The sequence below is a fragment of the Oncorhynchus masou genome, chromosome 1 (genome assembly GCF_036934945.1).
Source record: "Oncorhynchus masou masou isolate Uvic2021 chromosome 1, UVic_Omas_1.1, whole genome shotgun sequence".
Classification (NCBI taxonomy): domain Eukaryota; kingdom Metazoa; phylum Chordata; class Actinopteri; order Salmoniformes; family Salmonidae; genus Oncorhynchus; species Oncorhynchus masou.
Window position 1 is genome coordinate 60959942 of NC_088212.1, and position 59706 is coordinate 61019647.

General features: G+C 42.1%; 2 protein-coding genes and 2 pseudogenes across 4 annotated transcripts; 2 read left to right on the forward strand and 2 right to left on the reverse strand.

Annotated features, from left to right (window-relative positions):
- Positions 1–12231: 12231 nt before the first annotated feature.
- LOC135540082 (SHC SH2 domain-binding protein 1-like) lies at positions 12232–34293 on the reverse strand (annotated as a pseudogene).
- Positions 34294–36574: 2281 nt separating this feature from the next.
- On the forward strand, positions 36575–38686 carry LOC135557648 (histamine H3 receptor-like). The gene is made up of 3 exons (XM_064991166.1): positions 36575–36979; positions 37181–37347; positions 37540–38686. The coding sequence occupies exons 1-3, from the start codon at positions 36652–36654 to the stop codon at positions 38434–38436; spliced, it is 1392 nt and encodes a 463-aa protein (XP_064847238.1). The 5' UTR covers positions 36575–36651; the 3' UTR covers positions 38437–38686.
- A 522-nt stretch (positions 38687–39208) lies between these two features.
- On the reverse strand, positions 39209–56488 carry LOC135547454 (vacuolar protein sorting-associated protein 35-like). Of its 3 annotated transcripts, none has more exons than XM_064976493.1 (17): positions 56323–56488; positions 55228–55314; positions 54891–54987; positions 54617–54740; positions 54218–54400; positions 53551–53770; positions 51246–51329; positions 50989–51098; positions 50781–50877; positions 50430–50578; positions 46752–46959; positions 43255–43410; positions 43026–43148; positions 41913–42092; positions 41494–41733; positions 40965–41108; positions 39209–40374 (listed from the first exon to the last, which is right to left on the reverse strand). In XM_064976493.1, the coding sequence occupies exons 1-17, from the start codon at positions 56323–56325 to the stop codon at positions 40195–40197; spliced, it is 2385 nt and encodes a 794-aa protein (XP_064832565.1). In that variant the 5' UTR covers positions 56326–56488; the 3' UTR covers positions 39209–40194. The 3 variants fall into 3 exon arrangements, with proteins under 3 accessions (XP_064832565.1, XP_064832557.1, XP_064832574.1); XM_064976485.1 differs by having other exon boundaries at positions 55228–55326; XM_064976502.1 differs by having other exon boundaries at positions 55228–55311; positions 56323–56487.
- Positions 56489–56682: 194 nt separating this feature from the next.
- LOC135547486 (origin recognition complex subunit 6-like) lies at positions 56683–59035 on the forward strand (annotated as a pseudogene).
- The last annotated feature ends 671 nt before the right edge of the window (positions 59036–59706 follow it).

Below are 59706 nucleotides of genomic sequence, written 5' to 3' on the forward strand. Positions count from 1 at the left end.
CCTCGGCCCAGTACCACCAGTGCCAGCACCACGCATCAGGCCTATAGTGCGTCCCGCTGGTCAAGCGCTGCTAGAGCCTTCCTCCTCTCCAGCGCAGCCGGAGTCTCCCGCCTGTTCGGCGCTGCCAGAGCTCCCGACCCTCAGTCCAGAGGCGCCAGAGCCCCTCATTCCAGAGCTCCTCAGTCCAGCGCTGCCAGAGCCTTCCTTTCCAGCGTTGCCGGAGCTTCCCGTCTGCCCAGCTTCATGAGAGTCGCCAGTCTGTCCACCGCCATCTGAGCTACCCGTCTGCCCAGCGCCATCAGAGTTGCCAGTCTGCCCAGCGCCGCCTGAGCCACTCGTCTGCCCAGCGCCGCCAGTCTCCCCAGCGCCGCCAGTCTGCAAGGAGCCGCCAGTGCCGCCAGTCTGCAAGGAGCCGCCAGGGCCGCCAGTCAGCCAGGAGCCGCCAGTGTCGCCAGTCAGCCAGGAGCCGCCAGTCAGCCAGGATCTGCCAGAGCCGCCAGTCAGCCCAGAGGCGCTAGAGCACCTCAGCCCAGAGGCGCCAGAGCTTCCGCCGCTCTGTCCCGAGCTGCCCCTCTGTCCCGAGCTGCCCCTCTGTCCCAAGCTGCCCCTCTGTCCCGAGCGGCCCGTCAGCCCAGAGGCGCCAGAGCCCCTCAGCCCAGAGCTTCCGCCAGAGCCCCTCTGTCCAGAGCTTCCGCCCCTCTGTCCAGAGCTTCCGCCCCTCTGTCCAGAGCTTCCGCCCCTCTGTTCCGAGCTGCCCCTCTGTCCAGTGGGGTCATTTAGAAGGGTCGCCAGGATCTGCCAGAGCCGCCAGTCAGCCCATAGGCGCCAGAGCCCCTCAGCCCAGAGGCGCCAGAGCTTCCGCCCCTCTGTCCCGAGCTGCCCCTCTGTCCCGAGCTGCCCCTCTGTCCCGAGCGGCCCGTCAGCCCAGAGGCGCCAGAGCCCCTCAGCCCAGAGCTTCCGCCAGAGCCCCTCAGCCCAGAGCTTCCGCCAGAGCCCCTCTGTCCAGAGCTTCCGCCCCTCTGTCCAGAGCTTCCGCCCCTCTGTCCAGAGCTTCCGCCCCTCTGTTCCGAGCTGCCCCTCTGTCCAGTGGGGTCATTTAGAAGGGTCGCCGTGGTTAGGAAGCCACGGAGGTGGACAAAGAGGCGGACCAAGATTATGGTGAAGTGGGGTCCACGTCCCGCGCCAGAGCCGCCACCGCGGACAGACACCCACCCAGACCCTCCCCTATAGGTTAAGGTTTTGCGGCCGGAGTCCGCACCTTTGGGGGGGGGGCGTTATTTCCTTTGTTTTGTATTTATTTAGTATGGTCAGGGCGTGAGTTGGGTGGGCAGTCTATGTTTGTTTTTCTATGATTTGGGGATTTGTATGTTTCGGCCTAGTATGGTTCTCAATCAGAGGCAGGTGTCATTAGTTGTCTCTGATTGAGAATCATACTTAGGTAGCCTGGGTTGCACTGTTTGTTTGTGGGTGATTGTCTATGTTGATTGCTTGTGTCATCACAGTTCTCATTTAGCTTCATGGTCGTCATTTGTTTATTGTTTTTGTATTCAGTGTTCAGTACTTTCTGTAATTAAATAACAAGTTGAACACAAACCACGCTGCGTTTTGGTCCGCCTTTCCTTCAACAGAAGAATCCCGTGACAAATTCTCCTGCAACAGGGTGACCAAATTAAGATCCCACTTCTGTAGACCATCAGGAAACAACACACTTTCTTCTCAATCTAGATTTAAACACAACCTGGTGAGTCTCTCTCTCCCCTGTAATTCCCATTAACATCCCAGTGAGTAATGAGTCTTAGCTGATTAAACATCTTTATCCCTCTCACACACTGAGTATCTAAGCCAGAGAGGGATATGCTATCTTCAGGAGGGATGAGAAAACAATCACTACTAACATGCACACACACGGACATGCACATACCCGCACACACACACACACACACACACACCACACAGATGGGATCATTCCCACAAGTCTTCCAAGTCTAAATCCTAAACTAGATGAAGGATGGTGAAGGGGTTCTGGGAGGGGCTGACAGTGAAGTTTCACAAAGTCCTCAGAGGAGTTGTTCAATGCCTGCGGTATTTAATGAATTAATTAACAACATAGTCCTTTGTAAATGAAATACTATGTTCAGTGAGATCTAAAGACTTTAAACTTCGAGGACAGCAAAAACAATTGCTCTATTTTATTACGCATTCATATTTTTTCCCCCTTTCTTCTTTTCCTAAGGGCAAATCTGTTCCAATATTGTTTGTGCCAAGAAAGCCGGCACTGTCAATTTAGATTTGGCTGTGATTAAATAGCCTACCAAGTTAAATTCAATGTGACATTGCCCCTGCTGTTAAGAAGCCTAAAATTATTTTTATTTGATGGAGAAAGGAAGAGAGAGAAGAAGAAGATAAAGTTGGAGAGGGAGAAAATTGCCCTCACAAAAATGTTCCATAAACCAAGGCTCTTGATCATGAAGTCAGCGCTTTGCCCGATTAATAAAACCTCCCTAATAAAAATGAGTTGTTAACTTGACTGGGGTTACCATCTGTATGGACCAGTTAGGACATCTAGATGTCAGCCTTTATAAAATATCCAACCCTCTGCTGTCTTTTTCTTATCCTTACTGGTTTAACCACTACTTCTCATCCTCAGTCTCACACAGTATCCCCCTGTTCTCTTTTTCCCCCCTTCCATTCTAAATTTTCTTGGTCTAATATTCTCGCTGTTTATCTTTCCCCTCCTCTCCTCGCAGTGTTCACGGAGGAAATCTAGCAGCTCTGTTGGGGTTCTCTAAGCTTGCGTAGGGAGCCTGCTGTTCCACCAGCCCCCTGCTTTACACCAGTGGAGGAGATGCACATCAAACAGCAGAAAGACAGAGCCACGGGCTGTGAGAAGATGGAAGGGGACGCGGAGGAACCTCTCCTCACCACCGGCACCAGCCTGTTTCCCAATTATCCCGCCACCTCTGCTTTGCTAAGCCATATTCAGCAGAGGCGGATAGAGACGTATTCAAAGGTAACCCTGTTATTATGACATTTACAGGAGACCATTGCCCTTTGAGAGATCGAGAAGAGAGAGGGAACTTGAGTGGCTGTTACATTTTCCTATAGCTGTTGACATGTTGAGGTTGAGGTCGAGGATGAGGTTGAAACCCAAGTGTTTGATGTCTTAACACGTACTTTGCACAGAGAGAAAGAAGAAAAAAAAGGAAGCCATATATTCGGGATATATTTTTCCTGGAAAGGCCAGATTGTGCAGAGGTCATGATGGGGGCAGTGTTAAGGGGATAGCGTGGTAACCAGCGGCGACAGAGGGTCAGACAATAGTCTGTATCAAGGTGGACATGCATGCTTTGAGGATAATGAATGTAAATGTTCAGAGTCAGACACACACAAACAGTCACACAGGGAGCCGATCATCACTGACCCTATAATAAACTCTGCGGGACAAGAGGCACCACGCACAGCTTAACTGGAGGCCAGGAGAGACAGGTGGAACGGTTAAGTAGGTGTGAGGCATGGGTCCACCTTGTCTTGTTTAGAAAATAGGGGATAAAGGTGATTTTAGTGTGTGTGTGTGCTTGGAGCCCTTAAGATTTCCAGAGCCAGCACTAGGGACAGAAGCAGAAAGAGAGGGGGCCTTTCACACAAGGATGCTTATGAGGGTTATCCTATTTGTTCATTATTTGTTATCCTCGTGGTACATTTGATACACAACCAATATCATAGACTGCATAAGGGAGTGAGGGGGTTGAATGGCAGGTTTTCTGGGTACTCTGACTAGACAGTTTCCCAGCTCGTTTTGTAGTGAGCCTGCTGTATATAAGTCTCCTCCTGCCGTCCACGGGATGCATAAACCCATCCTCCGTCAACAGTAATAAGACTCCGAGGGGAGAACACACACGGAGTCATTCAAATCCCCTCTGCAAGAAAAAGTCAGCACACTCATGCAAGCAATTAGCAAACAAAAAAACCTACGCACTATTTGTCAAATGATCCATCTGAAGCCCGTAATTGCCTCAACCGGATTTACATACTGAAGGATAATAAGTACAAAATGTATTCTAATGTGACAATGAGGGACCTGACATGGGGCTGAATAGGGATGAGTATTAACGTTGTCGGGGAGAGTATTTGCATTCAGCTCAAGGCGCGTTTATAGATGTACAGCAATCAATGCTATGATGGAGACCAGAGTCCTTTTATAGAAAAGCTGCCCTCACGTCCTTACTATTGCAATAATACGGCCAGTTTATCCCTCACTTGTGACGACAATTGGCATTGCTTTTGGCAGTACTGCTGGGCAGTAGAGTTGAACGGAGAGAGCCATGTCAGCTTAAAAGATCGTGGTGGTTTTATGACCCTTAAATAAGGAAGTGGTAGGAGACCTAACCAATATCCACTGTAGAGCTGCCTGACACTTGAAAACAGCAGATTGGCTTGTACTCATCACAGCCTGGGGAGAGAGAAAAAAGGGAGATATAACAGTAGGAAGAGATTTTCATGCAGAGCAACAATCTGTAACAATCAGAGATGGAGAGAAATGCCGTGTTGGAGTACTATCTACAACAGTGTCCATTTTTTTCTGTTGCATATATATCAGTATCTATACATATCTGGTTATTTTTTTGTCCCTGTTATTTTTTGTGGCATATCTGTGTATGTTTTCTTTTTAGATGGACTAACCCATTTCTTTCTTCTACACCGTGGAGCTATGGTGCATCTCTAAGTTGATGTATTGGCCGGTTTTCTGCAGCATTCCTCTCCTGCGTACAGCGTGAGAAACATTCAGTACCACAGGAGCAAGGGAATCATTACTCTTGATATCCACTGATGTGTCTTGACCTGCTTTCCGTAAATGGGTAACACACACGCAGTCTTTGTTTTCTCTTCAATTTGTTCACTGTTACTCTTTTAGACCAAAAAATACAAAAGCCTCTGCTGGAATCTCTTGTATGAGGGATTCCATCTGTGTTTGGGTGTTGCTACGATACCAGGTTTAATTCCTTTTTTCAAACTGTTGCTATCCATAAAGACTAGTAGCATATACACTACTAATGTTTGGGTTGGGGATTATAACTTTGTCCACTATTTTACTCCAGCACTAAATATGAAAAATACAATGTTTACTGTTATTCCATGTACTGTAGGCCCAAGTAAAATTCTCACAATGATAATGAAACTGACAAAGAACCTGAAAGATAAGCCAATAGAGACCATCAACATTTCTTGGTAAAAACAATAGCTGGGGGGGGGGGGAGTATGAGGAAGTTCACTGCTTTAGTGTTGTTAAAGAGAACTTACACTTTCAAACAGTCTCTTGATATTAGCTTTAAGCCATCGGTGCGAGAACAGAGATGATGCCTGCCCTATCAGTGGTATCAGAAATAGCCTGGCAAGGGGCACCGTAGCAAGAGCTGACAATTACCCATCTTTAATCCAGCCCAATTGAGTGGGACCCCCCCCCCCCCCCCCACCTGGGCCTGTTGAGAATGACAGATGGTATGAGATATTGCAGTCATTAAAGCAAGAAAACTGTGGCAGATGACCCACCAAGACTCCATCGATCTGGCTCCGCAGCAGGGTCTGGGTTCGACACACTGATTCTGCCCCCCTGACTCCCAACAAAAGTAGAAAAAGGGGGCAACAAAATGAGATGAAGCAAGTGAACATATATGGATGAAAGCTTTTGGTGTTAGCAGTAATTCTCTGTAGCCTTACGCCTGTCTGAGGTGAGGGACTTTATGGATCACAATTAACTGCTGCATCTAACCAGCTAAATATCTAACTTAGTTACACGGTCATGGATTTTCTGTAAAGATCCTGTCTACTTCACGTTTTAAAAGAATTCATTAGCTCTCTGCGATCGGGAGGTGGTCTATTCTTGAGAGTGACAATAATAGCCTGTTTCCGATAAAGGATTTCAAATAAAGCTTTCTACACAGAACTTTTAAAGGGCTCAATCCATCCATTTTGGCCTACGGATAATTGTCTGCCATCTGTGACAGATCTAACATACTTCTCTCCCTCCTCAAACGGAGCTGTCTCCAAACACATTGGCTCTCCTTTTTTACTGATCAGGTAAAGAAAGGCATGTGTGATGGCAAATGAATAAGCTGACATGAATAGCTTACACACGTTTTCTTTCTCAGTCAAATCTACCTCTCACGTACGTCAAAGCCATTGGCCCCATTTCATGCTAGCTGTTGTGCCATGCCAAATGTGAGGTTTAGCTGAAGCCAATCGCTCCACAGATGGTGGCTGGTAGATCAGTTGAGGACAAACTTTATTCGGTAAAACAAAGCTTTTGGTCCTAGTTTGTCCATTGATTGTGTTCTGAGCACATAGTGGTAATTGTATGCCAAGAGCTTGACTGGCAGAGAACGGAAACACATTTTGAGTCCTTGTCAGTTGTGATTTCGTTTGTAGCTTTAGCTATGGGCGCTAGGCTAGACTTTGTCAGTAAGCAACATGTGAAACATAAGAGATGAAATAGTACTACGGATATCTGTCTGCAGCACAGACATTTACTTTCCATGTTGTAGCTGCCCTGTAGCACAACAACCACATTAGAGCACACTCTCACTCCCAACAGAGTACCTCATGATTATCATTGCCAGGCTGTCAGCATACAGTCACTGATGTATCAATTCCAAAAAATTCAATGTCAGTATGTATTGATCGGAAATAGTCTGGTTATAGTCTGCTGACACTGGAGAAAAATAATGGAAATAGAGGAAAATCAGTCCTCCTACATGCCTCCTCAACTCCCTTTAATTTACTTCACAGGGACCTCAGCTAAAACCCCATATATCCATTGTGCTGATGGCAGGGTATTTTAAACAATCTTCACTCATACAGTTGCAATTAGCAGCTCCAAAGGATGTAATGTTCGACCCACTGGTTGCCCTAAGGAAGCACATTCCCAACTGATCAAAACTGTCTAAAACAGCACTAAAGCTGTTTGGCCAAGATGATTACTAAATTTAACATGCGTGTGAATGTAAACAAGCAATCACATATGCGCGTACACACACAGGGCTTGTTCGACATTGCAGCTGACATTGTAGGCGACTGCGGACTGACTGATCTATCAAACCTTGCATCGTAAATAGCTACTCATTATTATTTGTAAATCAGTCAGTCAGCTACAATTTACCCACAATACATCACATATTTGAGCACACACCCAAGCACAAGAGTGCATTCAGACTCACCACATATGTTTGTCTGCCATCTTCAAGTCATGCAAGGACAAGAGACAAAAACCAAGACAGCAGACACAATTATTTGTTCTACAGTATTTTATATCAGAAGCCAGACTCTCCCCACAGAAATACGTTTTCCCCTTTCTTTTCCCTTTGCTTTATCTGAACAGCCTCGGTTTTTTTAACTGCCTTCCCTCAGATTACTTTCTGTGCCCTTCAATACCCCTGGCCAGCCTCCATGTTCAGAACAGATTTAGGCGCCATGGGTTGTGAGCAAATATTTCCATTTTCTGTCACAAATCCATTTGAGGTCCCGTTTCCTTCTCTCCACACACACACACACACACACACACACACACACACACACACACACACACACACACACACACACACACACACACACACACACACACACACACACACACACACACACACACACACACACACACACACACACACACACACACACACACACACACACACACACACACATAGGGATGTTGAGTTGACCATATTACCACCAGTCATGATCTCAGTAAAATTCCACGTGACCGTTGAGTCACAGTAATCTCCTCTTATGCACTCTGGACATGCGTTGGTAGTACCCGACTCGCTGACAACCATCAGGTGGCTAATGGCCTGGTACTCAGGGCTCTATTGTCCCTCAAACCACTCTGACATCAATGCAAATGAAATCAAGAATCACATCAAACCCTTATCAAAACAGTATGTGCTTTTAAATCTCACCTAAATGTGTTTGATCAATTTGAAAAGAAGTTCAGCAGTTTGCAACTGAGTGGAAAACATGGTAGTTGTGGATGTTGTTTCATAGCCTAACACAACGAAAAGGACAGCGCTTTTTAAGGTGACGATTCGTTCAAAACACCCATAAGCATATTAGAGCTTATACATTTGCATAGGCCTACATTTATGAGCCCAAACACACCATATAGGCCAAGGCTATACTGTTGGTTTATTGATTGTGCAGAGCAGCTTACAGTGTTAGACTACAATTATATTGAATTTGTATTTGATTTTGAATAGTAAATTAGGCTTTTTTTCTCACAATTAATAGGTTGACATTACCTTTAGCTACAGAATATCTCACACATGCACGCACACACAAATCAAATAAAATTTTATTTGTCACATACACCTGGTTAGCAGATGTTAATGCGAGTGTAGCGATATGCTTTTGCTTCTAGTTCCGACAATGCAGTAATAACCAACGAGTGATCTAACCTAACAATCCCACAGCTACTACCTTATACACACAAGTGTAAAGGGGTAAAGAATATGTACATAAAGATATATGAATGAGTGATGGTACAGAACAGCAGAGGCAAGATGCAGTAGATGGGATCGAGTACAGTATATACATATGAGATGAGTAATGTAGGGTATGTAAACATAAAAGTGGCATAATTTAAAGTGACTAGTGATACATGTATTACATAAAAATGGAAAGATGCAGTAGATGATACAGAGTACAGTATTTACATATACACATGAGTTGAGTAATGTAGGGTATGTAAACATGACATTAAGTGGCATTGTTTAAAGTGGCTAGTGATACATTTTTTACATCAATTTCCATTATTAAAGTGGCTGGAGTTGAGTCAGTATGTTGGCAGCAGCCACTCATTGTTAGTGGTGGCTGTTTAACAGTCTGATGGCCTTGAGATAGAAGCTGTTTTCCAGTCTCTCGGTCCCAGCTTTGATGCACCTGTACTGACCTCGCCTTCTGGCTGACAGTGGAGTGAACAGGCAGTGGCTCGGGTGGTTGTTGTCCTTGATGATCTTTATGGCCTTCCTGTGACATCGGGTGGTGTAGGTGTCCTGGAGGGCAGGTAGTTTGCCCCCGGTGATGCATTGTGCAGACCTCACTACCCTCTGGAGAGCCTTACGGTTGTGGGCGGAGCAGTTGCCGTACCAGGCGGTTGATACAGCCCGACAGGATGCTCTCGATTGTGCATCTGTAGAAGTTTGTGAGTGCTTTTGGTGACAAGTCGAATTTCTTCAGCCTCCTGAGGTTGAAGAGGCACTGCTGCGCCTTCTTCACAACGCTGTCCGTGATGTGTACACCGAGGAACTTAAAACTTACTACCCTCTCCACTACTGTCCCGTCGATGTGGATAGGAGGGTGCTCCCTCTGCTGTTTCCTGAAGTCCACAATCATCTCCTTTGTTTTGTTGACGTTGAGTGTGAGGTTCCTGACACCACACTCCGAGGGCCCTCACCTCCTCCCTGTAGGCCGTCTCGTGGTTGTTGGTAATCAAGCCTACCACTGTAGTGTCGTCCGCAAACTTGATGATTGAATTGGAGGCGTGCATGGCCACGCAGTTGTGGGTGAACAGGGAGTACAGGAGAGGGCTCAGAACGCACCCTTGTGGAGCCCCAGTGTTGAGGATCAGCGGGGTGGAGATGGAGATCACCACTTGGGGGCGGCCCTTCAGGAAGTTCAGTACCCAGTTGCACAGGGCGGGGTCGAGACCCAGGGTCTCGAGCTTGATGACGAGTTTGGAGGGTACTATGGTGTTAAATGCTGAGCTGTAGTCGATGAACTGCATTCTCACATAGGTATTCCTCTTGTCCAGATGGGTTAGGGCAGAGTGCAGTGTGGTTGCGAGTGCGTCGTCTGTGGACCTATTGGGGAGGTAAGCAATTTGGAGTGGGTCTAGGGTGTCAGGTAGGGTGGAAGTGATATGGTCCTTGACTAGTCTCTCAAAGCACTTCATGGTGACAGAAGTGAGTGCTACGGGGTGGTAGTCGTTTAGTGTATGATAGTGTATAACAGTGTATGATTAACGTTTCCCTTCCTTACAATATATTCCATAGAAATGGCAATGTGAGGGACACCAGGAGAATTGCAGGCTTGACAAAGTAATGGGGAGAGTTGGAAATTGCCTGACACAGCTAATTAACTGCCAACCTGAAGTAATTCTTATTTTAAAATAATATGAATTCTCATAGCAAATTTAAAAAATTATAATAATAGGAAGACAAAGGAGTCTCAAACTTCTCATATAAAGACTAGAAGAGTATTCATTAACTCAAACAAATTCAGATATTTTCGTCACTAATTGTTTTTTGATCAATCAGATCAGCTATTTTTTCCATTCATTGGGCAAAAGGTCAGAATTGGGCTGCTTATGTGAATGCAGCCATTTAGGCCTTTCAAATAATTCATAATGGTCTGTTGTCAGAAAGTGTCATGGCATAAAATGTCATTTTAACATAAATGCTAAGAGGGAGGGGAGCTACAAAAGTTGAGAGAAATAGTGAGTCTAAAAGCCAGCCTGTCAGCTATCTCCCCTCATATGACAAAGTAGTTAGAGGACAACAAACAGGCCCTTCCCTCTCCCCCAGAACGACGGCCACTGCTCGTTCCTGTAGACACTCACTATTTATAAAAAGGACACCACTTCAAACAGCACTTTCTACTGTCCTCCATCACCCAGAGCTCTTGTTTTTGTCATCCTCAAATTCTTCTATTGAAGATAAAACGTTTGCCAAAAAGCCCTGCAGTTTCTTTCTCCACCCGTTCTATTTGACATCTATGGCACGTCACTGAAACGTTGAGGAAAATCTATAATAATCGCCTGTAGTTTCTCAACACAAAACCACACGTTTCCTGAGCCGTCCTAGCAATAATTGGTTCCTCAGATGACAGAATGAAAACCCACCTCGATCCTGTTCATAGATTCTTTCCAATACCCGGACAGTGTTCAGACCTATAAGTTACATTTATTTGTTATTCCTATAGCTTAATTTTTTTTAAACAAAAAATATCTGTTTTATTGTCACATACACAGGAGCAAATGAGGGTTATGTGCCATGCTCACAGGTAGAGACAGATTGTTCCCCTTGTCGGCTTGGGTATTTGAACCAGGGAACTTTCGCTTAATGCAGAAATTACAAATATGCTATGATAGGGTCAAGTCATTCACGAGTAACAAGTCCTACCGGGAATAAGCAGAGGGGGAGTAACACCTTGACCCCCCCCCCCCCCCCATACACAAAACACTATGAAATGATCGATCCCTAGGTTGTTAGTGGGTCCATTAAATGTGTATGTAAAAACATTCAATTTAACAAAACCATTTCACATCCAATTAGTCTATTCTCCCAGTCAAATGCTGACCTAAATATGCACTTTTGTCAGTCTGTACTCATCACCAGATACATTTTTGTTCTCCATCATTGGACAGATGCTTTCACTGGCATAATGATTACCAGCACCATTTCATTCAGTTTTGAATTTGTGGAATAAATTGGTCTATTGAGGTCAGCCTGGGACACCTCATAAGAGGCAGTACAATGTGTTGTATTTCACAGGGGCATGCTGGATTAGGTAATTAATCAAACTGTCTGTGGTGTAATGAGGTTTTACCAGCCCTTTAATCCCCAGAAAATTAATCAACTGGAATTCAACAATTGTGAGCATCTTATAAAAGGTGAAGCCTTAAGCCCAGAAAACCAATGAGCACACTTCCAGATTTCACCCCTCTCATATGACCTGTATCCAATTGAAAAAAAAAAACAGATCAAAACTTATATAAGTACTCATTTTAATTGGCTCATGATTTAGAATGTTTACAGAGTGTTTTCAGCAACATTTGATAAACAAATGGCCAGAACTACAGGTGAGGGTGAGACACTAACTCAAAATAAGGCAACATGATTTCTCCCAACAACAAAAGCATTTCAAACAGTGTCATCTTAACAATATCCATTACAAGAAATCATACAATATCCACCCCAAAAAAGTGAATAAACATTTGAAGGACATTTGAGTCTCATCATTAGTCATAGTGAAAATAATTGTGTTTATTAGACTCAGGACTACACGATATCAGTATACTAAAATGAGAATTGTATTAAAAAGCCATGATAAAAAGTGTATAAAAGTACACATACCCACTCACTAGTCAGTGCAGCAAAATTTAGCAAAGAGGTTGGAATAAATCAAGTAAAAGTGTGATTGTGCATGTACGGAAAACAGAACAGGAAGAAGGGTCAGTTAGTCTCAGTACAAGGTGCCGAAGCTGCCCATGCAGTTTCTCCTGAACTGGTTGTCCTGTATGGAGACAAACATCTCCTGGGAGAGCAGGTTGTCATCTGCCTGGGTCACTCTCAGCTCCTTCAGCATGCTCTTCTGGCGTCGCTGCTTCTTGGCTGACGTGGCCACCAGCTCCCTCTTGATGGCATCGTTGCCCTCCGTGAACTCCGGAGGAACGGCGTAACAAGACGAATAGGAGACTGGTTCCTTCACAGAGCAGTCGTCCACCACGATGAGCTGCACGTCCACATCCACCCGCATCTTCCCCTCACCCTTCATGTCCTCGTTCCCTTCTTCTATATCCAGTTCCTCATCTGGAAAAGAGCGTGAATCCGTTCATGACAGGCTTGTTAACACCTCGCTGTGACATTCAGACCTAATACCACCACTTCCACTTCCTTCTCCATCATGACATTCGGATGTGTCATGTATGAAAACACCATGTCTTCCTGTGAAATATTACTATATTCTGTTCAAATCGGACTGTCAGTGTGTTCTAACAAAGACTGCCCTTTGGGATCAATGGTAGATAATTGCCTTGCTCTTACCTTTTCAAATCCAAATGCAAGCAGCCTCTTTCGATGTTTAAAGCGGGGAATGGAGTGTTGAGAAATGTTTTATTAGCAGCTTTTTTGCAAATTCCGGATGGGAAATAACAAAGGACCATAATGGACATCATCTTTTCAATAACAACGCAAATGACAATTACTACCCGGTTGTTGGCTTAGTAGTGTCTCCGCAAAAATTCATGAATGTTGTAGATGACATTTTTAAAGGGTAATCTGAAGAGAAGAGAGAGCTTTGTTTATTTCGTTTGTTTACATTTCTGCCACTTTCGCTCATTCTCCTGTCTGGGGTAGAGGTATTTATTCTTGTGTACTGGGGTTAAACAATAAGGGACATTCCATTAGAGGACATCGGAGAGTGAGGGAGATGAAGAGAGCACTCCAGATTTATTTTAAGCCATGCCACCTTCAGCTGCACCTTTTATTCTGTAGCTGCCCTGGACTGAAGGTCAAGCACATTTTCTCACAAACTTCCCAGTGAAACCAACTCAGACTTCCAGAGACAGTAAACCCATTGATGTGGGAAATACTGAGTAAGGCTTGGTTAGTACCTAGTCTCGTGTGACAATCCTGTCTTGTTGATTCTACCTAAGGAAGTCTATTGGAACTTCCATATTGGATTATGTGCTTGAATGGGAGCGCTGGTATTCAATACTCAAACAAAATTCTCTAAGTAGAAATTATATTTCCCCTTAGAGGCATTACAGTTTTTTCCTTGTTTCGTCCATGTCTCTTTTCATACCATGTAAGAAAGTTTGAGTAGCTTGTGCGGTGTTAGTTTTGTATCTTAAGCTTGCTCGCTTGTTGCAGATCTCAATTTTCATGAAGACAAAACTCGATTTGGAATGCACCCGACGCAAAATATGTGAAAGATTTGATAAGTGCCGATGCATCACTAGTTTCCATCGAGACTCTGTTTTACGGCACCCCTTTTTTTATATAATATTCCTTAGGAAAACATCCCCAGGCTTAGGAACTAGTTCAGACCTGTCGGGGTGTCTTCCTGTGCAGCCTCGCCTGGTACAGCATCACTAGGCTTGACCAGGATCTCTCCGTATCCCTCGTTGTTGTGGGTCACATTGTTCACCATGGTGATCTTGGGCATGGTGTCCAGCTCATCCGTAAAGTCCTGGTGGGGTTGAAGGGATGGAGGAGGTTGACAGATGAGCAACAGAGAGAGGGGGGAAAGACAGGCATAAACAGAGTCATCACGTCGCTCTTCCTGCTTAAGTTGTCCTGGCCAAGTCCAACACACCGAGCAGAGAGACAACAGGAAGGAAAGCTCTGTGTGAGGGAGTGATAAAAAACACACTACCATTCTAGCCTCAGGGAATGAGATAAGACCCCAGAACTCGTCTGAAGGTAACAAGGGAAATAAGTCCATATTTGTTTTGGCGGTGTGTGTGTGTGCATTTTAACATCTTTCTCCACTAAATTCAATTTCGGTTGAGGGAAGATAATGCCACAGGCTTAGAATTGAACTGAACCTAGGAAGAGATGGAGGTTGGATGTGCTAGTGCAGGGAACAGTAATATACAGATTGGTAAATGACCAGTAGAACTTCCAAATCTCTCAACTTGATCAGGATCCCTTATTTGCAGTGATGTATGCCATTTCCCACCATACTGCAGACACTGCCAGGATCTCCACACCAGCTCCCTATAGCACAACAGTTATCAGCATGTAGAGACACAGCTAGGCTACTGCACGGCCTCAGACACACACAATGATTAACACGAGAGCTAGATCTGTACTAGAAAAAAAAAAGCTACCATGAAAGAGTGATGAGCGTCAATGACTTCTCACCTTACAGCCGTAGAGGTCACACATGTTCATAGTCAAGTGGGCTGACGTTCGCACAATGACACCTGTCGTCTCGCACTGAAGGACACAGTTCTCCATCTCCAGCTTACCCTGATGTACACCTGGAGACAAGAGGAAAACCCGAGCCCTGAACCCGAACCCGAACCCTGAAAAGAAAGAAGATTTATTAGCCTAAATCAGGGCCTAAAATGTTCTTTTTGGTCCACCAGCCACCAGAACAGGTAGATTTAAAATTCTACCAGCCACTCAGCTCTCCCCCCCACCCACCCCACACAAAAAAACAGAAGAGCATGCTTTGTAGTTTTTCTAAAACAAATTCATTACTAGTAAGAAGTAATATGGTATATTGTATAATTACATTTGTGGCCTGAGTATTTGGTTTGCGCTTAGTGGGACTAACATTTGTTTTCAACAGGAGAACACACCTCCAGGCTGTGTAAGGGCTATTTGGCCAAGGAGAGTGATGGAGTGCTGCATCAGATGACCTGGCCTGCACAATCACCCGACCTCAACCAAATCGAGATGGTTTGGGATGAGTTGGACTGCAGAGTGAAGGAAAAGCAGCAAACAAGTGTTCAATATATATATATATACATATATATATATATATATACATATATATATATATATATACACATATATATATATATACACATATATATATATGGGAACTCCTTCAAGACGGATGGAAAAGCATTCCTTGTGAAGCTGGTTGAGAGTATGCTAAGAGTGTGTAGAGCTGTCATCAAGGTAAAGGGTGGCAATTTGAGGAATCTCAAACATATTTTGATTTGTTGAACACTTTTTTGGTTACTACATTATTCCATATGTATTATTTCATAGGTTTGATGTCTTCATTATTATTCTATAATGTAGAAAATATTTTAAAAATAAAGAAAAACCCTTGAATGAGTAGATGTTCTAAAACTTTTGACCGGTAGTGTATGTCTGCGGCAGAGGGACAAGAGAGCCATGAAAAAGGCATTTTGATCTGTCATGGAGATACGTGCTGAAAACATGTTGGCTCAACATTTAAAAAGATGGCGAACAAGCAATAGAATGATGAGCTATTAGGTTTTGGCGTAGGTTCAGCCGACTAGCGCTAGCTAACATTAACTACCTAGCAATAATCTAAACTTGGAGCCACAGTATCGATAGGAACTCTGTAAAAACAATAGGTCAATACTCTATTACTGTATTGATCCCCCCTCCCCACCACCAACTGTACATAGAAAGAATACATTTAGATTAAATTGCATTTGCTCCATCTTTGCATGCTGACGGCTGGGACAACTGGGTCATGGCTCAATGGCCACAGTGTTGGGTCTGAACTCTCCTTCCAACATCGCAGTGGTGTACATGACAAGTAGCGATTCAGCACAATCCCAGGCAGATCAAATGTGATGGACAGTGTTCTGACGGCTAGGGTTCATTATTCTCTGTTCCTTGACAGATGGCCTGGAGACAGGTGTTCCACAATGTGGCCAACAATTCTACAGCATTGGCTAGGTTCCACACGCTGCCATTGGAAAGGCCAAAGGCTGAATATCGATTGGTAAAGCCCATGCACACATCCAGGAGAGGAAAACCCTATTCCCAGTGGGCTTCATGACTGGCAAAAACGTGCTGCTGCTTAGAGAATTAATTTTAAAAAATGCAAAAACGGTTGCACTGATTGCAGATCAAGAATCCAGTCTGTTCTCAACAAGTGCTGACTGAACCTCCTCACTAATGAATTCTAATGTCTCCTTAGGAACACGCTTTTCGGAAATACTCGCAATACTTATTATGAAGATAGATCATATGCATTTTCACCCCTCCGTCTTTGATACAGCAATATCCAAAAAGCAATAAACGCATGTGTGTGCCCTGCTCCTCTAAATATCAAAGGCTCTTTGGTGGGAGGGAGAATTCTATTATGGTAATCCGCCAGTGGTCTAATTGAGTTGCTCTTTTCCTGTCATGGTGCAGTGCCAGGCGGCGCTGCATCATATTTCCACACCCTCTTTATCTCAGCTTTCAGGGGTTTCCTAGCACCACAGGAGGGCACGCACATAGAAACAAACGCATGTAAACAGCCCCTCCAATCTCCCCTCCCTCTATCCAACTCGGCAGGCCCACCATTTGCATAAAGAGACTGACGCGACGCCTCTGCTCTGACCTCTCCTCGCCCAGGCTAGCCTTCTCTATGCATTAATATCATCCCTGTTCTTATTTTTACTGCGCCAGCAAGCTCTATTTTATTCCCGAGGGCTCCCTCTGTACATCCCACATCCTCTCTGCTATACGTTCATTTCACTCCATGTGCTGTAGATTGAGTGGTTGTGGTTTACCTTCGCCACGCATTAACACACCACATAGTACAACCAGTACCATAACAGTATAATCTGCAGGTGAACACTTGATTTCATCTGAAACACTTACACAAGTGTTCAATATGTTGATGGTGGTGGAATCTCCCATACGTGTTCAATTGGGTTGAGATCTGGTGACAGACGGCCATGGCAAATAGTTTACATCGTTTTAAGTCAGGAACCACGCCTGTGTGGAAGCACCTGCTTTCAGTATCCTCTGTAGCCCTCATTGAGTTGTTTCTCCATTACTCTGGCAGTTACCTGTACATACATACAGCAGTAGTGCATCCTGCCATTATAAAGGCTGCTTGCAGAAATATGAAACATTACCTTCCACTGATATGGAGTCTGGGATACTGATGGAGCTGGTGACAGTGTAGTGTCCTTGAAGGATGATGACCACGTCTCCCTCGTAGCAGGCACTCACAGCCAGCAGGGGCTCACTGTAAAACTAATATTTAAACACAGAGCAGTTCCAGTACACAGTCGGTCTATACAACACAGATCTGCGCTCACGACTAAACAAAGAAAGACACAAAAACACATGTTTTCTGCTTCTAACGTCTCAGTGGAATACAACGATAGAGCCGAGGCATTCAGGCGAACAGACACAGCTTCTACAAATCCTGGTGGAATGCCAGTGTACAGGAACTAGGGAGGTCAAATTTAAAAAAAAGCCCACACACCTTAGCAAATCCCAGCGTATTAGACCAATACACAAGTGTCACATAGTTAGAGAACTTAACCATTTGGTTTCATCTCTGGTCATCTCATTAAACAGGCCATTTGAAATGGAAACCTGGGCAAACTTACATTTGACAAAATACAATATGCCTAAGAATGGATAAATGTCATGGATGTAAATAAAAAAAAATATATATATAAAATGATTTTATTTGTTTGCCATACATGTACTTCAAACTCTTCCCCTGAGAATTTAGGCCCTAGCTGGTCTGCCATCAGGCTGGTCTGCCATGTAGTGGAGACGGACAACAGAGACACGAGGCCCCTTGGCCCTGCAAGCCTGCTGCCCTGAGTTCACCTAGTATCCCAGCACATACCTGCAGTGTCAGGAGAGAATACATTTATGTAGAAGAACACAATGGTACAGCATTGGACAAAGCAGAATGGTTGCATCTCCACTTTCCAATAGCGTCTCAAAGTATAGGTCAGGGGAGGCTGCTGAAGGGAGAATAATTGCCGGAACGGAGCAAATGGAATGGCATCAAACACCTGGAAAACCCATGTGTTTGATACCATTCCACTGATTCCGCTCCAGTCATTACCACAAGCCCGTTCTCCCCAATTAAGGTGGCACCAAGTGTGTGTTAGTAGTAACTATAAATTCAATTGCTGTCCCTCTTTTGTATTCTAACCAGAATATGATGCATTGAACTGGACTGTAGTGTACTGTCATTCTGTGAGATGTTTTGCTCTCAACTGGGGCAGTATAGGTCAAACATGCTAGCTTAGGGACAGAGGTGAATCCAATAGCCTTTACTCAGTCTTCCTATTTTTCCCTCTGTTAGGAGACCAACTTCATCAGTCACACAACTACTCCCTCAACACACTCTGCAGAGGCACTGATAGCTCCTCTCAGTCTTCCCACCCCATGTCCCCTTGGCCAGCTACCTGAGCAGCGGGTTCTCAATGATCCGGAGTTTGCGCTTCAGAGCCTCCATCTGCTCGTGCATCCTTAGGCCCTCCACCATGGACACGTTGTCCAGCTCCGACTCCGAGTCGCTGCTGATGCCATTCCGCAGGCTAGAAAACTCCTGGAACTTCTGAGAGCATCGTGCCAAAAGAGAGTAATACTCTGTCACAAGTCCAGCAGGCACCCGATCCTCTAGAATATCATAAAACCTACAGGGTTGACAGCCACAGAGGAAGAAATACTTATTTTGTTTTCCTTAAAACACAATTGCATTATGAGGACTGCTGGGAACAAATTTTTCAGCAACATTGGAGAGCAACGAGAGGTTAAGGTGGGATAATAATAGAGGAGATGCTCAGAGCACAACATTGTTTGTTTGATGGCCATGTCCGGCACTTGAAAATGTTCTTAACCATTATTTGGAGAATGAATCGAGACCCTCCATTCTTTCTAAGGAGCCGATCGTGAATGGGTTAAAGACATTCTTTGTCTATTAAAAGCAAAATCGGCAAACAGTGTCCTTGGTAAAAAACTAGGAGCTGATTGGTCTAACATTAACAAGCTTGTGGATTTCTGCTGAAGCCAATAAGATATCTTTTAACCCTCTTCTCCACCCATACAAAAATAGGAGACGCCACAGTACACTCACAATGCCCGGGTACATACTGCCATCTAGTGGCCAAGGAATAATCTCCACCCTCTCACAAACAGCATTGAACATATCCAGCAACAACCATTAGACACGAAGCTTGCTCAAGTGTTCCTGAACTGCACTCATTTACAATGCTCTACAGGTTCCTATGCCATATGGCCATTCTGATAGCGGCATTAAAATAATGGGTTCAAGCTAGCCGTGTCATTGGCAGATCTGAACCAATACAGTCTAAATGAGAATGTGCCAATCTAGCCCACACACACTGACTAATCTTCCCACCCTCACCCCCCCACTATCACCCTTCTACACGTACAGCCTGAGGCGAGGCTCCACACATCTGACAAAGTAGTCAAAGTCATCATCCTCGTCGTCCCACTGTCTCCAGAAGACACCACGAAATTTGAACACACCCTTCTGTTATTTAGTATCACATAAGAACTAGTCCATATATTATTTTTTTGCGGCTGTAATGTGACGGGTGATGTCGGTTCTGTCTCGTCTGTCAAATCACACTTTGTCACATGCGCCGAATACAACAAGGGTAGACCTTACCGTGAAATGCTTACTTTACAAGCCCCTAACTCTTCTTGAACTGCACTGTTGGTTAAGAAAATATTTACCAAATAAACTAATGTAAAAAATATATATAAAGTAACACAAATAAACAACAATAACGAGGCTATATAACTTACAGGGTACCGGCCCCGAGTCAATGTGCGGGGGTTAGGGATGAAAGGGTGACCGGTTTCATGATGAACCACGTTAAAATCCCAGACGATAAGTTTCACATTTTTATTATCATTAAAAACTCACGGTAAATACTGCCCAGCGTCAACCACAGTTAGCAACAGTCTGACGAAGGCGCAGCATGCAACGTGGGTTTTGTTGTGTGTGAAAACATGACGGAAGGCAGTGACAGTGCTCGAGAGATTTTTCTAAGAGGACCAAATCTGAAGTGTGGTCTTATTTTGGGTTTGAGGGGAACTTAATCGAAGATTGTCCCCCTGTCTGCAGAACATGCAAATAAAAATTGAAAAATGCCATGGTTTGTCTGTTTAACTTGCTTGTCAATAATGTAATTTGAAGCTTTCGGTGTTGCCTACACTTGTAAAAACACTACACGTTGTTCTGCTGCTGTATACGTCGTATGTCTGCAGACTCTATTCACCCATTGCACACGTTATGTACAGCCAGAAGAGGCCTTCCTAGGTTCTGGCCTTTCTCGGGAATTTTTCCTAGCCACCGTGCTTCTACACCTGCATTGCTTGCTGTTTGGGGTTTTAGGTTGGGTTTCTATATAGCACATTGTGACATTAGCTGATGTAAGAAGGGCTTTAAAAAGACATTTTATTTGATGTAGTTGTCACCCAAACAACATATTTTATTCATTTACAATCCGGCAGACTTCGACTTGGTCGTAAAAGTGTTTAAACAGGAGAAACACTATAGACTCCTATACAACACTCCTGTATTTATGTCAATTGTTGGGCTCATCGCAATTATCACTGTCTTCTTAAGACTAATTTGTATTCATGTAAATTGTGCATGGGGTCATTGCATATTCTAAAATGCAACACAGAAGATAGACTGTGTGTGTGAACAATAGTATTTATAATGTAACACCAATATTAATAATACATTTTCTATTCCCTTGTTTACGGAGTGGTCGAGCAGCAGGCTAACCCAGTGATGCTACTGGTCCCTCCTCATCTACAGTTGTGACACTCGAGCAAGCATTTTTTAAAAGGCAGGCTGCTTATGCACCCACATAAAAAAAAAATCTCAAGACCTCACTGCAGCTGTAACGGTTTTCTTGAGTTGAAGGAGAGGCGGACCAAAACGCAGCGTGGTGATTATTCATGTTTAATTCATAAAGACTCTACACATGAACAACCTAACAAAACAATAAACGTGAGAAAACCTAAACAACCTATCTGGTGAAAACAAACACAGAGACAGGAACAATCACCCACAAACACACAGTGAAACCCAGGCTACCGAAGTATGATTCTCAATCAGAGACAACTAATGACACCTGCCTCTGATTGAGAACCATACTAGGCCGAAACATAGAAATACCCAAATCATAGAAAAACAGACATAGACTGCCCACCCCAACTCACGCCCTGACCATACTAAATAATGACAAAACAAAGGAAATAAAGGTCAGAACGTGACAGCAGCCCTTTCATTAAGTTGAGAGGCCGGGCTTTCTGAGGCTGGTGAAGGTTGCCGTGCCTCACTACAAAGTGAGTGCTGCTAATTATTATTATATTTTTTTTTTGATTGCTTAAGGTTGTGTTCATTTAAACCTGCACTAGGGAAACTTTTACCTCATGGCGCCATCGTTAATGTTATTATTTTAATGTTTATGCACACAAAAAGTGCATAGTGCTGCTAATTCTATTGGTTGGTTTTCAATATAAAATTTGGTGAAATGATTTCAGTGTGCGTGTCAGTACTTTTCCAGCACATTTTAACAATACCGCGATAATACTGATAACCCTGGTCACTATAACCGTGATACAAAATGTTCATACCATTTCATCTCTAGCGGAGGTACAGGTTAGTTTAGGTAATATGTACATTCAGATAGGGTTGAAGTGACATGTCATGTCCATTGACATTATTCTGAGTGCTTTTGTAAAAAAAGTTGTCATATTGCAGCTTTTAACCACTCCAAAAAATATGTTTTTCTAAAGTTCTATCAAGTGGACAAAAAGACAAGAGGGATACATTTTCACACACACAGTAAGTCAGGCACAGCAACATTGAATGGCAGTTTCACCACATGCAAAGTCCTACAACAAGAAGCATGTATCACAGGTGCTTTTTCTTGTGCTTTCTAATCTGACATGGAAAGAATAACTGAGGCTTTAACAGCCCTTTGAAAAATAAAACTCAGCAGTTTTATTAACAATAGGGACTTACCGGAGGTGCTCAAGTGCCAGCGCAGTCTGGTCAAAGTCCCCAGACTCATCAAACAGCACATGGAGCTCCTGCAGAGGCACTTTGTGCAGCGTGGCCTCTAAGAGGGTATTCATGGTCGCCTCTATGAGCTCGCAGCCTCTCGTCTCACACTGCAGGGGCACCACCAGCTTCACCTTGGCTTTCAGCTCCTTATAGTTCACATCCACCACCTGGGGAAAGGGGCATAAGTATGATGTTGTAACCTTCATATGACCATTTTTCAAGGGTAAATTGTTAGGCTACCCTGTTTGACTACTAAAATATAGCTGTTTCACTGTTTAACCAGACCTCTGGATTCAGATTCCCTATAAAACTGCATCCAGAGTGCAAGTGTTCCAATTCATTTCATGCAATGTACAAAGCACAGCTCCATTAGACAAGTCTCTTGCTGGGAAATCTTTCAGGTTGAAGTGACTTACCTCCACTGGCACATCAAACACGTCTGTGCACCACTGTGCCTGCCAGTCACAAGGCTCTAGAACCTTCTCCAGGTAGTCAGCTGTGAAGGCCTTCACCTCTGATGTTTTACAATCACCTGTGCAAATCAGCACAGACAGCATCTGGGACAACACCTCAAGTCAGCTTTGTTTAGATTTTTCACTGGGAGCCTTGAAAGATCGATCAATATGGTTGCAGTAATCATCTTTCATCCTCTTTAGCCAGTAAACCTGACAACTGAATTGATGTAAGACCATGTAAGGTTATCATACCTAGCGTGTAGACTTGATAGGCTCTGAATCTCTCGTAATAAAGCAGTTCATTTGTCTGAAAGGTGTCAGGAAGGGATGCATCTCCTAGGCATTCATCACGTTGCAACTGAGTACCAGCCATATCAGGGTTGAAGTAGTCTGTGCCACTGTCACCATCATGCTCCTCATTCTGAAAAAGTCCTATGATAGAAAATAAAGTATCAGTTAGATTGATATATCATTTACTACTTGGATGCATAGTGCAACGTGGTTTCTTCCCTTTTGCCCTATCCTTCATGATCAATTACTGATCTGGCATGGCCTAGCAGCGATTATTGATCAAGGGGAGACAAAATAATTCCATGGATAGGTACTGATACATTTTCTCTCTCTAACAGTTCTTTGAAATACAGCAACTAGAGATGAAATTAGATATACCCAGCCTTATTTGCTGTTATGAGTCAACAGTTGGTGGCATTGCATGTTTAGCTAGTTACAGTAACATTAGATAACTAGCTAAGTAAATTGACAGGTTAGCTGCACGATTGGGATGTGCAACAATAGTTACTAAACAAAACCATGTCTGACAACATCTTCTTGTCGCAAATTAAAATCTCTGGCGTCCTCTTCTAATTCAACTCCAAATCCACTTTGTCTGTCTTGTTCTGTCCACTTTCACTTGAAGTTATTGAATCTGCTGTCGACATCATTCTATCAGCCGCCGTGTTCTTTTTGTTGTTGTTGTCATATTTCAAAAATCAACTTACATTGCTACATCAAACGTGTTTAGCAAACCAAACGCAGGTATTGACAATAGTCAAACATACAAAAAATGTCAATAAATGAATACAAAATAAACAATTTAAGTGCAATTATGAAACTCTGAAAATATCTTATTATAATGATTCATGAAGATGTTATTTTTGAAGTTATTCACTAGGGTTAATGTTTTAGTAAGATAATTAAATTCAATCAGAAAATTTTGTAATTTTGGTATAGAATTTTGGAATTTTTGAAGAATTAAAAAAATTAACAATCATTTCAGTGGCTTTGTTATCATTGAAATAGTAGCATATTATATATTTCATGTAAAAAAAAATATAGGCAGTGTTCATAATGGTAAATAAGTATTTTGCAAGGTTTTCCCAAAAATCTGACACAAATTTACATTCAAAGAACAAGTGAAACAGATTCTCACATTCTTTTTCACAGAAAACGCAGATATCATCAATAGCCACACATTTGGAAATCATAGAATTACATGGATATATCTTGTGTAAAATTTTGAAGTGCACTTCCTTAATTAACTTTCTTTGGTATACAGTATTTGTAAGGTCTTTAACCATGCATTTTTCCAGACAATGTCAGGAATAAGCATGTTCCAGAAAAGCGTTCCTCTCGGTGTAAGTTGGTTTTGTGAATGAAGAATTTGTCTTATATATATATTACAACAAGATCTCTCAAGTAAGCCCACGCCTTCCAATCCGAGTTCTAGATAAACTTTGTGATCATTCCCAAAATTAAGATGAGTTTTCATAAGTGTAGTTAAACCACTGGGAACGGCTTTGATCACAGAAATAAACTTTCTAAATGGTATTGAAAACTCTTTCAATGTTGTAAATTGTTCATATGTGAGAATATTACCCTTGTTGACGAAAATATCAAGAACAAAGTCAATATTCCTCTCATGCCAGCTGGGGTAGAATACTGACTTATTCCTTACAGTTATGTCTGAATTATTCCACAAAAGAGCTTTATGAGGGGAAAAATTGTGCAGGAAACATATTTTCCAGGCCATTAAAGCTTGTTGGTGAAACCTAGCCAATTTAGCAGGTAATCTTTCAGGAATATAATTACATTTCAGTAAAAATTGAAGACCTCCCAATTTATTAAACACATTATTTGGAATACCATATTGAATCAGTATCGATCAAACATTTTTTCAACTAGTTTATCTTGAAAGTGTTATTTATGTCAGCAAAATCCAACACTTCTAGACCGCCTTCAGCTCTTTTGTTAGAAAGGATAGATTTTTTTTAGTTTGTGAGACTTATTTTTCCAGATGAAGTCAAGAAAGGTCTTATTGATCTCTTTACAAGTAGCTGGATTTACACATAACGATAATGAGGGGTACACAAAACGAGACAGTCCTTATGCCTTGGACAGAAGTACTCTCCCAAGTATAGAAAGATCTCTTTGTAGCCAATTATTAAATATATTTTTAGTTCTCTTAATTTTAGGAGAGAAATTCAAATATTGTCTGACTAAGTGGTTTTTTGACAGATGTATTCCTAAATATTTAACACAGTCCTTTACAGGAATATTTTATATTTCTTTATCATCAGAGTCAAATAAACATAAGATTTCACATTTAGAAACATTCAGCATTAATTCTGATGCAATAGAAAATGCAGTTATAGCATTAAGGGCATGTGCGACCTGGTCTTTGTTTCTTAAGAAAAGAGTAGTATCATCAGCCAGTTGGGAAATTTTGATTTCTTTGTTAAAAATGGTTACGCCATACAAATTTGCATTATTCAGAATATCTAGAGATAAAAGTTCCACAACCAAAATGAATAAAAATGGTGAAATTGGGCATCCCTGTCGTACACTTCTGTTGATATTAAATCTTTTGGAAGTATTAAGGTTTAGTAGCACATAACTATTTATATCTATGTAAAACATGCAAATTACTTTAACAACATTTTCACCAAATCCAAAAAGTTTAAGACCTAAAGAGAAATTCATGTTCAATTGTGTCAAAGGCTTTACAGAAGTCCAGAAATAGGACAACCGCATCTGAGTCAATTGCATCTGAATAATCTATAAGGTCCAAGACTAAACGAATGTTAGAGATTATGTGACGGCCCTTCATAAATCCTGTTTGAACCTCATTTATAATGGTATCTATTCCTTTTTTAAATCTTTCAACCAGAGCAATCAATTGTAATCAACATTTAATAAAGTAATTGGTCTCCAATTGTTAATGAGAGAAGGGTCTTTATCAGGCTTCGGAATCAATGAAATAAGGCCCTGTTTCATAGTGGAGACCATTTTCCCCTTTTTAATGCAATCTTGAAACATATTGAAAATCTGGTCTTCTAGCAATTCCCAAAACTGTCTATAGAATTCAACTGTCAGGCCATCAGGGCCAGGTGATTTCCCCTTTTTCATTGAATTCAGAGCCTCTCTAATTTCTTCAATTGACACAGGTGAATCGCAAACTGAGTGAAAATCATCCTCAATCATCCTCAATCATCCTCAGGGACATAATTCTGAATGTGGCAAATGTAGCTTTCACAACCATATTCCTGAAATTGAGAGCTGTAAAGGTTTTCATAAAAGGAATTGACAAATGATGATATTGTAATGGGATCTTTGCATAAAACATCATTCATTTTGAGTGCAGTTATAGATTTTCGTTTGTAGTTTCTCTTTTCAAGTGCAAAAAAATAACTAGTGTTTCTTTCCCCCTCTTCAATCCATTTTGCTCTTGACCTTACAAAGGCGCCCTTTTCCAAATCCGTGTAAGTCTGTTCTAATTCTAGTTGTAAAGACCTGAACACAGACTCCTCTCCTTCAGATAGATTATCTTTCTTTAGAAAATGGTCAAGCTTGCTCATCATCTACTTTTCTCTAAGGTTCTTTAATTGCATCAGCTCTTTGGCGCGTTTAATGGCTACCACTCTGACTTTAATGGCTACCACTCTGCTACCACTCTGCTACCACTCTGCTACCACTCTGGCCGCCGTGTCTCCTCTTGCTTCAAGCTGAGGCTCCGTCATAGATGAACAACCATCTTCTTCAGCCAATGTACAACTTTCAAACCAGGCACAGCAGGGGTCCGAATGTACAATAAAATCCAGCACTAAAATGACGGGTGAGTTAGCTAACTGACTGTGCCTTTGCTAAGAAATGCACTTTCACATTGCTCATTTCAAAATTTACCCGGTTTACGGAGTCTCGACCGTTGAGCATTGCCGTTGGCTAAAGGTTTGGCGTGGTTCGGTTGATGTGCGTTCCCAATAGTAAACCAGTTATTTTTTTCTTCTTTTTTTTATATATATATATTTTTTTACATATGAGTGGAGATGTATCACAAATTGTAAATCAGAGGCATTTATATACGAAGGAAATGCCTGGTCTTCCCTATACCTTTGAGCTGTTATATTGTTTATTCATATCAGTGCATATGGGAGACTCTGGAGGAAGGGGAGGAACGCACTTTGACTCTTTAGAAACATAGCAAAAATAATAGAGAGAGATTGAGGGAAAAGATAGAGGGGGAGAAAGAGATACAAAGATAGAGATGAAAGAGAGATATCCTTGACTGAGATTAAAGCCTTAAAGGGATACTTTGGGATTTTGGCAATGAGGCCCTTTATCTACTTCCCCAGAGTCAGATGAACTCGTGGATACCATTTTATTGCCTCTGTGTCCAGTACGAAGGAAGTTAGAGGTAGTTTTGTAAGCCAATGCTAACTAGTGTTAGCACAATGACTGGAAGTTTATGGGTATCTACCAGCATGCCAGTTAGCAACTTCCTTCAAAATGCATATAACATAGCAATTGTATCCACAGGTTCATCTGACTCTGGGAAAGTAGATAAAGGGCTTTATTGTCACGCCCTGGTCGAAATATATTATGTTTATTCTTCATTTATTCAGTCAGGCCAGGGTGTGACATGGGTTATTGTGGTGTGTTTTTGTCTTGGGGTTTTGTGGGATGTCTAGCGTTAGTCTATGGCTGCCTGAGGCGGTTCTTAATCAGAGTCAGGTGATTATCGTTGTCTCTGATTGGGAACCATATTTAGGCAGCCATATTCTTTGTGTGTTTCGTGGGTGATTGTCCTTAGTGTCCTTGTTCCTGTCTCTATGTTAGTTTACACTAGTATAGGCTGTTTCAGTTTTCGTTACGTCCTTTTTGTTTTGTAGTATTTGTATTGATTTGTGTTTTACGTTTTTCATTAAACATGGATCGCAATCTACACGCTGCATTTTGGTCCGACTCTCCTTCACCGCATGAAAACCGTCACATTTATTACCAAAATTCCAAAGTATCCCTTTAACATTTTTCACGTTCAAGTGGTAGCCTACTGCTGACAGCATCCTTTTTCAGTGGTAGAGTGGGAATACAGTCATTGTTTCTGGGCAGTGTTTTACACACCAAGCAGTAGTCCTGACTGAGGTAATAGTGAGTCAATGATGTCGTTTCAGAGGGACAGTGCACAGATGGGAAGGAATGAGTAAGAAAGAGCAGAATGAGAAGGGGGAAAGAGTGGGGGATGTCAAGAATAAGTCTTTAAAATGAGATGGACAGTGGTGACTGGTAACGTCCTGACCCTAGTCAGAGCAATCTGGTGTCAACCTCCTGATTCTACCTGTCCATCAGCATCTCCATCTTAATCCATCAACCTAATCAGGTACATCAAACTGGCCAGGTCACTATAAAGAACATTCATTTCAAACTGTGGATTTACATGAATTCACTAATTGGAAAATGTCTGTTTACACTGAGCATTATTAGAGGTGTGTTTTATTGTCAAGCATGTTGCTGACTGTGGTATAAATCAGCATCTACGTGATAAACATGGTGGCTATTCTGACACGCAGCTTGTCACAGGCTATTTCTCATGTTGTCTGAGCACATATAATCTGATGACTGGGTAACAACACACAGAGGACCACAGGATAACAAATGGACAACTCTGTATGACCTTGTGAACTTGTCAAGCCAGCAAGCATTTGCATCAGAAATGAAACAATGATTTCAGTCATAAATGTGTTACGTGTAAGTAGCATGTTGTGTTATTGTATAAGTACCCATCTAAGGAAAATCTGAACTATCAAAATTGCAACATCCTTTGGACCTGATTTATAATGGCTCACAAAAATTAAATATGAAGACCTAACTATTAGTTATAATAAAATAATATTCACATTCACAAATAGCATACTACAACTGTCAGGTTATAAAGTTAAAAAGTTAAAAATAGTTGGTAAAAAAAAAACCTGACATGAATTTTTGAGTGCAGTTTTTTTTTTTTTTTTACCTTTATTTAACCAGGCAAGTCAGTTAAGAACAAATTCTTATTTTCAATGACGGCCTCAGAACAGTGGGTTAACTGCCTGTTCAGGGGCAGAACGACAGATTTGTACCTTGTCAGCTCAGGAGTTTCTGGTTACTAGTCCAACACTCTAACCCCTAGGCTACCCAGTGACTGTGTATGAGCCCCTTTTCACGATCTAGCTAAACTACCACTGTCAGAGCAGGATTGAAAAAGGAAATACTGTCCTCTATTGTCATTATTTGGGATAGAATCTGAGCATGAAGGTAAGCAGCACTGTCGACCTCACGAGCTAGGTTTTTGTTCATTGACAGTATTATAGCCCTCAACCACAGACAGTCATAAATTCTTATTTGAAGTTGACCTATAAACTACACACCTAGCTGTTTACGCCTGTTTATTACGAGTTTGTGGGATATTTTCATGGGTTGTGTTTATATAGTGAAAGGCGTATGTTGCTGTGCTTTAGTGGACCCAGTGCAAAGCCTTGTCAGATGCAGTCCCAGTCCCTGAAGTTCATACTTTATGTCCAGTAGGGGTCAGCAGATACATTTTCAAGAGACAGATTCATTGTTCAATTCATATTTATTATCAAATACATTACAGTATTATTAAAAGATTGATTTTATTTCAAAAGGGGTAAAGTGAACTTGCTGGTGATGCAGAAAATACATCCTCAGCAAGGAGGCAAATAGAGGCCTTTTGAGTTGAGAATTGTAAAACCCTTGTGACAATATTTGAGTATGTTAAGTGTTAATTATTGTTTTTTGAGACCTCAATGTGTAAGGAACACATGGTCTGTGGGCGTTCACAGATGGACTGTCATTTAGGCCGCTTCAGCCTCCTGACAGCATGCCCACGTAGCCAACACTCAAAAAGAATCTGGATTTGAAACAACCTAATTATTTATTCATTTTTGGTAGCCCAGCGCAGGGTAAATACTGGACAGAGCACAAGCTGGGTTATTTTTACCCAGACAGCTGGGTTGTGTGAATAACTAAACTGGCTGGGTTGTTCAGATTACCCAAACATGGGTTCATTTAACCATCAGGTGGGTTATATTCACTTTCATGCTGGGTTGAGTCAGCAGCTGGGTATTTTATAATGTAATCCTTAGGTCATTTTCAGGAGGCATGACTTTCAGGCAGTTATTTTAGGCCACCCATGAGAGTAAATGTAATTCCTGTTCATCTGTTCTGTTGTATTGTATCAGATGTTAAGATAGTACACCGCAATTTTAAATGTTCCTTATATATTTTTGCATGTTACATGTTATAATATAATATTAATAATATGTAGATGATTTATTACATATTGTAATAAAGTGGTAACTATCCCAACATTGGAACATATACACTTCTGTAAGCCTCTTAAAAGCTTCAAAACGGTCTGAAATGTAATTTTCTTTGAAGTTATACAATAGGAAGGGGGGAGGGGGTAGCGAGAGAGAAGTAGAGGGACAGAAGTTAGTGCTAACAATTTTTCATGTGCTTGCAATACAACAGAACTGTCACCACTTCTACCGAAGTCGATGTCTCTCCTTGTCCGGGCGGTGCTCGGCGGTCGACGTCAACGATTTTCCATTTGTCTTTGCTTGTTTTCCCACACACCTGGTTCTCATTTCCCTCATTATGTGCTGTGTATTTAACCCTCTGTTTCCCCCATGTCTTTGTGTGGTATTGTTTATTCTGTTTCATGTTATGCGCACGTTAGCCTGTTGCGCTGGGTTATGTTAACCCAAATTGTTATTTCGTGTTTATTTTGCCGTGTGCTTTTGGTTCGCCTAAATAAAAGGCTCCGTTGGCTACCCAATATCTGCTCTCCTGCACTTGACTCTCTTACAGCCATTTACGCATACCTGACAAGAACAGAGGAACAGGAACGACATTTACTCTCACAGGTAGCCAAAAATAACAATATCTGAAAGCAACGCCCCTACTAAGCTATGCCTACCTTCTGATCTGACCCACTGGATCATATCTCAATAATAACACAGCATCAACAACCCAACTTTGCTATTTTCTCAAGAAAATAACCCCACTAAGTTGCCCAATGCCTGCAACCCAGCAGTTGGGTCATCCAAACACATTTTTTAGAGTGTACTCAGAGTCATCTGTCAAAATTGTACTTTTCATTGCTGCTTGCGTTTCTGTCAACGATATGACCATTTTATATATTTTGCTCTTAAGTTGTTTCATGTCGGTCATCATCAGTGGTGTAGTGCTGTGTAGTGTCATTTCCAAAGTTTTCCCACAAATAACAAAAGAGACCAATGCGATTGTGTCGCAATGTAATCAAGTTATGAAATGATTATTTTCAAATACAATATGCAGTGTACAAGTAATTATCATTCTGTTCTGACCCGACCATCCGTCCCGCAGCTGAATCTAGTTGCCTACCACTGGCTTGATTTATAATAAGATAGGCCTAATTTGGTGTTTTCGAATGTTATAAAAACACCAAATTAGGCCTATATGAGACACTATGTGTAAGCATAAACAATCTGCAATTAGGATGATGCATAGTATGTATATTCTAAAATGAAATTATACAGTAGGCTACATGTCGGTTAATTGAGAAATGATGACATAAAAAAAATACCAGATTCGCTCCGGTACCTAAATAAAATAGCACTAGACCACTGGTTACCATGTCAGGTCAAAGCAGTCCACTAGAGCCCCCTTGTTTATACTCTTTCGGGGAAAAGGTCAACCTCTCTCTGTGCACTCAGTAGTACATAGATGAACGCTGCAATGGTCCTCCTGAGTTCTAGACTGAAGCTGGTCCATAAGCCAAGGTTTCTGTACATCAATGTCTCCAACGTCACTAAGCATATAAAATACTGTCATTTACCAGGCACTTGTGTCACCTTATGTGGAGAACACAAATGAATCTACACTGAACAAAAAGCGTTGGGCCCAAGATTCATGAGCTGAAATACAAGATCCCAGAAATGTCCCATACACACAAAAAGCTTATTTCTCTCAAATGAAGTCCACAAATATGTTTACATCCCTGATAGTGAGCATGTCTCCTTTGCCAAGATAATCTATCCACCTGACAGGTATGGCATATCAAGTAACTGATTAAACAGCATGATCAGTCTATGGCTGCCTGAGGCGGTTCTTAATCAGAGTCAGGTGATTATCGTTGTCTCTGATTGGGAACCATATTTAGGCAGCCATATTCTTTGTGTGTTTCGTGGGTGATTGTCCTTAGTGTCCTTGTTCCTGTCTCTATGTTAGTTTACACTAGTATAGGCTGTTTCGGTTTTCGTTACGTTCTTTTTGTTTTGTAGTATTTGTATTGATTTGTGTTTTACGTTTTTCATTAAACATGGATCGCAATCTACACGCTGCATTTTGGTCCGACTCTCCTTCACCGCATGAAAACCGTCACATTTATTACCAAAATTCCAAAGTATCCCTTTAACATTTTTCACGTTCAAGTGGTAGCCTACTGCTGACAGCATCCTTTTTCAGTGGTAGAGTGGGACTACAGTCATTGTTTCTGGGCAGTGTTTTACACACCAAGCAGTAGTCCCGACTGAGGTAATAGTGAGTCAATGATGTCGTTTCAGAGGGACAGTGCACAGATGGGAAGGAATGAGTAAGAAAGAGTGGGGGATGTCAAGAATAAGTCTTTAAAATGAGATGGACAGTGGTGACTGGTAACGTCCTGACCCTAGTCAGAGCAATCTGGTGTCAACCTCCTGATTCTACCTGTCCATCAGCATCTCCATCTTAATCCATCAACCTAATCAGGTACATCAAACTGGCCAGGTCACTATAAAGAACATTCATTTCAAACTGTGGATTTACATGAATTCACTAATTGGAAAATGTCTGTTTACACTGAGCATTATCAGAGGTTTGTTTTATTGTCAAGTTTATTGTCATGTTGCTGACTGTGGTATAAATCAGCATCTACGTGATAAACATGGTGGCTATTCTGACACGCAGCTTGTCACAGGCTATTTCTCATATTGTCTGAGCACATATAATCTGATGACTGGGTAACAACACACAGAGGACCACAGGATAACAAATGGACAACTCTGTATGACCTTGTGAACTTGTCAAGCCAGCAAGCATTTGCATCAGAAATGAAACAATGATTTCAGTCATAAATGTGTTACGTGTAAGTAGCATGTTGTGTTATTGTATAAGTACCCATCTAAGGAAAATCTGAACTATCAAAATTGCAACATCCTTTGGACCTGATTTATAATGGCTCACAAAAATTAAATATGAAGACCTAACTATTAGTTATAATAAAATAATATTCACATTCACAAATAGCATACTACAACTGTCAGGTTATAAAGTTAAAAAGTTAAAAATAGTTGGTAAAATAAAAACCTGACATGAATTTTTGAGTGCAGTTTTTTTTTATTTGTTACCTTTATTTAACCAGGCAAGTCAGTTAAGAACAAATTCTTATTTTCAATGACGGCCTCAGAACAGTGGGTTAACTGCCTGTTCAGGGGCAGAACGACAGATTTGTACCTTGTCAGCTCAGGGGTTTCTGGTTACTAGTCCAACGCTCTAACCACTAGGCTACCCAGTGACTGTGTATGAGCCCCTTTTCACGATCTAGCTAAACTACCACTGTCAGAGCAGGATTGAAAAAGGAAATACTGTCCTCTATTGTCATTATTTGGGATAGAATCTGAGCATGAAGGTAAGCAGCACTGTCGACCTCACGAGCTAGGTTTTTGTTCATTGACAGTATTATAGCCCTCAACCACAGACAGTCATAAATCCTTATTTGAAGTTTACCTATAAACTACACACCTAGCTGTTTACACAGGTGCACATTGTGCTGGGGACAATAAAAGGCCACCCTAAAATGTGCAGTTTTGTCACACAACACAATGCCATGGATGACTCAAGTTGAAGGAGCATGCTGACTGCAGGAACTTCCACCAGAGCTATTGCCAGGTGATTGAATGTTAATTTATCTACCATAAGCTACCTCCAATGTTGTTTTAGAGAATTTGGTAGATCACGTGTATGGTGTCGAGTGGGCGAGCATTTTGATGATGTTAACGTTGTAAACAGTGTGCCCCATGGTGGCAGTGGGGTTATGGTATGGCCAGGCATAAGCTATGGACAACGAACACGACTGCATTTTATCGATGTCAATTTAAATGCACAGAGATACTGTGACAAGATCCTGAGGCCCATTGTTGTGCCATTCACCCTCCTTCATCAGCTCATATTTCAGCATGATAATGCAGGGTCCCATGTTGTAAGGATCTGTGCACAATTCCTGGATGCTGAAAATGGCCCAGTTCTTCCATGGCCTGCATACTCACCAGGCATGTCACACATTTAGCATGTTTGGGATGCTCTGGATCGACGTGTACCACAGCAAGTTCCAGTTCCTGCCAATATCCAGCAACTTCGCACAGCCATCGAAGAGGATTTGCACAACATTCCACAGGTCACAATCAACAGCCTGATCAACTCTATGCAAAGGAAATGTCATGCTGCAAGAGGCAAATGGTGTTCATGATCCACGCTCCTACCACAGGAAGCACCAGTGACTCTGTCTTTAAAAAAGTGGTCAGATGAAGCAGATGCTAAACTACAGGACTGTTTTGCTAGCAGACTGGAATATGTTCTGGGATTCTTCCGATGGCATTGAGTACACCACATCAGTCACTGGCTTTATCAATAAGTGCATTGAGGAGGTCGTCCCCACAGTGACTGTATGTACATACCCCAACCAGAGGCCATGGATTACAGGCAATATTTGCACTGAGCTAAAGGGTAGAGCTGCCGCTTTCAAGAAATCCCACTATGCCCTCCGACGAACCATCAAACACCAGCGCCGAGAGCTGCCAAATGACATGAGAGCTGCCAAATGACACGAGCCGACCAGACAAGCTAAATAACTTATATGCTCGCTTTAAGGCAAGTAACACTGAAACATGCATGAGAGCATCAGCTGTTCCGGACGACTGTGTGATCACGCTCTCCGCAGCCGATATGAGTAAGACCTTTAAACAGGTCAACATTCACAGGATCAGACAGATTACAAGGACATGTACTCTGAGCTTGCGCTGATTAAGTGGCAAGTGTCTTCACTGACATTTTTAACCTCTCCCTGTCTGAGTCCGTAATACCAACATGTTTCAAGCAGACCACCATAGTCCCTGTCCCAAAGAAAACTAAGGTAATCTGCCTAAATGACTACCGACCCGTAGCACTCACGTCTGTAGCCATGAAATGCTTTGAAAGGCTGGACAAAGGTGAGAATGGACAAAGGTGAGAATGCCAGTCATTGACTACAGCTCAGTGTTCAACACCATAGTTCCCTCAAAGCTCATCACTAAGCTAAGGACCCTGGGACTAAACACCTCCCTCTGGAACTGGATCCTGGACTTCCTGACGGGCCGCACCTAGGTGGTAAGTGTAGGTAACAACACATCTGCCATGCTAATCCTCAACACGGGGGCCCCTCAGGAGTGCGTACTCAGTGCCCTCCTGTACTCCCTGTTCAGTCATGACTGCACGGCCTGGCACGACTCCAACACCATTAAGTTTGCTGATGACATAACAGTGTAAGGCCTGATCACCGACAACGATGAGACAGCCTATAGGGAGAAGGTCAGAGACCTGACCGTGTGGTGCCAGGACATCAACCTCTCCCTCAATGTGATCAAGACAAAGGAGAAGATTGTGCACGACAGGAAAAGTAGGACCGAGCACGCCCCAACTCTACCTACATGTACATAATTACCTCAATTACCTTGACACGGGTGCCTCTCGAACATTGACACTGTACTGGTACCAACTGTATATAGCCCTGCTATTGTTATATACTGCTGCTCTTTAATTATTTGTTATTCTTATCTCTTACTTTTTTAGGGATTTTCTTAAAACTGCATTGTTGGTTCAGGGCTTGTAAGTAAGCATTTCACAGTGCTACACCTGTTGTATTCCGCGCATGTGACAAATAAGATTTGATTTGATTTACCTTTATTAAGGTATCTGTGAGCAACAGATGCGTGTCTCTATTCCCAGTCATGTGAAATCCATAGATGATTTCCTTATGAACTGTAACGGAGTAAAATCTTTAAAATTGTTGAATTTTGCGTTTATATTTTTGTTTAGTTTAGAATTAGTGTTTGACACAACTTTGCAAAGCCAGCCACAATATTAATATTAATATGAAATTAGATGAGAATACCTTCCAGACATTACATTTTCATTTATTTTTGCCTTGGAAATTCATATTTTCTAACAGCAAAAATTATGTTTAGAAAGAAATACAGAAAACCCATATGCCTTCAAATGTTGTGTATTCTAAGGAATTAACTATTCTAATCTTTATTTCACTGTCTTCATATACTATCTGCTCAAACAGACATAAGAGATAGGAATCATATGTCCTGTTTTTTCAGTTCTCACAAGCACTGCAAAACAACCAATAAAAACGCAGCTCACGTTTCATGTAGGCTGCAGCCTATAAAAACGGCATCTTCCTCTTCGTTTTCAGTCTTCACACGAACTCCATGGAATGTCAGCTTTAACAACTTTAACATGCTATTGAAGTTGGCTGGTTAAGCTAATATAAAAATAAATAAAAGTAGGGACAATGCAACCCGAATCTTTATTACTGGGTGCTGGAACTTCCATGGCCGTCACTTCGCATTGGAAATCGAATGAGATGCTCAACTGGTCTGTGGTTACCCAGGGAAACGCCACGGCGCTTGGTGATATGGAGATGCCTGGGAACCCACGTTCGCAATATGGACAATTCTCTCCGTCTACCTCCGTGTTCTTGGCCGTGCTCATGTCGCTTCTTGTCTTCGCCACTGTGCTCGGCAACGCGCTTGTAATATTAGCCTTTGCGGTGGAGAAAAGTTTGCGAACTCAAGGGAACTTTTTCTTTTTGAATTTGGCCATAGCCGATTTACTCGTTGGTGAGTGCGTAAATGTATTGTGTGAGCAAATACATTGTGTGCCATTGTTGTAAAGGTATACATACTGTTTGCAGGATTCATAAGCTACTGCTACCCATACATATTTTATCTCTATTGTTCTATATTGCCAAAATATCTGAACGCGTTTCAAATGCGTGCTTAATAGTCGTGCGTAAAATGTGTGTTCCATCCCACCTGCAGGAGGCTTTTGTATTCCTGCGTATATCCCCTATGTCATTACCGGGGAGTGGAGGCTCGGACGAGGTCTGTGCAAGATATGGCTGGTGGTGGACTATACTTTATGCACTGCATCAGTGTTCAACATCGTCCTGATCAGCTTCGACAGATTTATATCTGTCACACGAGCCGTGAGAAAACATTTACGCATGATTAACCTTTCCTGCAGCAGGTGTCATTTTCAACTGTCTGCGAGTGATATGGAAGTAATGAAATGTAAAGCCATATCAAAATATCATAATTGAAAGGTTTTCTTTAGTGCACCAAGAACCTGTGTACACCCCCATTTCAATAATGCCACCATTCCGTTCTTTCTGTATCAGGTGAGCTACAGGTGTCAGAAAGGTGTCACCCGGGAGGCTGTTCTGAAGATGCTGAGTGTGTGGCTGGCTGCTTTCCTACTCTATGGGCCAGCGATCATTATCTGGGAATACATCGCTGGTAGTAGCGTGGTGCCCGACAAAGAGTGCCACGCAGAGTTTTACTTCAACTGGTATTTCTTGATGACGGCATCCACTGTTGAGTTTTTCACCCCCTTTGTTACTGTCATGTACTTCAACATCAGCATCTACATCAACATCAGGAGGCGGAACCAGGTGAGGGATGAGCAGCCTGTCGAGGGGCCTGGGGACTGTGAGATGGAGGCCCTCAAAGCTGGAGTTCAGCATGTATTCTTCGTCAGACCAGTGGAAGGTGAAGCCCAAAGGATCCCAGACAATGCTGCCAGGTTAGGAGGTATTCTATCTACTGCTAAAGTGTCAGCAGTAACTGGGAACAGCAACCATGAGACAAGTAAGGACAGCACGATTCTGGACCTTCCTCCACTGCAAGTGGGTGATGTGGTCCAGCATTCCAGGAGGACGCGGTTCCAGTCAGCGGAGCCCTCGTTCAGTAAACAGCGCAGCCAATCTGAAGTAGCTGCCAGTCGTTTTCGTCTCTCAAAGGACAAGAAGGTTGCCAAGTCCCTGGCAGTGATTGTGTGTGTGTTTGGCCTGTGCTGGGCTCCCTACACACTGTTAATGATCATTCGTGCAGCATGTCATGCCCAATGTGTCCAGCACTACCTGTATGAAATCTCCTTCTGGTTACTTTGGGTCAACTCCTCCATCAATCCTGTCCTTTACCCGCTGTGTCATACCAGCTTCAGAAAGGCTTTCAGAAAACTGCTTTGTACCACCAAGATTAAAATTCAGCCACAGTATATGGAACAAATGTATTAAGCATGACCAAATTGCACTGACAACTATGGCCTCGTTCTGACAGTTTTACATAATCAGTTGTCTGATGTTAGAGTAGGCGGACAGGTCGTACGAGTGTTGCACAACACTGGGTACAGACAGTCACCATGAATATTGTTTTGTATTTCTGTGTAGCACGTGTTTGTTTGCAGATCTTACAATGTGTATTAGTTACCTTTACAACAAATGTAATGTCTGTTTTATGTTGAACAATAAATACATGCAGCAGCTCCCCTCCAATATGTTTATTACCCTGGCGTCTACCTTAGACTTCAGGCAACAGTGTTCAACACCTTTTTTGCAACATTTTGGTGCCTATATATGTACCATATGTTAGCCTTTATATAGGCACCAAAATGCCGCTAAATGACAAAGAAAAACATGTTTTCAGCTGTGATTGTTATTCCGTGGGCCATCAACGAGACTGTCTCCATTGAACAGTCACCTAGCAACGGATGAAGTAAAACTGAATAACAGCCGTAGTCAGGAGATAGCTAATTGGTCCTCATTTGTTAAGCATGAGTCACAACACAACCTTGACCATCCAAACTCAATAGTAGAAAACACCGAAAGTGTTTCTAAAAATATAACTTTCATAATAACCTTGTCATGAAAGGGTGACCATTTTGTAAACAAATGTCGATCCAATCACTAACGTGAATCTCCCTTTCAGTGCACCGACTCAGTATTCATTCAAAACCAGAGGCTAGTTACCTGCAGCATAACAGAAGATGGACACCAAGTTATAGACATGTAGGGTTAATATCAATTTGTTTATTTGTGCAAACGACATGATATTTATTCTGTTTTTGCTGATTTACAAGTAGCTCATACATACAATAGATAGGGTTCAGAATCCAGAATACAACGAGATGAATAGAACCCACCCCCAGCAGAGATCTTTTAATCAATGTGGACATCTAAGAAATTAAGGTTAGCTGCCACTTTAGTAGCGCCAGTGACAAAGGGGTATCATACACATCAGTTCCTCCTACCACTCATTGAGATATCCAGAGCAGGTCTATGTAAAAGCATGCACCAACACACGCCGCTTAACTCTCTACAAATGGCTGTCAACCACAGAAGTAAGGCCGCAACCAGAAAAAAAAAAGCTCAAGCTAAATGAGTGAAGCAGTTGAGGAGAGAGAGAGAGAGAGAGAGAGCGGAGGGCAAAGGAAAATCTACAGCCGACTACCCGGGTGTTAGTCCATGGAGGAGAAGGGGTTGTTGGGTCACAGCGTTAGGTCAATGGGATAACTCTCCCCCAGTACGACCTAGTAATGACGAGACATAAAAGCAGGCAATTTCTTTCTTTTGCATGACCATTAAATCATGATGACGTACAGACAGAGGAGATGAGTAGGGTACAAAGTTTAAACATGAGCTTCCACTGGCAATATCTTCGCCTTCTGAGGGTGACGACGGACAACAGAAATGGTCAAATGAGATGGAATGACAACACACAGGAAGTGCAAGGCAAACTGCAGCCTGTACACCATGTATTCTCAAAAGCAACACCTTTAAATGCAACACCTTGTGCTAAAAATGGTAACATGAAGTAAAGGGGGATGATAGAAGGAAATAGAGTGAGGAGAAAAGGATAGAAAGAGAAAGAAATAGAGAGATGGAAGGCAGGTGTTGTTGGTGGGGTTGGCATTTTTCCCAATGGATGGAATACCCTGGTGTGAGTGTACATGTGTGTGTAAATATATATATAGATATTTATAAGTGTAGCGAGCCCTACAGCACCAGGCCCTCATAAGCAGGCCCCTCGGACTCCGGCGACTCTCTCTGCAAACGCAGGTGCTCCAGTGTGTTGTGGAAGTGTTTGTTGATCTGCTCCGTCTCCTCGCTGGCCTCCAGGTTTGGCAGGTCCTCTCGGATCTTCTGGATCAGCTGGTTCAGAACCTGGACCGTCACCTACAGGGGATCAAGACAGCTCATGATTTCAAATAATAATTTCAAATAAGTTGAAATTAGTGAGAGAAAAAAAAAGTACGTATTACCTACTTTAGATATGCAGAAATATACTCAGTTATAAGACAAAAGTTATAAAATGATTTAGGGGGGGGAAAAATGTCATCAGTGTCTCAAATTGTTCTGACTATGGAGCCCCTGTTCTCAGTCCCTGGAGGCCTAGTACCCTCTCTAGCTGTTAAGAAAAACACCCTGTAAGACACCCCAACTGAGGCAGATGGGGTGTCTGTCTGTGGAGAGTGGGTGGGTGAGCTGTAGCCTCCTGTCCTTCCCTCCTTGCTGCGCTGGTAAATAACCACCAAAGAGTGGGCGTCCCCTTGGTGTCCTAGCAAGTCCCAACACTGTTCCAATAAACTCAGAGAACACGGGAGATTGGATGGCGTCACTCCAGGCAGCTCAATGTGACCGTCTGCACTTGAAGTGCGTTGAAAAGACGTCAGGATTTCATAATGCAAGCCTGGTTCTTAAAAAGCATGTCAGGAATGAGTGGTAGTATAGACGAGGAGGTCAAAAGGGAAGAAATGTGCACATACCGCATCATTCTCTCTTTCGTAGAAACAGACATATCTGTTCAGGATCTCAATGAAGAGCTGCACTTGCAATGACGGGTCCATGCACTGGTTGGCGATTTTCAGGGCCTTCTTTAAGCACTCCATCACCCTCTTCCCGTCAAGAATCTGAGGACAAAGACGGTGGTGTAAAACTCTTTTACCACGCATTCACACACACACGCCACCTGTGATGAAGAGGAAGTTGAAACTCTGAATATAAATATAGAACAAAGAGAACCTCTTACTGCATTTCCCACACTTCAATACTCTGATTATGTGTCATTATGCGCAAGGAACCTTACAATTACCACCCTGCTTGTCATCTGGGGATTTTTTTTTTTTTTTTTACATCTCATCAGAGCAGAAGACAAAGCAAGGCAATCAATCTCAATACTTGGTTACTAGACTGTTACTGCATGTCTGTTACTATGGTGACACCATCATCTTTAGAACAGCACTGTATTTTACACAATAATTATATATTTATCCTCTTTGTGATGACAACCCTCACCTCCTCTCCATTCTTTTCAGTGTTGCGTCCGGACCAGAAGAGGTGTGCACAGATGCTGACGGCCCGACACTGGTCTGGCTTCTTGAGCAGTTTGGAGGCAGCGAGCGCACACTGTGTCCTCAGAGGCTCGTGGTTCTCCTCGCTGAAGCATTTTGTTCTCTCAAACGTGCCGATGATCAGCGTGATAGCTGCTAGTTGAGCCTTGGAGTCGCTGATCTCATCCTCATACAGGGAGAAGGCCTGGGGTGGGGGGGGGGCAGTCGTATGTTATGATTCTCAGAGAAAACAGATATAGAAAAATTCCTGTGAAATCAGTGGATCAATGCTGCCAACACAGGGCACAAGTAAACCTAAGGCGAAGAGGGGCAGTGACCTCCTTCCTCCAATATTTAACACTCAACCCATTTTGTCCCTTGTACCTGTGACATAAACTCGTAGGCCACAGTCTCGTGGTTCTCGAAGCCAATCTCTCCTGCGGCAAGCGCCCCCTGTAGAAAGAGTCTGAGGGGCAGCTCAGCCAGCTCAGCCTTGATCAGAGCACTGATGGTTTGGTGGGCAAACGAGAAGATCTTCTGGCACTTCTTCTCCCATTTATCATCCTGTGGGACATGTTCAACAAAGAGGAAACAGTTCAAATCCACCTTCCTGTTTATCATAAATCATCCTCTTCATAACTTCGTAAAAAAGAAATATGTATACTGAACAAAATTATAAATGCAACAATTACAAAGATTTTACTGAGTTACAGTTCATAGAAGGAAATCAGTCAATTTAAATAAATAAATTATGCCCTAATCAATGGATTTCACATGACTGGGCAGGGGGCACATCCATTGGTAGGCCTGGGAGGGCATAGGGCCACCCACTTGGGAGCCAGGTCCACCCACTGGGGAGTCAGGCCCAGCCAATCAGAATTAGTTTTTCCCCACAAAAAGGCTTTATTACAGACAGAAATACTCCTCAGCATCCCCCCCTCCCTGACGATCCCACAGGTGAAGAAGCCAGATGTGGAGGTCCTGGGCTGGCGTGGTAACACGTGGTCTGCGGTTGTGAAGCCGGTTGGATGTACTGCCAAATTCTCTAAAACAACGTTGGAGGCATCTTATAGCAGAGACATTAGAATTCAATTATCTGGCAACAGCTCTGTTGGACATTCCTGCAGGCAGCATACCAATTGCACACTCCCTCAAAACTTGAAACATCTATGGCATTGTGTGACAAAACTGCACATTTTAGAGTGACCTTTCATTTCCCCCAGCAGAAGGTGCTCCTGTGTAATGCTCATGCTGTTTAATCAACTTCTTTACATCTCACACCTGTCAGGTGGATGGATTATCTTGGCAAAGGAGAAATGCTCACTAACAGGGACGTAAACAAATTTGTGCACAACACTTGAGAGACTAGTACACTTGTGTGTATGGAACATTTTTGGGATCTTCCATTTCAGCTCATGAAAAATGGGACCAACACTTTACACGTTGGGTATATATATTTTTGTTCAGAAAAGTTAGGGTAAGGGTTACGTGACGTACTGATGAAGAGTTCTCTTTGTAGCGGAAGGCCAGCTGATAGGCAGCAAACACCAGCGGTGGAAGAGTGTAGCGAATCCTCTGGTTCCCCCCAGCACCAAAGTGCTTCCTGGCTGTATTCAGGATCTGAAGAACATGACGGAGCCCTCCATTAACATATGCCATGAAACACATCCCCTGAAAACACATTGATACGGTGACGGAATTCAACTGTATGGGAAGCAAAGCTTACCAGATACTGTTGGTCGGGGTCATCGGAAAGCAGCAGATGAATGAAGCGACCCACAAGGCTCTGCTCCTCAGCAAAGTCCTCTGGGTCTGGGTCCTCAGCGGGCTGGTCTGGCTGGTCCTGGATCAGTGTCGACACCAGGGATAGGATGGCATCCACCTTGAGGGAGAGAGAAAGCGGTGCTTCAGCAGTGAGATATTTACAGTACTTTCAGAAAGTATTCACACGGCCTGGACTTTTTCCACATATTGTTGTTACAGCCTGAAATAAAAATTGATCAAATTGAGATTGTCTCACTGGCCTACACACAATACCACACAATGTAAAAAAAAGTGTACTTTTGTCTTTAGATTTCAAAAATAATAATAATAAAAAATGAAAAGTATTCAACTCCTTTGTTATGTCAAGACTGAATTAGTACAGGAGGAAAACTGTGCTTAACAAGCGACATAAGTTCCATGGACTGAAAGTTTTAAAAAAAGCAGACACTGTATTTCCCTTTGAGCATAGTGAAGTTATCAATTACATTTGGATAGTATATCAATACACAGTCACTACACGGATACAGGCATCCTTCCTAACACAGTTGCCGGAAAGGAAGGAAACTGCTCAGGGATTTCACACTGAGACCAATGGTGACCTTAAAACAGTTACAGTTTAATGGCTGTGATAAGAAAAAGCTGAGGATGGATCAACAACATTGTAGTTACTCCAGAATACTAACCTAACTGACAGAGTGAAAAGAAGGAAACCTGTACAGAATACAAATATTCCAAAACATGCATCCTGTTTGCAATAAGGCACTAAAGTATAATCCTGCTAAAAACGTGGCAAAGAAATGCACTTTTGGTCCTGAATTTAAAGCGTTATGTTTGGGGGCAAATCCAACACATCACTGAGTACCACGCTTCACATTTTCAAGCATGGTGGAGGCTGCATCATGTTATGGGTATGCTTGTCATCAGGAAGGACTAGGAAGTTATTTAGGACAAAAATAAACAGAGCCAAGCACAGGCAAATCCTAGAGGAAAAATCTGGTTCAGTCTGCTTTCCAATAGACACAGGAAAAAAAACACCTTTAAGCAGGAAAATAACCTAAAATACATGGCCAAATCTACACTGGAGTTGTTTACCAAGAAGACATTTAATGTTCCCGAGTGGCCTAGTTACAGTTTTGCCAAATTGGCTTGAAACTCTATGGCAAGACTTGAAAATGACTGTCAAGCAATGCTCAACAACCAACATGACAGAGCTTGAAGAATCATAAAATGGGCAAATATTGTTCAAGCCGGGTATGCAAAGCTCTTTGATACTTACCCAAAAACACTCACAGCTGTAATCGCTGCCAAAGGTGATTCTAAAATGTATTGACTCGGGGGGTTGAATACTTATCTAAATAAGAAATGTGTACTTTTTTAAAATTGTATATACATTTCAAAATCATAGAATTTTACAAATGATAATACAGAGTATTGGTATGGACTGTTGACAAAAAGGACCATTAAATAAATAAAAAAAATCCCACTTTGTAACATACCACAATGTGTAAAAAAAGAGTGTAAATACTTTCTGAAAGCACTGTATCATCAACAAGTTCTCTTGAGCAGACTGGAAAGGGCTATTAGTGGCAACAACAACAAAAATCGACAGACTGCAAGTATATTGTAATGGGGTTGAAGTTATATATCGTGACCAAAAAGGTATGGGTGAAGATAGTTATATAAGTTAGGGTGGGAAAGGCTTTTAAAAAGGCCTCTTATGGCATTACTGGGAAATCAATGATCTCCTGGAGTCCCACTAAGAGCGCTCTTAGAAAAGGCTGGTGCTCTGAATCATTGTTCACATTGACCTTTTCCAAATTGAAAAGTTAGAAAAGGTTATTATGACTTTAACAGCCAATATCTTGAAGAGAATTGATGGAAATAAGTAGCCAGACTGCATGGAAGTATACAATACAAAGAGCCTTTTGTTCATGCTTACCGAAACAAAGTAAGGTGAAAAGAGGCCAACAACAAGAAAACACTTATGAGAAAGAACACAGCTCAATGTGCAAAAATATAAGTAAGTAGCACATATCAGTACGTGTTTGTGTGTACAATACCGGTCAAAGGTTTGGACACACCTACTGATTCAAGGGTTTTTCTTTATTTGTAATATTTCCTACATTGTAGAATAATAGTGAAGACATCAAAACTATGAAATAACACATATGGAATCATGTAGCAACAAAGAAAGTGTTAAACAAATAAAAAAAGATATTTAGATGAGATCCTTCAAAGTAGCCACCCTTTGTCTTGACAGCTTTGCACTCTTGGCACTCAACCAGCTTCATGAGGTTCTTACTTGAATTGCATTTCAATTAACAGGTGTGCCTTGTTACAAGTTAATTTGTGGAATTTCTTTCCTTCTTAATGCATTTGAGCCAATCAGTAGTGTTGTCACAAGGTATGGGTGGTATACAGCAGATAGCCCGATTTGGTAAAAGTCCATATTATGGCAAAAACAGCTCAAATAAGCAAAGAGAAATTACAGTCCATCATTACTTTAAGACATGAAGGTCAGTCAATCTGAAAATTTGCAGCCCAAATAAATGCTTCACAGGGTTCAAGTAACAGACACATCTCAACATCAACCGTTCAGAGGAGACTGCGTGAAACAGGCCTCATGGTCAAATTGCTGAGTGCTAAGAAGAAGAGACTTACACTTGGGCCAAGAAACACAAGGAATGGACATTAGACAGGTGGAAATCTGTCTTTGGTCTGATGAGTCCAAATTTGAGATTTTTGGTTTCAACCGCCGTGTTTTTGTGAGACGCAGAGTAGGTGAACGGATGATCTTCGCATGTGTGGCTCTCACCATGAAGCATGGAGGTGGTGGTGTGATGCTGCTTTGCTGGTGATACTGTCAGTGATTTATTTGGAATTCAAGGCACACTTCACAAACATGGCTACCACAGCATTCTGCAGTGATACGCCATCCCATCTGGTTTGCGTTTAGTGGGACTATCATTTGTTTTTCAACAGCACAATGACCCACCACACACCTCCAGGCTGTGTATGGACTATTTGATCAAGAAGGAGAGTGATGGGGTGCTGCATCAGATGACCTGGCCTCCACAATCACCTGACCTCAACCCAATTAAGATGGTTTGGGATGAGTTGGACTGCAGAGAGAAGGAAAAGCAGCCAACAAGTGCTCAGCATAAGTGGGAACTCCTTGTTGGACTGCTGAAAAAAACATTCCTCATGAAGCTGGTTGAGAGAATGCCAAGATTGTGCAAAGCTGTCATCAAGGCAAAGGGTGACAACTTTGAAGAATCTCAAATATAAAATATATATTTGGATTTGTTTTACACTTTTTTCATTACTACATTGATTATTCTACAATGTAAAAAATAGTAAAAAATAAAGAAAAACCCTGGAATGAGTAGGTGTGTCCAAACATTTGACTGGTACTGTATGTGTGCGTTGGTGTGTGTGTGTGTGTGTGTGTGTACTGACCTGCTCCTGGGATAGAATGGTGGTGTTGTAGTCCAGAGTGTTGCTCAGAACATAACAGCTCATGCTTTTACGGGACTCATAATCAAAGTACTCGAAGAGTGGTGGGAAGTGCTTGAGTTGCAGAACGGTCAGAATGTTGTTGTAGGTGTCCACTGGGATCTTCAGCAGCCTCGTCAACTCTTTCGAGACTGCGCTACTGGTTGCAATGCTTCGAAAGGGGGGGAGACAATGGAGTTGAGAATGAAAATACTGAAGTAGCTACAGCAGTTTCCTTTGTCAGCTATTTATGAAAATTGAGAAATAGAATAACTTCCAAACATCACATGGCTGAAAAAAAAAAAAAATATATATATATATATATATATATAATATATAAACAAATAAATATATATACTAAAGAAAAAAGGGAATTACATTAAGAAATTACATACAACTTCTTACAGAGATTTGAGATCATAGATGGGGATAATAAACTTCATTTCTTTTTAAAAATTCATTAGTGTTTGATAAGAAAATGTACTCTGCAACTGGCTTTCTTTTGAGATTTGTGAACCTTTCAGTCTCAAGTATGGCTGAACAAAGCACTGTAGCCTACTTTAGCACTTTGCTGAAGAATTAGGTTTTTCTACCATTTTTCTACTAGCGGTTGTTTGTTCAGCAAGCTCTTAATGCAAGATCGGTGGCAGGTATATAAATATTTATTTTCTTGCCTGTTTTGCATGTTATTTTGGCATTAATACATGTCACATCAGTTTGCAAACAATATATAAAAAAATATATATATATATATTACTGAGTTAATAAAGCAGCATACAAACATGGTCCTTTGTTTTCTTGAGTGAGGCAGCTCCAAAATGCAGGCGTTTCAGCCTAGCTCAATGCTTTCTGTGGTGGTGGGGCAAGCCAGCAGAAAATAGGAGCATTGCGCCGTGATTGGCTCAGTGTTCTGTCACTCATGGGGACACTACATAATCGCCAAGTTTAAGTCCTTAGTAAGGGTAGACATCCAAGATTTGAGACCTTTGGGTCCTGCCGTAGAGTTATATTACAAGTGCCCTTCCAAGAAGGCTCAAGGTCATCGGCCACAAATAAAATGACGTCAATGACGTTATATGCAGTGCAGCTTTGATTGGACTGATCATGTCAACATCTTACTTCAAAGTCTTTGCTAGCAGTCATTATGAATCAAGTTGACAATCTACTGGCAAATCATTTTTAATCCTTGTCATATGAAGAGAAATAATTCAGATAAATTATAGATAAAATGTATCAGTGCTCGGCCATAAAGATTACACAAGTTGGAAATGGCAAATTCAACAATGAGTGGTTTGTAAGGAATCAGTGGCTAACTGCAAGCATTGCAAAGCAACCACTAGCCTGCTATTCAATGGTGTGGCTGTGTGTTTTTTCCCCCCTGGTTCGCACCATAAATCCAGAGAATTCCAGACTTTGATGACAAAAAAATATATATTTTCACCAATGCCGTATTGTAAACACAGTTTGTGGCCAGTGTTTGCTTGTTTGCAAACCTTTTTGTACAGATTTGACAGTGCTACTGATAGTAGTGGTGGCACTTCGCTTGCACGTGCAAATTCAGCACAAACATTCTATAATAGAATTGTGTTATTTGACATGTCAAATTAAAATCTTATTTAACACGTCAAATAGTGTTATATGGGGCCTCCCAAGTGGTGCAGTGGTCTAAGGAACTGTATTGCAGTGCAGCTGTGCCATTAGAGATCCTGGTTCGAGTCCAGGCTCTGTCGCAGACGGCCGCGACCTGGAGACCCATGGGGCGGCGCACAATTGGTCCAGCGTCGTCCAGGTTAGGGGAGGGTTTGGCCGGCAGGGATGTTCATGTCCCATCGTGCTCTAGCGACTCCTGTGGCGGGTTGGGCGCATGCACGCTGACATGATTGCCAGGTGTGCTGGCTTCCGGGTTAAGTGGGCATTGTGTCAAGAAGCAGTATGGCTTGGGGTTGGGTTTCGGAGGACGCACAGCTTTCGACCTTCGCCTCTCCAGAGTCCGTACGGGAGTTGCAGGGATGAGACAAGACTAACTACCAATTGAATACCACGAAATTGGGGAGAAAGAGGGGCAATTTTTTTTATACAAAATATAAAAAGGCGTGACAATTATTTTTTCCAGATGTTATTTTTCATCATATTCCCAGTGGATCAGAAGTTTACATACAGTCAATTAGTATTTGGTAGCTTTGCCTTTAAATTGTTTAACTTGAGTCAAACGTTTCAGGTAGCCTTTCACAAGCTTCTTCGTCTATTTGGAAGACCCTATAGCGACCAAGCTTTTACTTCCTGACTGATGCCTTGAGATGTTGTTTCAATATATCCACATAATTCTCCCGCCTCATGATGCCATCTATTTTGTGAAGTGCACCAGTCCATCCTGCAGCAAAGCACCCCCACAACATGATGCTGCCAACCTCATGTTTCACGGTTGGGATGGTGTTCTTTGGCTTGCAGGCCTCCCCCTTTTTCCTCCAAACATAACGATGGTCATTATGGCCAAACAGTTCCATTTTTGTTTCATCAGACCAGAGGACATTTCTCCAAAAGGTACGATCTTTGTCCCCATGTGCAGTTGCAAACCGTAGTCTGGCTTTATTATGGCGGTTTTGGAGCAGTGGCTTCTTCCTTGCTTCACTGTGGATATAGATAATTTTGTACCTGTTAACTCCAACATCTTCACAAGGTCTTTTGCTGTTGTTCTGTGATTGACTTGCACTTTTCGCACCAAAGTACATTCATCTCTAGGAGACAGAACGCGTCTCCTTCCTGAGCGGTATGATGGCTGCGTGGTCCCATGGTGTTCATGCGTGTGTGCTATTGTTTGTACAGATGAACGTGCATTTGGAAATTGCTCGCAAGGATGAGCCAGACTACTGGAGGTCTACAATTATCTTTCGGAGGTCTTGGCTGATTTTTTAAAATGGTTCCCATGATGTCAAGCAAAGAGGCACTGAGTTTGAAGGTAGGCCTTGAAATACATCCACACAGGTACACCTCCAATTGACTGAAATTATGTCAATTAGCCTATTAGAAGCTTCTAAAGTCATGACACCATTTTCTGGAATTTTCCAAGCTGATTAAAGGCAGTCAAATTAGTGTATGTAAACTACTGACCCACTGGAATTGCGATACAGTGAATTATAAGTGAAATAATCTGTCTGTAAACAATTGTTGGAAAAATTACTTGTGTCATGCACAAAGTAGATGTCCCAACCGACTTGCCAAAACTATAGTTTGTTAACAAGATATTTGTGGGGTGATTGAAAAACGAGTTTCAATGACTCAAACCTTAGTTTACGTAAACTTCCGATTTTAACTGTAGCTACACATCAGTCAGAGCCCTGTCTGCTGCCAGAATGCCCATTCATGAATACTCAGTGGAGAAGTGCAACTAACGTACAAAATGAGTTTGAGGACGAGCTGAAATTACAATAAGAAGCATTTTAGATCTAAAACGCAGCGAGATATTTCTTACGCGTTTTATCTATTTTTTCTGTGTTACGCAACCCCTGCTCATGTAATTTCATTTTAATTTCCATTAATGTATATCTTTGGTCCGATGAATTCCTCTACCAAACAAAGGAGAAGCAGAACTATCCAGATGATCAACTATGTAACACTGAGACAGGGACATGGTAGTGCTCTTACTGCTCCAGGTTGAGCTTATTGAAGATCTCCACTGTGCTCTCCAACACCTTGTCCACATAGTCCACCCGGTCAGGGTAGCACTTCATTGCCAGGTTGATGAGGGACACCTGTAGTGAGACCACATCCTCCGAAGGCATGTCCTGGCGGGACTGGAGGGAAAACATGAAATACAAAATATGTAATAACATAAAATGGTCTACTTCAGTTGAATTACTTAAACAAGGTCATGAGATTGAGTCGATGAGAGGAAAACTAGATCTCGATTTTGTGCCTGAATTTGTCTTTTGAGCAAGAGATATTGATATCTGCAGGGGAGAAAAAAAAAGAATAAAGCTTTTCTCCATCACTTACCTGTATAACTGTGGCTACTTGTTGGGAGAAAATATCAAACAGTTTGATTTCAGCAGGGATTCCAGGTCCATCTTCTCGGTGAGCAAACAAAGCCAGTCTAAAACAGAGAAGATAAATCACGTCAGTGTGTTTCAATACAATACCATGGAAAATTGCAATCATGTGTGTAGTGTACTGATTGAACTGAAATCACATGTAGCAGAGTCACCTGTCAATGAGAGCGATGATGATGTTTTTAACATTGACGTGCTGATGCAGGTCGGCACAGGAACGAAGGAATAGGTTCAGTGTCTGAAGGTGGAACTCATCAGGGAAAACCTGTTATAGAAGAGGAGAGCCAGGCCATAGACAGCAGGGCAGGGTGACTCCATTTGACAAGTCTATGTGATGAATCAGTAATAGTTCATGCGTATGCATTTCCTACTACAGACCTTGATGCAATGACAAACTGGAAACGGTAGGTACCTGAATGATGCACTCCATGAGATATTCTTGAGCCAGGGAATCTCTGCAGTTTACCACCTGTTCTAGGACACCGGACAGCACAATCTGGGGAGAGAAATAACCCAAATACAATGTAACACAATGGACATCCTCTCTAGATATAAGGGACTTAAGTATTTGTTCATTTTCTGCACGTTGTAATACATGTTCAATGTAATATTTTATCCAATTCTTCATCCCGCTTTGACAAACATAATTTATAAGGTAAAGTAGATATAATAGCAGAAATAAAACATCAAGAGGTGCTCAGGGTTAAGAACCCCTCTCGGAGCTTGACAAGGATCATCTTCCCTTGTCTCCACTCCCTCAGATAGACAAACGACAAAGGCTAAACACTACATAATTCTATAGGTGCTCTGTATTCCAGAACAGTACATGATGTGTTCCTATGCTCCCCTGCATGGCATGATGCTCTCAATTCAAGTACATTAATTCATTTGCAAGCCAATATCTGAAAAGTGGCACAACAAAAAGCATACTGATTCATATTAACTACACAGTCTTCAAGTCAGTTTCAGATTAATCATACATTAGCATTCAGATTTAATGTCAAGTGTTCCATTTTACTTCTAGTACATGCAAATGTGCAGCTCTAGACATCGATATATACAGTGCCTTGCGAAAGTATTCGCCCCCCTTGAACTTTGCGACCTTTTGCCACATTTTAGGCTTCAAACATAAAGATATAAAACTGTATTTCTTTGTGAAGAATCAACAACAAGTGGGACACAATCATGAAGTGGAACGACATTTATTGGATATTTCAAACTTTTTTAACAAATCAAAAACTGAAAAATTGGGCGTGCAAAATTATTCAGCCCCCTTAAGTTAATACTTTGCAGCGCCACCTTTTGCTGCGATTACAGCTGTAAGTCGCTTGGGGTATGTCTCTATCAGTTTTGCACATCGAGAGACTGAAATTTTTTCCCATTACTCCTTGCAAAACAGCTCGAGCTCAGTGAGGTTGGATGGAGAGCATTTGTGAACAGCAGTTTTCAGTTCTTTCCACAGATTCTCGATTGGATGCAGGTCTGGACTTTGACTTGGCCATTCTAACACCTGGATATGTTTATTTTTGAAACATTCCATTGTAGATTTTGCTTTATGTTTTGGATCATTGTCTTGTTGGAAGACAAATCTCTGTCCTAGTCTCAGGTCTTTTGCAGACTCCATCAGGTTCTTCCAGAATGGTCCTGTATTTGGCTCCATCCATCTTCCCATCAATTTTAACCATCTTCCCTGTCCCTGCTGAAGAAAAGCAGGCCCAAACCATGACGCTGCCACCACCATGTTTGACAGTGGGGATGGTGTGGTCAGGGTGATGAGCTGTGTTGCTTTTACGCCAAACATAACGTTTTGCATTGTTGCCAAAAAGTTCAATTTTGGTTTCATCTGACCAGAGCACCTTCTTCCACATGTTTGGTGTGTCTCCCAGGTGGCTTGTGGCAAACTTTAAACTACACTTTTTATGGATATCTTTAAGAAATGGCTTTCTTCTTGCCACTCTTCCATAAAGGTCAGATTTGTGCAATATATGACTGATTGTTGTCCTATGGACAGAGTCTCCCACCTCAGCTGTAGATCTCTGCAGTTCATCCAGAGTGATCATGGGCCTCTTGGCTGCATCTCTGATCAGTCTTCTCCTTGTATGAGCTGAAAGTTTAGAGGGACGGCCAGGTCTTGGTAGATTTGCAGTGGTCTGATACTCCTTCCATTTCAATATTATCGCTTGCACAGTGCTCCTTGGGATGTTTAAAGCTTGGGAAATCTTTTTGTATCCAAATCCGGCTTTAAACTTCTTCACAACAGTATCTCGGACCTGCCTGGTGTGTTCCTTGTTCTTCATGATGCTCTCTGCGCTTTTAACGGACCTCTGAGACTATCACAGTGCAGGTGCATTTATACGGAGACTTGATTACATACAGGTGGATTGTATTTATCATCATTAGTCATTTAGGTCAACATTGGATCATTCAGAGATCCTCACTGAACTTCTGGAGAGAGTTTGCTGCACTGAAAGTAAAGGGGCTGAATAATTTTGCACGCCCAATTTTTCAGTTTTTGATTTGTTAAAAAAGTTTGAAATATCCAATAAATGTCATTCCACTTCATGATTGTGTCCCACTTGTTGTTGATTCTTCACAAAAAAATACAGTTTTATATCTTTATGTTTGAAGCCTGAAATGAGGCAAAAGGTCGCAAAATTCAAGGGGGCCGAATACTTTCGCAAGGCACTGTATATATATAGGCAGACATAAACACAAACCTGTTTATACTTTTCCACGTTGACCCCCTCCAGCTGGCTGAGTCGAACCAGGTTGGTCCCGACCAGGATGCGCAGCTCTTGCCTCTCCTTCTCCCTCTTCTCCCTGTCTCGGCTGTGGCCCTGGTGCTGCATGCGCACCCACAGCTTATTCATCTCAGCAAAATTCAGCAACACAAAGTCAATGGAGTCGTTAATGTCTCCCGTCATCGCATCCTCCCCCCTGGAAAGACAGAGACGAGGACCAAAAGTTGTGCCTCGTTAACTGGAGCATGATATATCAAGAGGAAGTACATAAGCCTTTTCATTAAATCAATAACTCTAAGGTCACATTTAAACCTTCTGGGATGATTGCTAAACAACGAGCTCAAATCTCTTTCAAATCAGAGGACGGACACAACGTAATGAGAAGGTCTGACAAATACACTGATGCCTGGACTGCGAGTGGGAATCGGTCGATGAGAATGAGTGAGGGGCAGCTCAGGAGGGGAGCCCCGTGAGGAGAAAATGTGAATTGCGTCCTCTTTTTCCTCACCTCCTTCTCAAAAACCATTGGATGAGAAAACCAGAGGTCCCTCCCCTCTGACCTTCTCCTCCAAAGGGTTTCATGAAGGTGGAAAGGCAAGAGAATGCAAAGAGTATGCAATTCAGATTCTCCCTTTGTTCTTACTCTAACTGCTCCCCGTCGTCAGGCAAGATGTTGCGGGTGCACTGCAGCAGGTAGTTCCTGAGGAACAGGCCTCTCAGCGGGTGCTGCACCCCACGACACATCTCCACCAGGTCCTTCAGGATGTCCTTGCGCGACTGAGGGAAGGAGCGAACATACACCACCCCCACAGTGATCAGCAGGTAACTGGGAGAGAGGAGAGGGGGGGGGGGTCATTACTTGTTCTGTTTCCTATTCCTCTAGGGTCAAGCTCCTTCTTCTGATTCGCACTGCCTAAAGGAGGGCATTGTTGTCACATGATTGATCACATGTACAAGTAGGTTAGTCCAAGAGAACATGTGCAGCTTTCCATTTACACTTATTCACTATCTGAAACAATCATTAGGATGCGTGAGTACCCACAGTCTGGGGATGATGTTCCCTGCATATTGAACCAGCTCATAGAGGTCAGCCACCTTCCTGCCTTTGGCAAACTCATCTGTCAGGTACACCTCCAGGTAGTGGAGCTCGTCAGAGATGGCCATGTCTGCACTCAGAATTAGGGACTCATAGCACAATTGTAAACAACACCAAACATAGACTTGCCTAGAACAGTCAAATGATCTGGAGAATGAGGAGTGCATTTTGTTTCTATGTCTAGACCAGAGATCCATAGGTTGCAGCAGGTAAAGGATACAGAGTTCGTAGTAGCTCTTTGGCGATAACATGGATGTCCTGAGTTCGCCCAGCATGTTAGATGCATGTTTCAATGCATCCATCAGCTTGTTCTTGTCCTACAGATGGAAGTGTCAATCAAACAAGTCAAGTAACAAGTCAATGAGTATACAGTACAGTTCGTTTAATATCTGATACACTTCTCCAAAATATGCTGTAATGTAACTTGCGGCTTGGAAACACTGTCTCTCTCATACACTGATGAGGGTCAGAGAACACAATACATATTTGCTATATTGTTAACAGAAAAGAGAAGGAAATTAAACGGACCCACAAAGGAGGAAATAGGTAGATCTTACCAGGCAACGCTTCATCTGAAATGACTGGACCTTGACAGCCTGCACAGCTTCATCAAGTAGCTTTTCCTGCTCGTCCTGGGGTGACTGCTGTGTGGTAGGCTGAAAGACAGCACACAGGAGCTCAGAGGAATGCCATGCATGTTACTCTGACATACTCCATCCACCATTACAGTTATAGTGGTTTACAGTTACAGGGAGCCGAAACATGACATTGACTCAGATGCTCAGTAAACTGGCTATGCCCACAGGAAAATAATTCAATGATTGGTGGTACTGTACTGGCCAACATAAACATCGAGTTAGCTAATTCATAGTTATTCTAATGTCAGCCCTCTGGATGGCCTAAGATTAGAAATGGTGAAAAAAATGTCACATGCCTCATCAAGAGTGTAGTAGGTTTAGACTGCAAGCTAGCACTGAGTCACTAGACTATCATCAAATGGTTCGCTACTGATTCGTATGCACTGTGTTCACACAAACCATGTTCATTTCTAGCATCACCAGAATGAATGATCAATGACTGACATCTGTTGGCTAACCTTTGTTATTGAACTCGATAGCTAACGTCAGTTGTGGTGGCCAGGTTTGTATATTTGGACCTCTCTGTCACGGATAACCAATCGAGTTTAGCTAGTTAGTTACATATGCTAAGTTAAATCGATATTCTCTTTGATCTGTACGAGCTACGTTAGTTAGCTAGATAGCCAGTTAGCTAACGCGTCTAGACATTTCATGAAAATACTAGCTAACAAACTGCACTCCTTTGACTTAGTGAAGTTCGTGTCTTAAAAGTAGGAGATGAAACTAATCGACCATAAGAGATGCTAGACATCAATGAATCGGGTCGATTCTTCAAAAATGAAATATGTTGACAGTTAGTCTACAGCCTTAGACAGCTACTAGCGAGCATGTAGCTATCTGGCTTTTAACTAGGCCGTAGCTAACTAGCACCACCCACAATGTGAGTCTGTTTTCGAGTCTCAGCCATACAGCAATAACAAAAAAACAATACCGAAAAGTAATGACTCACATAGGAGGATTGGATGGATAATAATCACAAGTATAAAGTGTAGCTATTTTTGCCTTTTCACTTACCATGATTATCAAGTTTGTATCAGCAAACTGGTAGCTAACCCTGAAATCGTTTCCCAGTCATGTGACTTCTACCAATCCACCAGCTACCCGGTTTCCACAAGTTACCACAGCCACAAAGTCAAAATAGACTATGCCGTAAAAATGTATGAAAACAACTATTTGCTTTTATGTCTTAATTTAAGGATATGACTAGGCATAGACTGTGGTTAAGGTTGAGGTTAGGATTAGGTTTTTACTCCGATTTTAAGAAGATAAATTGTATACATGGGCGGGGTTTATGACTTTGTGGCTTTAATAACTCGTGAAGACCCCGCTTCCCTTTCCACAGAATCGCCCGCATTGGCTGAGCCGAAAACAAAGTGTGGGAATACGTCTCCCATTGGCTAAATTACTGTCTGCAGTAGTGTTAGCGCAAATATTTAGACGGAGATCCAATTACTACAATGTGATATAGGCAAATATATTATGAGTATAAAATTTGATGCTGAATTCCTTTCGTAAATAAATATGCTGTTGTTATTTTCAGCAACAAGTACGCAAACAGACGGCTGGTAGGCGTGGTGGTGTCTGCCAATTTTGACGCGAAAGGCATTTTTTTGTGCGATAACTCGACTGGAGAAGTTTGCTTTTTACTCTCGTTGGCAGTCACGAACATCAGTCAGTTACCGGAAATTGAAAGTTAAACGTTTACTAAACTTACATCTAAAATGGGTATAACTCCTGCAAGAGTTTTACGGTGAGTCTGTAAAACGATCATATTAGCTCGCTAGTATTCGTGAGACAGGATCATTGTTCAATCAACATGTACCATTGACTTTAGGTAGCTAACTAACCTGCTTGCCAACAGCTGTTATTATTCAGCTGCTTGATAACCTTCTTGATGTAGTTTCCTTAACTCTGCATCTACATTACAGTCAAGCAGATGAGTACGTGCGGTTATCCCTGGTTAAATGTACAGGACTCGGAATTACGACGGGTACAAGTAAAGCATAATTTGCCTAGAACTGGTAGCAACATCAATGAAGTTACCTCTGAACCTTTTTTTGCATTAGCGTTGATGACCAGGCATCTCACCTGTTAATCAAATAACCAAATGCCCTGGTGTTGCTCAGGTAACGTGCCCAATGAATACTGTTTTTGTGCTATTCCTCAGGAATATGACTTCAAATTATCCGGGTTGAACAAGAAGCAGTATCAAAGCAATCTGAAGGCCTGAGATTGAATGCATGCTTGGCCTCGAGTCTCACCTAGGAGTCAGAGACCTTACTGTTCAGTTTGGGTGCATGGATGCAATCGAAGTAGCCACCCAAGTCTCAGAACGGTGAGAACTTGAAGAGTAGCCTACACTGGCCAACACACAACTAATCTTCAAATATTTTGTCAACTACTATTTTCAGCAAGTCTTCTCTCCTGAACAAGACACCGTCCTGAATATCATACATTTGTCAATGTAAATGTGTTAATTTAATAAGATGAATCCATGTTTGTGTTCCAGGTATGAAGCAAGCCTTCCTGCTGCTCCGTTAAAAAAAAGCGCCGTAAAAAAGATGTGGACCTGTCAAAACCACTCTTAACTACAGCTGCTTTGAGCGCTGCATGCGAGTGAGTGTTACAGTATTTCTGTTACTGTTTATCCATAAAGCATTCAACCTGATTGTTAATGAAACCTAATCACTATCTCCATGAACATCTCTCCAGATGCTTGAAGATCAAAGTGGATAGGAAGCGGTTAGCATCATCTGGTGCTAAAAGGGGAATCTTTGACAGGCTGTGCACCCAGTTCCAGAAACTGGGACAGGACATCTGCAGTAAGTCTGCTGTCAAATGATAAAGGGGTTTGACTAACATATGGTGGGAAATGGGTGAAAGCCCAGGGAGGGCCTTTGGATTTAAAAATGTACTTCAGAGCAATAACGTTCTGTTGACTAACAATACCTTTTTTTTGTGACATACGCTTCCGAAAGCTGGGGTTTGAAATATTGTGGCCTTTTTCATAGTGGCTATTTGTACTTTTGCCCCTGGTGTGTGAGTTTTTACTTTCCTGGGTGAAAAGAGAATCTAGGTCATTCCTCTCTCTCATTGTTGTCGTGGTTACCGCCTGGTGGGAGAGAGTGGATGTTCTATTTTAGGACTGAAAACTTCAGTGAGTTGGTCTCCCAATCAGGGATGTCCCGATCGCGGCATACAACATGCCTATTACAATCAATCTCAGAATGTCGTAGCTATGATCTTTAAGTATCTCTTGATTTTTCTTTTCCCCAATAGAAGAAGCCACTCCACTGAAGAATCTAGTTAAAATGGCACAGAAAAGACGAACACTCATAGAAAATATAGAACAAAGACGAAGGTAAGTGTGACCAAATAATAACCATACCAAATTCCTGATTAAGTCCTTAGAAAAGTATAACTCTTAATCTTTGCTGTATTGCGGGGTTAAAACGGCGTCTAGTAGTGAAGCACATATGCGCTTACTTCAGCTTTTGGAGAATGTTACCTGAAAGGTGTTTTTATTAGGTTAATTTTTTATCATTGTTTATTGTTTCAACCATGCTTGTTTTATGCTATAAGCCTTACCCTTGTAAGCAAGCATGTGTTTGTATTCCATACAGTACTTTGCCTTTTCTGCCCCTCAGTGGCAGTGTATGAGACTTACTTTAAGAGAATTCTGCTGTGCTGTTGCTGGTCAATGTGTTGGATTTGTACAGTTAAGATTAACATTCTGTGGTGTTTTGGCGTTCACAATTTATGGTGGACGATAGACAGTCTTACCAGTTGGCAATAGCAACTGTTTTTATTTAGACAGACCACAGTATGAGTTGGAAATGGTTCTAATAGTATTTTTTTTTTCACCATTCATTTTTCCATCTGGGATTTTAGAACTACTTCCTATGTTTTGATAACCACACATCTCTCTCATCAATAATTAGCATTGCGAATGAGTAAATTGCGGCGACTATATTGATGACTCCCCTCTGAGAGAATTACACAGCTATCAAAACGTCATGCCTAGGTAAGCCTATATCTAACACACAATTTAATTAGAATTGTCATTCAAGTGACGCAGTGGTCTAAAGCACTGCATCTCAGTGCTCGAGGTGTCACTACAGACCCTGGTTTGATTTCAGGCTGTATCACAACCGTCTGTGATTGGGAGTCCCATAGGGCGGTGCATAATTTGCAAGGCATCATCTGGGTTAGGGTTTGGCCGTCAATGGAAATAAGAATTTGTTCTTAACTGACTTGCCTAGTTACATTTTTTTAAATTCACAATGTGAAAAATGAATGGTGGAAAAACCATTGGAAGCAGTTGTGTTTATGGGTGTTATGGCGATTCCACTGTGCCAGACTATTGACAATAGTACAAGTCTGGCCATTTGTGGCTTC

Coding starts and splice junctions, on each gene's coding strand:
- LOC135557648 (XM_064991166.1), top strand. CDS start 36,652: ATGCAACCCGAATCTTTATTACTGGGTGCTGGAACTTCCATGGCCGTC. Junction 36,980..37,180: donor CATAGCCGATTTACTCGTTG/GTGAGTGCGTAA, acceptor TCCCACCTGCAG/GAGGCTTTTGTATTCCTGCG. Junction 37,348..37,539: donor TTATATCTGTCACACGAGCC/GTGAGAAAACAT, acceptor TTTCTGTATCAG/GTGAGCTACAGGTGTCAGAA.
- LOC135547454 (XM_064976485.1), bottom strand. Junction 54,988..55,227: donor TTCAGATGAAGCGTTGCCTG/GTAAGATCTACC, acceptor TTCCATCTGTAG/GACAAGAACAAGCTGATGGA. Junction 41,734..41,912: donor CCTACGAGTTTATGTCACAG/GTACAAGGGACA, acceptor CCCCCACCCCAG/GCCTTCTCCCTGTATGAGGA.